This window comes from Ictalurus furcatus, chromosome 10 (assembly GCF_023375685.1).
Source record: "Ictalurus furcatus strain D&B chromosome 10, Billie_1.0, whole genome shotgun sequence".
Classification (NCBI taxonomy): domain Eukaryota; kingdom Metazoa; phylum Chordata; class Actinopteri; order Siluriformes; family Ictaluridae; genus Ictalurus; species Ictalurus furcatus.
The window spans coordinates 28,248,082-28,302,242 of record NC_071264.1 but is presented as its reverse complement, the minus strand read 5'-3'; the positions used below and the strand labels follow the sequence as shown (position 1 = coordinate 28,302,242).

Below are 54,161 nucleotides of genomic sequence, written 5' to 3'. Positions count from 1 at the left end.
GGGCACAATCACATACACATTCACACACCAATTCATACACTGTGGACACTTTGAACACTACCATGCATGTCTTTGGACTGGGGGAGGAAACCACCGCAGCACGGGGAGAACATGCAAACTCTGCACACACAGGGCCACGGTGGGAATCGATCCCCCAACACTGGAGGTGTGAGGTGAACTGGAAGACAAATATATATAAAAATATAGATTAAAAAAAATATACATACATATATATATATATATATATATAAAATAAGCTGACTGAGCTAACGCCACAATTATAAATAAGGTATGACCATGATGAATTGTGGCAAAAGGTCTGGGTGTGACTAAAAGAGAGATGGGGTAAAACCCTGCCTACATGCGATCACTGTTTCAAGATGATATAAAAGCCTGTGCCACGATTGTATTCATTCTGACGATCTGCGGAAGTCTCAGCTTCATTATGTTTTCAATAAAGTTTGAGTTTTGACTGACACAGCTTTGTAAAGTGCAGTGCACAGTGGTATTTAATCATTCTGGGTTAGGTGTTTGACGTGGCACGGACACTCCTGTACCTTATACCAGATGGCAGAAGAGTGAAGAGTCCATGAGAGGGGTGAGAGGTGTCCTCCGCAATGCTGGTGGCTCTGCAGATGCAGCGGTTGTTGTATGAGGTGTTGATGGTGAGTAGAGAGACTCAGCTGATCTTTTCAGCTGTTCTCACAGTCCACTGTAGGGTTTTGCGGTCAGAGACTTTGCAGTTCTCATACCACACAGTGACACAGCTGGTCAGAGCGCTCTCTATTGTTCCTCTATATAAGGTGGTGAGGATGGGAGCAGGGAGTTTGCCTCTCTTCAGCCTCAGTAGGATCTGGAGGCGCTGCTGGCCTTCTTGGCTCCACCACGCAGGTGGTGTTAACAATCCAGGAGAGGTCCTCCATCGTGTGCATCCCAAGAAACTTGGAGCTTTTGACTCTCTCCACAATTGGTCTACTTGGGTCCTCTTGAAGTCAACAATCATCTCTTTAGTCTTATTCATTGTTGCTGATGAGGCCCACAACTGTATGATGCGATTTGAACTGTACATTGCACAGTCATGGTAAATGGCCTGCATATATATATATATATACCTTAACGGTTCCAAAGCGCTTTACACTCGTTCTCATTCACATATTGAATGAATTCACACACACACACTCACACACCAATGGTAGCAGAGCTGCCATGCAAGGCACTAGCTTGCCATCGGGAGCAACTTGGGGTTCAGTGTCTTGCCCAAGGACACTTCGGTATGTGGCGTCACATGGGCTGGGAATCGAACCGCCAACCCTACGATTTATGGACAACCCGCTCTACCACCTGAGGCACAGACTCAGCAGGGTGAACATCTTTTAATCTAAACTGTGAAGCATGGGGGTGGCAGCATCATCATACTGTGCAGTGGAAAAGGGACTGGAGCGTTTAAAAGGCACGTCTGAACGAGAAGGACCACAAACTTCACTGCATTACACCAGTTCTGTCAGGGGGAATGAGCAAAAATTCCAGCAAAGCATTGCGAGAACCTTGTGGAAGGTGACCCCAAGAGTTTGATTCAAGTTAAGCAATTAAAAATCAATGCCACCACATACTAACAAAGTGTATGTGCATTTTTGACTGACTGAAAATCTGATATAGTAAAGAAAAGCTGAAATAAATATGTCTCTTAGCAATTATTTTGAAATGACATCTTATGGAAATAAAGTACATACCCTAACTGACTTAACATAGGGAATGCATGGTAACCTGAAATGTGTGGAGTTGTGAAAAATTGAGTTTGAAGTGTATGTAAAGTTTCTAAAATATTTTTGCTCATGATGCACTAGGACATAAATCTATCTATAAAACATTTCTGTATCAAAGATTTCACTTAATTAAGATTATGGCCATTTGGCAATAATTAAAGTTGTTTGATTTGATATGATTCTCTCTCTCTCTCTCTCTCTCTCTCTCTCTCTCTCTTACACACACACACACACACGTTCCCCTCTCTCAGTTCTCTCGCTTTCATAATTAGATTTGAGTTAATGAGCAACGAGTGTGCAGGAAGCTTGTGCAGATTTCTATCACTAGTGCTATAAAAAGAAAATAAATAAATAAATAAATAAATAAATAAAACAGATCGGATTCACTCCTGCATTGAGAATCCATGTCGAGTGACTCGATTGTCATTTCAGCCTATATACAGCTAGTGCAGTACACAGTGAAACGAAACAGACGCAAAGTGCGTCTGAAGCTGCATCAGGTTGATAAACCAGCAGATATTCAAAGTGCTTGATGACATTCATTCCACTGGTCTCCAACGTTCTGCTCTTTGTCTTTTCGTTTCCTCACTTTGTTCCTCCTGTAACAACAAAACAACGACGTCATTAACGTTATATTGAAGTGTCTCTGTACCGGAAAGGAGAAATCCTTCATTCCGATGGTACGTACAGTATATTGTGTTTGACAAAATGATCAGTCTTCTCTCAGTTTCTCTGATGTACAGGTGGTTGCATCTCTTACAGGAAAGATGACACAGGTTATAATGAGTGACGAAAACTGATCCTTTAGGGTCTGTGATAAATCAACAAGTGGAACATCTAGGACACGGATCTGGTACTGTAGTTACGGGCGGGAGGAAACTGTACACGGACGGTAACCCGAGCTCAGGATGGAACCAGGGACTCCGGAGCTGTGAGGCTGGAATGCTACCCGCTGCACCACCATGCCACCCTGTGTTTATGCTGTATGTGATATATTTGTGCTATATAAATTAGGTGTGTTTATTTTGATGATAATATTAATAACGCCGAATTGAATTTGTAGAAAAGGGGGAAAATAAGAGATCATTTGTCAGCTATAATGACCAGACACAAGACCATCACATCTATATGTGCTTTTTGAACATCCTACCTCTAAGGCTTTCCACTAGATTTTGGAGCATGGATGTGGGGATTCAGCCTCAAGAGTATTAGTGAGATCAGGCGCTGATGTTGGGACGTCGAGGAGGTCTGGGGTGCAGTCGGTGTTCCAGTTCATCGCTAAGGTGTTCAGTGGGGTTGAGGCCAGGGCTCTTTGCAGGACACTCCAGATCTTCTACTCCAACCTTAACACACCATGTCTTCATGGAGCTTCATGGGGTTGTCATGCTGGAACAGGTTTGGGCCTCTTAGTTCCAGCGAAGGGAAATTGTAAAGGTGTGAATGTGTATGTGATTGTGCCCTGCGATAGATTGGCACCTCGTCCAGGTGCCAATGTACCCCGACCTTGTGCCCGATCCTCCCTGGTATAGGCTCCAGGTTCCCCACGACCCTGAAGGATAAGCGGTATAGATAATGAATGGATGGAAACTGTAAAGCCACAGCATACAAAGACATATTAAAGAAAAACACTCTCATGTAGATGTGATTGTCAGGTGTGCACAAACTTTTGGCCCTACAGTCGTTTCATACTAGTTGTCGTAACATACGGCATATTTTCTACATCCCTTTTTTGTGCGTTCCTGTACAAGTATTTCTTCTTATCTCATTTCTTATATGTTAATTTAACTATTTAAATGCACAGTCTAAAGAGGAATAGGCCAGGCTTTCATTTCCCTACAAGTCAAATACTGTTTATAACTGTGTAACAATCTTGAAGCTTTGATTCTTGTTGTGTTATCTGAAATAAACCCGCACTCTGGTGGCTGAATGTTGTCATTACAACGAATAAACGGTCTACAATCCAGAACGCAAGATGGCGGACCTCTATGTGTTACCGCTAACCAAAGAAGAAAAAGAACAAACCGGAAGCGGAACTACAATCTTCGCCCGGCGCAAGCAGCGTTTCCTCTGATTGACTTAACGCCCGCTATTGAGGAAAGCGCTTCTGTCATTTTTGTAAATAAATAAATATATTTTTTTGTATTACGTTGCTCAAAATGCCGGATTTGGCGGTAGAAAAAGTTGTCGTCCATCCCTTGGTCCTGCTGAGTGTTGTAGATCATTTTAACAGGTAAATATACTTTAATAATAGTGAAGAATTTTTTTGTTAACTCACTCTCGCTTGTCGCTATGCTAGCAAGCGACCGCGAGACCGGCTGTGTTCCAAATAGAGCTGCGGGTGACATCTAGTGCACTATGTAGTGTGTAATCGGTCATAGCTCATAGCCTATATAGTGCGCGTGTTTAGGGAACAAGTAGCTATTTTGATATTCAGCCTAAAATAGGAATCATTTTGGGATCAACGCTGTTTATATCAGCCATTTATTATTGTTTATGGTAGAGTTTAGCTTTTATGTTCGATAAATAAATGTTTTTAAAAAGTTTTCACACTTATTAGTAGCATTAGTTACGAATAATCTTAATTATAGATATATTGATAGGTAGATGGATAAAATGTGTATCGAAATGCTATTTTATATTTATTTATTTTTCTTCCTGAGCCTTTTATTTAGTCTTGTCATTAACATATATATATGTTGGTCTTTTGTGCTTCTCTGAGGATCAACAAAGCTCCTAGAGCGGTGTGTAAAAGTTTGCGCACCCTAATCTTTGAAAGAATGCCACACAAGACATTTGAGTCATTTAGAGTTTCGTCTTGCAGCTGTGACAAAATCAAAAAGTGTGTTGAGACACTCCAATTTAAGATGAATATTTTCAACTTGATGAAGCAAACCGAGACCTTGAGCTTACTTGAATTCTTTCTTGCAGATAAACTAAAGAGAGATAAAGAGATCATCTTCCAAAAGGAGGGGGGGCAGGGGATGCAAACTTTTGCACTGATCGGTATGTAGCCTATATTAAGGATACGGCCGTATGGATAATAGTTTCCCGTTCAGTCGTACTCGTAAAAGATGCTCTGAGCAGAATCGGCAAGCGTTAGTAAAAAAATAAATAAATAAATAACGAGCTCAAGGTGCTGTGAAAAATATTCGTAAGCCGTACTGTGTGGAGAAACTCTCTCGAGAGCAAGAGACACTTCAATTCTGTGAGAACTGAGCACTGAGATACGTCCATTTCCGTTCCTCGTCTCTCACCCTGCGATGGTGCGTAATACCGACCGAGTTACCCGTTTCCGAGTAAGGATTAAAATTGAAGACGAGTTTCTCCGAGTCTTACTCTACGAAACGAGCTAGCGTTATTTCCTTACTTGCATGCTTACGGGCTGTTGTATACCGTTAATCGTGTACTAGCACTAACCAGTTTTCCTGTTACAGTTAGAGTTTGAATTCTAGAAACCTCTCGCGCCACCTTAAAACCTACCTAAAGCTCTGGATTTTCTAAATTAGTGAGTTTTTTTTTCGATTTGACACGCAAGATCATGACAACAATCACGAGGACGGCGGAACGTTTTAAGTCAATTATATGGATTATTACACAGAAATGTTCTGGGAGAACTACTTGACTACATTTTACTGCTGAAGCCGCCGCCATTTTGAGCGTTTCCGCATGAAACACATATAGGTGGTACAATTCGGGGGTCAGAAAATTCCTAGCGTACAAGTTACGAGTTAATTACGAGTTCTATGAGGACGTGAACACTTTTTGTAAGTTGGAACCTCATAATTACAACATGGCGTGAACGCGGCTTTACTGTACGTGCTTAATTAGGGGGCCAAGCACTGAAGGTGCGTATGCACCTTATTGTTATTCTACCTTTTCTTCTTCTTCTTCTTCTGGCTAGGGTGTCTGGTAAACGGTTGTGAAATTTGGCACACCGATTGGGGAGGGTCTAAGGAACATTCTGACCAAATTCGGGCCAAGTGCTGCAAACGCTCCAGCGCCGGTATTGGGTCAAATTTAGGCCTTATTTAGAAGTACGTTTATGGTCATAACTTTTGAACCGTGTGTCCAGCATTTAAACGCCTGGGTCGAGACGAGTTCAGCGCACCCTGTGACGACAATTTCCACCTAGTTCGATTTTTCGCCATGGCGAATTTATTCAAAAACCGTTTTTTCACGGCTCCAGATTTGGCCCGCGTCATTTTCAGAGTAAGCCTCACAAAAGTCCTCGAAAGAATTTTTAACACTCTAAATGGTTTAATATCGAATAGCATTTTTATTGAGGGATTTTCCATTAAAAAAAACCCCACAAAAACAAACACACAGTATAAGATAGATACAAGTTTGGTGCAGATACTGGCAGAAAGATTTCCAGGTCAGAGCAGTAGCAGTCATGGCTAATCATGGCTCTGCTTTGCTGTGATTGTGTAGGCAACAATGGTATAGCGCATCTGTGAATGTACAGTTACCAAGTTTGGGTGCTTGGCCCCGGAAAATGCTGCTTGCAGCTTTAATTATTATCATTATTACCGTTTGGCTGTTTACATGAGGAGCTGTCGGACGTATGTTTGACACTGATGATGCCATAATCTTGTTTCTCTCACCTACAGAATTGGAAAAGTCGGAAGTCAGAAACGGGTCGTAGGTGTGCTGCTCGGCTCGTGGCATAAAAAGATTCTCGATGTGTCCAACAGCTTTGCAGGTAAGCGCGCGCGTGTTTGTGAGTATGTGCGAGTTAGCATGTATCTGTTTCACTCCATCCCGTGTTTAAATCTATACATTTGAACTTCTTTAACAGTGCCTTTTGATGAAGACGATAAGGACGACTCTGTGTGGTTCCTGGACCACGACTACCTGGAGAACATGTATGGAATGTTCAAGAAAGTCAATGGTACGAGCTCCATACAGTAACACATGCCGTAGCGTTAGCGATTACTTACAGAGTGACCTATTAAGTGATAATATATATATATATAATTTTTCAGCAAGAGAAAGGATAGTCGGCTGGTACCACACTGGTCCAAAACTGCACAAGAACGATATTGCAATCAACGAGCTCATGAAGCAGTACTGTGCCAACTCGGTATGTACGACGAAATCATCGTTTATCAACGTTTAAATCATATTTGGACTCATTTTTAATTCTCATAGCATGTAACTGTTTGTTTTTATTTTTTATTTTATAGGTTTTAGTCATTATTGATGTCAAACCCAAAGACTTGGGCCTGCCAACTGAAGCCTACATCTCTGTGGAGGAAGTGCATGATGTAAGTTCTTTCCCTTAAAACTTCCCCCCCTTTGTTATTGTCACTCTATTCCTATCTGTCATTATCTGGGGGAAAAAACAAAACAACAACAACTCAGCAGGAAACAAGACTAGTATGACTACTTTTAATCTGCATAGTAATTATTTAAAACGACGCAATGTAATATCTAACTCATACTATACTATACTAATATCTATAGCTATACTCTTTCTTCCGGTATCGTCTGTATCGCGTTGTTTGTTTATTTATAACCTTTTTTCCTTTAATAATTACAAGCTGAATGGAATTGAATGGAAGAAGCTGATGTAAAAACAAAAAAAAAACCCACCGGTACTACTTCCAGAAAGATGCGAAATTGTTCGTGTTGAAATGAATCATTACCGTTTTTTTTTTTGCTGTGTAAAACAGCACTGATGTTATGTAAGTGAGATACCGCACCAGTTTCCAATGACGTCACCTGCCGTAACGCCACCTTCGTCCCTCTTCTCTCCACCGCAGGATGGAACGCCGACGTCAAAAACATTCGAGCACGTTACCAGTGAGATCGGAGCCGAAGAAGCCGAGGAAGTCGGAGTGGAGCATTTGCTTCGGTGAGAAGTTTTAAAGGTGTAACGGTTAAAGTTGCTGATGAGCGATATGTAAGACTTTACTCAGAACAGGTTGCGTTTGACTCGGTTCACAAAAAAGAGCTGCATTTATTTGTTGATTTGATCATTTATCAGACTTTATTACACAGCTTCACTGATACGGTGCACCAAAAGATCATTTAAGATCAAATGATAGAATTCATTATATTATATTATATATATATATATATATATATATAATTTAGTAATTAAAACAATGCTTAATTCACTGCAAACCAGCCCCAGTGTGTAATAAATAAACAAACAAACTAAACTAAACCCCATCCTGAGACCAGTGAGCAGTGGGTTTATCATTAATACCAACTGACACTGGAGACTCCTTCCATAAATGTTGAGTAAACCTCTCCTTACAGAAAACGTCACCGTATCTACAATTCTAAAGTTTGTTTGTTTATTTATTTATTTATTTATAAAGCTGTGATTCGCAACTTCACTTCAACTTCTCAATGTGATTGGTTACACACCAGACGTTGTAATTATTATTTTGTTACGCGTTCCTAAACAAAGCACCTATTTACGACGTGTGTTCGTGAACAGCTCTGAAATCCCGTTTGAGAAAAGGATCTAATGATGAAATTAGATTTCATATTGTATTACGCGATATTAATTCCGTCCCTGCTGTACATCTACGACCAGCTTCGAACGTAAGGTTTTCAGACTTTCCTCGCGCTGTTTTCCAGAGACATCAAGGACACCACCGTAGGCACGTTGTCTCAGCGCATCACCAATCAAGTCCACGGTCTGAAAGGCCTCAACTCCAAGCTGTTAGACATCAAGAGCTACCTGGAGAAGGTGGCTACAGGAAAGCTGCCCATCAACCATCAGATCATCTACCAGCTGCAGGACGTGTTCAATCTGTTACCAGACGTCAACCTGCAGGAGTTCATCAAGGCCTTCTATCTCAAGACCAACGACCAGATGCTGGTGGTCTACCTGGCCTCGCTCATCCGCTCCGTGGTGGCCCTCCACAACCTCATCAACAACAAGATCGCAAACCGCGACGCCGAGAAGAAAGAGGGTCAGGAGAAGGACGACAGCAAGAAAGAGAAGAAAGAAGACAAGGAGAAGGACAAGGAGAAGGACAAGGGTGACTCTGCGGCGAAGAAAGACGACAAAAAGGAAAAGAAATGAACTTTAAAATCCTGAAATGGACTGACACCATCTTGGCTGAAATGACGATGTTTGGGTTTCTTCTCTTTTCCTGCAGGTTTAGTCAAGTCTCAGCTCTCTATTTCGGTAGAGAACGTTAAAGGAGGCTTTCTGCTTTTTCTATCCATATTAAAAGCACCCATCTACTATCACTATAAAAATGCCCCAAAACCAGATACGTTGCATATTTTATTGATAATATCGATGATTTACATTGTTTTTTTTTTTTTGTCACTACATGCATACAAAAATGTGCATAATGTTGCATATTCATTAAACATACCTCCTAAAGAACTTTTTCATTCAATCGTAGTCTTGGAGAGAGAAAAAAAAGCATTTCAAGGAACACAAAAAAGCAGAAAGTCACAAATAAACTGTAATAGATGTTTTCTTTTTCCTGTTCTTTTTTTTTAAATTAGTAGAAATAAAAGGCGAACGTTTGCCACTGAACGGTTTGTTCATCTTCGACAGCTACACAATCAGAACGGCTTAATGTTAATCTTAAGCATGTGACAAAAGTGTAAGGAAAAGGTGGGGAGGCGGGTCATGTTTGGTTTCCTTCGTCATTTCTTCTTCACTCTGATGCCGAACGCGTTGCAGATCTTTCCCATCATCAGGTCTACTATTTCCTCCTCGTCAGACGGCTGAGGGTTATAAGTAAAGAGAGTTCATTATTAGGATTGCAGAAATATTCGATTTGTACGAGCAGATAGTGAATAAGCGTCCTTGGATGAGCAACAGGACGGTGTTTACGATTACAGCAGAAGTCTACAGCATCCAGGTGAGATGATCCACTGAAGCAAGGGGCAGACTTGGGTATGAACTTCTGTGGGAAGTGCTAATTATTAAGCTATCCAACTAATCAATGGTCAGATCTGGATGAATTTTAGATCGGATACGAGTTTGTATGTAACTTGGATGTGACAAATACATTATTTATGAACGAAGAGATGTTTATTATCGTCATACCGAGATAATAATGAACAGAGAGTAGGACAAGCATCATTCTTTATCTTTTATTTATTTATTTATTTTTTTAATAAAGCTGGCAAGAAAGGCTCACAGGCCGTCCTGGTTGAGACGTAGAGGGTTGCAATCGGAATGAGGTCTTTACTTTTTAATGTGGGAGTGAGTGAGTGATTAGATATGAAGCTTCCTTCATCCTTAGTGTCTGCCTGGTCAGGGACATGATAATTTTAAATTACTACTACTAGTTACTGGTTTTTCCTATTTTGGGGATAATTTGATTGAAAAATATTACAGGCAGGTACAAACAAAAATCATACCTGTGTACATGAACAAACCCCCCACCACCCCCCCAAATGGAAACCCAGTCCCTCTAGTTGAGACCGGTTATGAAGTTGCGTTACACCCCTAGTATACACCTTTCATGGTCTTTGAAACAAGCTACACTTTATGCATAACATATAAGCCAAGTTTCTCTAAACTTTCCCACCAGTTCTTTGCATTGTGTTTCTCAACATTCTCTGACAATAGCAGAATGCTGCATGTTACCTTGTAGTGCTTTTGCTCGTGACTGAACGCCTCAAGGATGACTGCGATGAAAAGGTTTAGCACCACGAACGTCAAGAAGATGACGCAAGAGAGAATTAGGAAGCCACCGACCACCGGGTTCAAATCCAGGACCTACGGATGGGACACGAAGATGAAGTAAATGTGTGGGAGTTCAACGTACGGTCAGAACGATCTGGACAAAAGCATCACCCACCTCTTCATAATTGAATATGCCAAGCTGTAAGGCGATGATCGCTAACATGGAATCTTGAAGAGTCTTGTACGTGTAGAGAATCCAACCAAACAGCAAATTACTCTGAAAAAGAAATGATTTAAAAATAATTTGTGTCATTTTTCCACACATTTATCTTCAGGATACTGGTCATGGTGGTGATGGTCTCTCTCTCTGTCTCTCTCTCTCACAGACACACTCTCTAAGAAACCCTCAAAGACACGGCGACAACATACAAAACTCAGGATCGAACCGAGATCCCTAGATCTGTGAGGCATCGATAAATATTGTTCTATTTATTTTCGAAAAGTTTTTGGATCCTCACCACAATGGAGTAGGCTAGGACCATGATGATTAGGACCACGATGAAGCTGGAGATGTCATTCCACGCTCGCTTCATCGTGCAGGTAATCAAGTTCAGCTTGGAGTTCAGGCGTAACAGGTGCCACATTTTGATGGTGCCCAGCAGAATCAGGAAAGCCATAATGTACCCCAGGGTCGAGTCTGCTGCGGCCGTGTCGTAGAAGCTTGGAAATCTAGTGCAAAAAAAAAAAAAAAACTTTCATAAAATGCCGTACTGTGCATGTGGAAGTTCAACATGGAAATATATCCGTGTCCATGTCCACTCACTGGTCTTTGTTCTCCTGGAAATACTTCAGATCTTGGTTTCCTTTAATCGTCCTATTGATGATTGCGCCCACTGCAGCCAAGCTTAGAAGAATGATGGACAGTTCTAAAAGGTTATGCTTGCTCCTGAAGTACTGTAATTTCTGCTGCTTGATCCTCTTGATCTGTTAAAACGATCATATACAGTATTTCATCTATGGTACAATTGAATTCAATAGTAGACAACTTGGCCTTATCCATTTATTTATTTATTTATTTTTCAAATCAGTTATATAATAAAGGGAACTTACCTGCAAGAACATATAATAGAGAATGAAAAGGAAATAAATGACCTCAGTGGCCACTATATTAATGCCATCCGTGGTCTGATAAAGACGTAAGATCTGCAACTCTTTGCTGTACTGGTACGCTCCTGTGAAAAACATGTAGAAAATGTCAACATCCTGTTTGTTAAACAAGCTTTCTGTGTTTGAAATATTTTATAGGAAATGTTTTCTTACCCACTGCGTTGGTTTCTAGCATCAGGGTCACAATACCGAAGAGGTTGACGTTTGCATTGTATACCGTGAACTCGACAAAGATCGCCCTTGTGAATACGTCCAACCACGTGTTGTCAAACAGGTACTGTAGCATGCTGTGAAAAGAGAGCGAAAGGGAATCGTTTATTCGAATAAAGCGGATTTGAATCAAGTTGTGCATGGTTTTTTTTTTGGTGTGTCCCATGGGGTCCCAGCCTTGATAAAACCTAGTGTCATCCAGAGTGTCAAATATTACACCTCCTATTTGTATCTGTGTTTGTAGACATTTATCCATCAGACATCCATCCATCCATCTTCTACCGCTTACTCCTTCTTCAGGGTCGCGGCGGAACCTGGAGCCTATCCCAGGGAACATCGGGCACAAGGCGGGGTACACCCTGGACAGGGTGCCAGTCCATTGCAGGGCACAATCACATACACACTCACATTCATACACTATGGACACTTTAGACATGCCAATCAGCCTACCATGCATGTCTTTGGACTGGGGGAGGAAACCGGAGTACCCGGAGGAAACCCCCGCAGCACGGGGAGAACATGCAAACTCCGCACACACATGGCCCCGGCGGGAATCGAACCCCGGACCCTGGAGGTGTGAGGCGAACGTGCTAAGCCACCGTGCGCCCTCTACATTTAGACCATATTATCTGTTAAAACTGAATACTGTAATTGTATTTGATTACGTTCCTAATAAGAGTAGAGACTCTCGGGGGGCTGTGTGCGTGGAGCATGCATGTTCTCCCTGCGCTTTGGGGGTTTCCTCCGGATACTCCGGTTTCCTCCACCAGTCCAAAGACATGCATTATAGGCCGATTGGAATCTCTAAATTGTCCATAGTGTGTATGTGTGTGTGTGTGTGTGCTGTTGTGCCCTGCGATGCGTTGGCACCCCATCCAGGGTGTCCCCCGCCTTGTGCCCCGAGTCCCCTCGGATAGGCTCCAGGCTCCCCATGGCGCTGTGTAGAATAAGTGGTACATAAAATGGATGGATAAAGACTCTCTTATACTTATCTCAGCACTCGTATTCACAATTTGACCATGCACCTTCAATCCTATGAGTTCTACATCCATCCACCCATTTTCCCTTCCGTTTATCATACACAGGGTCGTGGAGACAACCCCAGGGAACTCTGGGCACAAGGCGGGGGACACTCTGGACGGGGTGCCAACCCATTGCGGGACACAATCAAGCACACATTCACACACTATGGACAATCTGGAAAGGCCAATCAACTGACAACGCATGTCTTTGGACTGGGGGAGGAAACTGGAGTACCCGGAGGAAACCCACGAAGCAAAGGGAGAACATGCGGGCTCTGTCCATATTGGGTGGAGGAAGGATTCGAACCCCAAGTCCTGGATCTGCTGGGCAGCACCTGGGAGCACCTCCCGCCTTTGAGTAGTCATAGTTTGTTCATATTAACTAGTGCAGTACCTAATATTGGTTAAGGGAAACTTATGTTGTGAATGTAAAATGAATAAATCTATGCACATATGAAATTGTTTCTTTCTTACTGACCATCTTGACAAAGTTTTCACCTGCTTGCTTGTTGTGGGTCAAGACCCAGGTCCAGTACAAATCCTCCACCTCTGTAGAAAGCCATGGAGCCCCAGATAGGGTGCCCCCTGAGTTTGGACTGGGTTTGGTATTGCCAGGGCATTTGGAGGTTCTTAGTCAAATTTCCATCTCTTGAACGATTCCATCCTGGACCATAGGAGCCCATATCCTCTATACCCCAAGAGTATGGCGCATGACAATCAGGAACGGCACGTTGCATGACTTTAGAAATTCTACACGATTCCTTGTGCACTCGAACCTGCCTGAGACGAGCACTTCCCACAAGCTTCGAGTTTCCATCTGTGATGAAGCCTGAGAAGGTAGAGACGAAAGGGATTAGAGATCCGTTTAACCAAGCCCAACGTTAACAGTGCGTTCGTCCAAACCCATCTTTCATATTAAGGTTGAGACACAACCTGGACGCCGTCCGTAGAGGTTGCTGATGAGCACTTGATTTGCCCAGGTAAACACATCTCTGGGGGTCATGCTGTCAGTGATACCGTTGCTGAAACGTTGCTGAATGTGCCGATTGAGATAAAAAGCATTTGGATCGCGCTGACCATACGTCGCCAAGAGTAGTACGCACAAGAACGCTATGTAGACTGTGCAGAAAACAGAGATGTTTAAACAGCCTGCTCTTTCTAGCTGCGATTAAATCGAATCGAATCAAATGAATTTTCATTTGGTCTTACCGATTATCTCCTTGATTAAGGCAATGGCTTTCTGATTTTTGATATAGTTTTCCTTCATTTTCTCAATGTCAGCAAGAGGAGGCGGCTTGTAGAACCTGCTCGTGCTGTCCCTTCTGGAAATGCGTATATCATCGGGATCCTCTATAGACAGAAGCATAGTTTTCATTTTTGAAGAAATAGAGAAGATGGTTGAGTCGTTAGACTTTGTTTAAAGTTTACACGATGTTCTGCAGGTACCTGAGTAGGTAAGTGTCATGTCCTTCAACAGGCAAAAATAATTCTCATCCTGACTTTCAACATTTTTCACCACTAGAGCAAAGAAGATTGCCAATCCAAGCACCTGCCGTATAAAATTTACAGTACAAAGGATGTAACTGATGACATTCAGAAAGAAATAAGAAGAATTTTATTTCAAAAATACGCACTTTTACAGGCTGTGTGACGAACAAACTCTCAAAGAAGGACACCGAGATCGAAATGAGCCAGCTGATGGAGCGCTCCTTTCCGTACGTCAGCCCATACATCATGGTGAAGTACGCCGACACGCCACTAGTGGCCACAACGAGAATCCAACCCACGATCATAAACCACCAGGGTAAACCTTTCTGATAGCACTTTTTCTTTTCCTCTCCGTCAGGGCCGGTTCTGTGGACCTCGTTGTCTATAGGGTCGGAGTAGAGATGCGGCTCCAGCAGCAGTTTCATATTCCGAACCTTAAGCAGAGCCTGAGTGTAACCCTCTGGATTAGGGAATTGTGAAGGACCCAGCAACCTCAGCTGTTTTTCCAAATTCCGGAGCTGTTTGTAGAGATAGCGCCGATAGTTCTTGTATACTAAGAAGTGATTGTTTTCGGGATCTTCTACATAAAACCTGGCATGAGTGAAAGTCTGCTTCTGGATGATATCTTCCAGGACAAACAATACTGTGCTGATGTCTGTTGTTTCAGATTCCTCTGCTGCGTTTGGAACTGGACACTTCACTGCCTTCGCCAGGGCGCGAACTATTTTCTTTATTTCCTGAGAAACAATCATTTTTAAAATGCAAATTTATTAGATAATAGGCATTGCTATCACTAACCGGCTGATTCCGGTATTTGACGTTAGAATGACTAAAATCAGACCTACTTTGACAATGATCTCAATGGAAATGTCTGTCTGAATGCGCCATCTCTCAGCAAGCTTTTTCTCCTGCTTTGGAGATCCAGATTTGGAATCCTGAATTATCGCTACCTCCTTCTTTTTCCGAGGCCGAGTGCTTCTGAATATGGACACGATCAAGAGGTTGACAGGGAACATGATAATGGAACTCTGGATGCCGATCATAAACTGTTGCACGTTGAACTTGATAGTGCCTTCAGGTAAAGAAACGGATACTTCGAGTTACGTCCACTACTCACACTTCACAAGTGGTTAAATATTGCTAGTAGATTCTGAATTAATTGAAAATGTTCATATCGTTAGACGTCAGTACCTAATTCCATGTCTTGTTCAGAGGGGCTTTTGGGAATCCCCCAGAACATGATGCTGGTTAGCATGGTGCAGAGCAGCAAGGATAAACAGCAAGAGAGGCGCTGGACTCGAGTGAAGTTACTGCTGGCGGGTCGATTTAGGACAGAGTACCAGATGTGGCCGTCACACAGGTCTTTCGCTGTCTTCGTGAAAAAGAGATTGCTTGGGGTGGGGGGAGAGAAAGAGATTTGATTACCAAGCTTTTCGTTCATTTATTCATCTTTATTAACCACTTTATCCTGGCTGAGGTCGAGGGTGAACCCGGAAGCTATCCTGGGAACACTGGACGCAAGCCAGAAAAATTCCGTAGCAAATTAGACCGATCAACAGCACCTCCTGCATGTTTTTTAACAATGGGAGGAAACTAGAGAACCCAGAGGAGCCCTATGCACACCTAGTACTCGGACATCCAGAACGAACCATGGAGGACCCTGAAACCATGACTACCCCCTGCACCACTGAGCCACCCCACGGTGCATGCTCTTATTAGAAATGTTCTTTGAAGAAAATGACGCTACTCACTGGAAACCTTTTAACTCATTCTCGGATGCTATAGGGAACACCTTGTCCAGAGTGCAGTCGCCTATATCAATGGCCAGCCATGAGTTGCACAGGAAGTGCCACACCTGTCCAGTCTCCAGATCCTGCACCAGCACCTTATTGACGTACCTGATGAATAGAAATTGTGTATTCACTTGATGAGATCCCTTTATACTGTACGCTTATACAGGAAATCACAATCTGCAAGTAAAGAGATGCAGTGTGTGTTTATTTGAACACAATTTTTGTTCTGATTTGTCAAAAAAGGTGAATTCTATAACAGAAGCGCCGAGAGTCACGGTGGCTGTATTTCAAATCGCAGGTTTATGTTAATGCACTCGTGCTATCGTTTCTATAGTAGCAGCTCATTCACAAGGACTTGTATGGTGGACAATATCCATAATCTATGCATGTGCTTGATTAATAATAAACCGATTCAAAGAATTGTTATTTAACAACGTAAAAACGTATAACCGTTGATATGTTCGTTTAACATTTATGGAAGGAGTCTCAAGTGTCAGTGAGACACACAGGGGGAGAGTTTTTACAACAGAACATTCCTACATGATTCATTCCTCGTTCATTCCTGAAACACCGAAAATGTGTATAAAAAAATAATAATTTGAGAACGCTCAAGACAAATCCGTCCACTCTACCAATCAGGATGCTCGCCAGAGTTGTCATGCCACAGCCTGATGCTCTGAAGTTCTCCAAGTGAAAAAGGAGTGGTGAGCATAAATATGTCTACCCCTCCCCTAGTAAACACAGGTTTTTCTGGGTCAGTCAGATGATGAGGCTTACTCTCCCAAACAGTGCCTGTTAGCGTCAGCGTAACCTGCAGGTGCGACAATACGACAGAAATATTATGTAGATTTATAACACAATAACAGAACTGCTACTGCGAACGGACCCGGAAATGGGAATACTGACGTGAGACGTGGTGGCAGCTCCATGGCGATACCCCGTGGAGACAGCTACTAAGTAACGATATTCAGCCAATGGGTCATTATCCTCCAGCACTGTGATTCTCACCTTGAACATGATGTCAGGACAGATTGTTATTTTATAAACATTTTATAGGTAAGATAAACACTTTATTGACTGCTAAATACCTTTATTTTGTCCTGAAGGTCTTTCTTGTGTGCCCATATCACTGCTATAATGTAGGCCAGGAATATGGCGCCAACAAAACACACTACCACGGGGTTGTTGGCGAACGAGGAAAAGAGCTCAGCAGTGCGAGACACGTCGACCGTGTTGGGCATGACAAAGAACGAGCTCCCGAACGCTGTCAGGTGAGTGCACAGGCACTGAGTGACCAGTGGTGTGGTGTGTGGGCCAACCTGAAAATTAGGATTACTCATGAAAACAAAATGATATACTAAGAGCTTGGTTTGACAAAGTATATTAACTACTAATTTCCAATAAGCAAGCAAAAATCAATAACAAATATCTTTAAGTGGTTGTCTAGTGGACTGGTGGGTAGCATGCAGTGCTCTCACTGCTGCTGCCTGGGATCGACTCCTGGTCAGGGAACCGATCCCAGTCACTGAAGACTTGTACGAGCTAGTGCACTTTCATGTGCCAGTCTCAAGCCCGGAAAATGGGGAGGGTTGTGTGAGGAAGGGCATCCAGCATAAAATATACGTGCCAGAATCAAATATGTGGATGGGTTATCCGCTGTGACCCCCCCGAACGGGACTACCCGAAAGACATCCAACAAATGTCTTTAAATAGATTAGATTTTGGATTTCGGTGGAACTGAGCGTCACTAATATTTGTGAGAAAAGTACACAGAATGGTGTGAAGAAGCAAGAAGCAAAGCTGGGGCTGAGTTCTTTATAGCCCAGATTGTAGATTCATACAGCCTATCATGTCTAGAGATGGAGCGACAATTGGTTTCCCCGATATTTAAGCATTTTTCTACAATCGGATATCGGTTTTGTAATACAGGATCCACCGATAAATGGCTCCATCTTGTGGGCGTTTTGAGAATTGCCTGCACTGAATCTGAGGAGAGACGAGTCAACAACGGTGTGCACAGGTAAAGTATACTTGCTTTGCTTTAATTAATAAACTTTATTTAACATAACAGCCATTAATACACAAATTAGATGTGTTACATAAATGCTTGATATGTAGTTTAAGCGGCTTGGCGCTAAGAAATAGAGACAAATTCACAGAGTCACGTAATCTGTTTACCGCATCAAAGCTTTTATTTGGAAAAAAAAGAGGCACTTTAGTAACAGTGCACTTTATTTATTTATTTACAATTATGGCACTGTTTCAGACCCCTCTATTTATTGGTGTATAAATAAAGACGTTTTTTTGTTCTGTTTTGTACGCAAGGACGAAGTGAAATCGACAAAATTGTTATAAATAAAACGTTTCGTTCAGTTCAGTGGTGTCGTTATCGTTGTGTAAAAAACAGAAGTAAAACCATAAAAAAAATATCGGTTCTGCATATGGTTATCGGGCACATAAACATGAAAATAATCGATATCGGTTATAAAAAAAAAAAATCAATATCGGTCGATCTCTAGTCATGTCAGAGGAATACACAGAGTGACACGCCCGCTAGATCAGCATTTGAGCTGATATTTACAGACATCTTCATAGCACATGGGATAATCCACACTAGGTGGATTATGTACTCTGTCATCAATATGTTTCCCAAATTGCCTTTGAAAGCGAAACTAAAAGTAGATTTTAAAAGAAACAGAAAGCAACAGAATTGCGGGTTTAGTGGGACGTCATTCGCAACAATTTCTTTGATGAGCTACTGATGGGTATTAGATTTTATTTGGAACAAATAAACTCACCACCAGCCATCACTATACATCAGAAAATGCAATATTCATTTAATTACAAAAGAATCTGGAGGACAATCATATAGTATGTTATATCATGAAGCAAGGGCATGACAAATTGTCATATAACTCACCCTACAGCCGTCCTCATACCAGGTGTTGTCCGTCTCATTCCAGTATTTGCAGTTAGTGCCAAATGATGTGATGAACACTGTCATATTTGTAGAATTCACACCTGCTGGTACAATAGGCCTCACTAGAAGATAGTAAACTCCCACTTCTAGTGGCACATCATTTGGGTTCAGCACCCACGTATAGTTGACTTCTGTGGAGAAATACAGATAGAAATCTTCTGCATGACTCTCCTTCATTATTCATTATGTTAGAACAATGGTAGAGCAGTCAACCTTGTGGGCCGTTTGTTTGAGGGAATTCGGTCTTGGCCACATATCTGGTGTCATTTGGATAATATTCAAAACCCAGATGTAACATCAAAGGTGTCCCATCTGAGGGCTCTAGTTTCACCACCAGAGAGCTGTTTGGAGCAGTCACATTAATGGCTGTAGTGCTGTGGCTTGCCAGGTTCAGAAATGTTTTGTCTGAAGCACCTTGTCTTGGTAAGAGAATCTAGAAGCAGGAAGACACATTTACGTATGAGCACTATTTAATAAATGATAGTTACATTTATATAGCCCTTTTTCTAGACTCTCAAAGCGCTTTATATAGTATGTGGGGGAGGGGGGGGGTCTCCTCAACCACCACTAGTGTGTAGCATCCACCTGGATGATGTGACAGCAGCCATAGAGCGCCAGAACGCCCACCACACACCAGCTATTGGTGGAGGGGAGAGTGATGTAGCCAGTTTAGAGATGGGGATTATTAGGGGGCCATGATGGAGAAGGGCCAATTTCGCCAGGACATACTCTTTTACGATAAGTGTCCTGGGATTTTTTATGACCACAGATTGCCGTCTCATTCGAAAGACAGTGCTGTTTTTACACTATAATGTCCCTGTCACTATAGTGGGGCATTAGACCCCACAGGGTGATCGCCCCCTGCTGGCCTCACTAATACCACGTCCAGCAGCAACCTTAGTTTTCCCCAGAAGATCCCCCATCCATGTACTGGCCAGGCTTAAGCCTGCTCAGCTTCAGTGAGAACTGCTGGGAGATATGGCTCTGGTTATGACACTGTGCATTAATTTATCTTCAGTACGCGTTTTATCCTGATCAGGGTGGCAGTGGATACGGAGACAATCCTGGGAACACTGGGTGTGTCATATCAACCCTGGGACACACCAGCAGAGGTCCACCTTAGTGTGAATACTAACCGCTCCTTCTACACAACTTCCTGTTCACAGACTACATAAAGCCAGTTCACGCACAGAATTATTACGAAGTCTTGCCAACATCTCTGTTTGTGTATCTTGTATCAAACTGATGTTTTGTTGAAAGACTACTCTTTGGATTCACCCTTTGTCTGGATTGATCACCTATTGCTGTGTTTGGCCTTTTGCCTGGTTTGAATTTTTGGATCGTGAACTGGATTTGTCATTAAACCTTGGGATGCCCCCTGGATGAGATAGTAGACATTCACATCTAAGGGAAATTTAGAATTGCCATCGCACCATTTGACGTTTTAGCACGTGGGAGGAAACCGGATGACCTGGAGGAGAGATCTTTGCTATGAGGAGTTTAATGTTTAAAAACAGATAACTAACACAAACAGGAAATAATGGCTTTTCACTTAAAAATCATGCCACATCTTTGGCCATGAGACGTTATACCTCGATTTCCTCACTGAGATCGCTGACTGCAATGGCAGAGCCATTATCCGTGATAAGAGAGAGAAACCCGACCGTTCCGCTAATAGACTCATCTCTGTTCCAAGCGAAAGGGTTTATCACAATGCTCATCATCTGTGACCACGCAAAAAGGACAGAAGTTATAAAAAGAATTACGTGTTCAGTATTTTTTGTTTAAAAGTAGACAAGATAAACAACTGTGACTAAGATGTTCAGCTGATCTTTAAACGTCTGTTTTAAACATTTTTTTTGTCAGTAAATGTGTTTGCTGATTTGATGCATAGGGAGACAGCTTTATATAACCACCAAGCACGAATAGAACGGTAAGAGAGCAGCAAACCAAAGGAAACTCACACGTAAATTCACTGGCACATCTGAAGGAACCAGACTAGAAACCGAAGGTGGAAGGGAGAAGGCAGCTGAACTGTCCCCAGCTGTGATCTGGGTTGCATCAAGGTTATTTGGTGTCAGCCTAGAAGAGGAAAAAAAAAAAAAAAAAAAAGCAAACAAAACGCTGTGACAGGTTCTTTTGCATTTCTTTCTTAATACGAGTTTATACGCTGGCATCAGAAAAACTCCACATGTTCACTTTATGATAATTATCTAATATTATTCAGTCACAGCTTTGCCTTTGGTATCACTGTTCTAATGGTGAACGATGCTATGTGTTCGTGTAAATTTAGCTTTTTCAATTCTAGTCCTCACTCCTTCCATGTCCTGTCACTGGTTTGCTATCCAATTGTGTTCACATGCTCCGTGTTCCCGTAAAGGCAGAAACCACGTCTTCCAATCACGTTTTGTTTCGTTGTACTTTCTAGTTTTGACTCAACTGTTTCCCCTCGGTTTTGAATTTGGATTATGCTTGTTTGATTTTGTCTGCAAGGTGGGGTTGGGGGGTCACGATGGCTTAGTGTTTAGCACGTTTTAGTTCACACCTCCAGGGTCGGGAGTTCGAATCCCGCCTACGTCCTGTGTGCATGGAGTTCGCATGTTCTCCCCATGTGTCGGGGGTTTCCTCCCTCTGGCTTCCTCTCCCAATCCAAAGACATGCGCTTTAGACTGATTTGCATTTCCAAATTGTCCATAGTGTGTGAATGGGTGTGTGATTGTGTGCCGTCTTGGGTTGGAACCCCATCAGGGTGTCCCCATGGAATAGGCTCCGGACTCCATCGCAACACTGTGTAGGATAAGCGGTATGGAAAATGGATGGATGGATTTTGCCTACATGTACTTTGACCCCATTCTTTCATTCATTCATCTCTATTCTGGACAGGGTTGCAGTAGATCTGGAGCCTATCCCAAGAACTTAAAATGGGAATACACCCTGGATGGAACACCAGTCCATTGCAGGGCACCATGTAAAAAAAAACCCTTCTGGCATGTTTTTAATATTTACCACCCTCTTACCTGTTCACATACAGCTTAATCAGTGGAGAACTGAGTATTATCGGCTCCGTGTTTAACGATTTATTAACGAGCATGGTGCTCTGTACTTGGTCCATTGCCTTGAGTAATATTTCAGAGGTCTGAAAAAGAAAAAGAAGAACCGTCCATTGGAATCTCTGTCTATCACATCACTCTTGTTTATTTCGGTGGGTAGTTTCTTGTTGGTACCTGTTCATCACTGCTAGCAGAAAGATTGAGGAGAATACTGGCTGATAAAACAATCGGCAAAGCTGCGCTCAATCGTGTAATGTTTCCATTACTGTCTGACAACGAGATTTGGTTCTCACTAATGTAGTCAAGAACACAGGCTGCTGACGACTGTGGATTAAAAACAAACAAACAAACAAACAAACAAACAGGTCAGAAGTACAAAGAAGTACTGTGTAATTACGTAATGAACACCCTCAGTACCGTAGTTCCAGGCGTTAGCAGATGTTGATGCGTGACAAGTTTTAGGATAAAGGCAGAAATGATGTGTATCTCTTCTTCAAGCTGGGCTGTATTTCCCGGGGACACTGCTTTGCACATCGATTCACACATGCTCGCCATAAGCTTCAGGAAGAAACAATGGAATTGAGGTAAGGTGCTAACATCGGAATTTCACAACGGACGTAGACACGTTCTCGAAATGGTTCTCGGAGCAGAATATCTTGCTACCTCTTTTTGAACATCACTGCTGCTGCTGTTTATATTATTGAAAATAGTCTCAAACGCCTGCGCCAGCTTGGCGGTCGAAAGCGCCCCTGTTTGCTGCAGAAACACAGCATTCTGTAGAGCCAAGGAAGGGTCACTGCTGCTGCTTGTGACCTGGAACGGGAAGGTAGAAAGTAAGCATTTTACAACGTTGAATATTTCTAAACATTCCATATAGGTTTTTTTTTTTAGAAATGGTCAAAGGACAACTCTGCTACTGAACCCACATGATTAATCATATAAGTACTAAAAACTTAATGCTTATAGACTGACCATAACGGTGAGTGTAGTGTTGATTGTCTGACCAGTGCTATTCGTAATAGTGACCATCAGCTCATTTTGACCCTCAGGAAGCAACAGGTTTGGCATGATATTCTGATCGCCATTATACAACTGAACACCTGCAGAAATAGGATGAAATGACATGTCATTCTTACGAGAATAACAGCTGGTCTTCAGCCTGTAATATTAAGCGGGTGTCTACTCTCACCTTTAGAGGTGTTCAGGTAGTATGTGCAAAGCGGATTACAGAAATAATACGAGTTTATGGTGCAGATGACTGTGAATAAAGTGTAGATATTCCCCTCGCTAGGGTAAATGTAACAGTCGGGCGTAGGTATCATTGTTGAATTGGTTTGGATAGGACTGGGTATAGGTTTGAGTTGAGCACTGTAGCAACCATAACCATCCTTCTTATCTCTGACAGCTGAAGGAAACAGAGAATAAATAGTTGCTCATAATAATTAGCCCAAAAAAAAAAAAAAACCCCAAACAAACAAACAAAAAAAACATGGAGAAACAGTCATACCTTTTAATACAATAGTGATGCCATTGGTATGGTTTTGCAGTATAGCACTTGAAAGAATAAAAGTATTACCACTTCCAAGCTTATCACTCAGATGTATCCGACTATCGGATTTATCTTTTTTGCATGGAGTCACATAAGTCTTAAAAAAAAAGATGATAAAATGATATTAAAACTTGCACATGGGCTATATACACACACAGTGGAGATCAAAATTAGAGAACAACCTACAGTTTCCTAAATTTCAAGGTCACTGCTTAGTCCTATTTGAAGCTATCCTAACAGGAGTAGAAGGGCAGTTTTTTTTAAAAGCATATTTCATATTTCAAAATACTTGGCGACAAAGTTATGGCTAAGAAACGCACTACAGTTACCGAACTGTGGAAGAGACTGGAAGAAGAGTGGACCACGATCACACCAGAGCAGTGTGAGAAACTAGTGATGTCATTCAAAACAAGGGCCTCTAAACTTCCTACTAATTTTTGACAGATGTAACCCTCAAAAATTTTACTTGTAATCTTCTTTCGTGCTACAATGGTTACTGTTCTCTAATTTTTATCATTGTGTTTTCCATAAAATAAAGGTTTTTGTTGAAATGCCTTGGTTATTTGGTAAAACATGCCAGTAGAACAGTGGTACACCCACAGCTAATACTCATAACAATATTTCAGAAAAAAATCAAGTGTTTACAAATTGTTCTCTAATATTGACCTTGATACATTATATATAATATACAGTATCTCACAAAAGTGAGTACACCCCTCACATGTTTGTAAATATTTGATTATATCTTTTCATGTGACAGCACTGAAGAAATGACACTTTGCTACAATGTAAAGTAGTGAGTGTACAGCTTGTGTAACAGTGTAAATTTTGCCAGCGGTTTAGACATTAACGGCTGTGTGTTGAGTTATTTTGAGGGGACGGCAAATTTACACTGTTACACAAGCTGTACACTCACTACTTTACATTGTAGCAAAGTGTCATTTCTTCAGTGCTGTCACATGAAAAGATATCATCAAATATTTACAAACATGTGAGGGGTGTACTCACTTTTGTGAGATACTGTATATATAACATATAACATGATTGTACAGATTTGCAGAAATTGTTGAACAGCTGTACTCTCTGCTATTTTATACGTCAGGAATAATTTCACAGTGAAAATATTAGAGTAATTATGCACTTGATTTTTTTTCGTGGTTAGAAACTTACTGGGCCGTCTGGCTGTAGGAGATACCACTCAGGAGTTACAAAATCGTTTTTATCTGTTACTAGAGACATACTTAAACGGCGATCAGCTTTATCACAGTTGAGTATACACCTGAAAAATAGGAAATACAGCAGATAATTTTCTTGCATTGGAAATGATTAAAAAAAATTTAATTCAATAATTAATACGACATCTTCACACATACACATACAGAAACGAGTGCTTTATCCATGTGATATGAACAATAAAGGAATAAATGAAGAATATATCATGAAAGTTACAAAACTACATCACTACAAAGAGGGTGAAATAATAGGACAATGTCTTACTTGACTTTAATATCATGGTTATACAAGTCATGTAGTTCTTGGCATGTGCAATTATAGGTGCTCCTTTTGAACTTTCAACATGAAAAGTTAAAGAGTTAGAAAATGAATTACACAATGAATTTTGTAATGGGATGAGGCACATTCGATAAATGAATGATTTATGATTTGGTTAATCGTCTACCTTTGAAGCCTTAGAGTCGGTTCCATGTCGTGTTGATGAATGTGGTTCTAAAAAAAATCAGTGCAGCAAACAAATCATGTAAAATTACCCCAAACTTTTCTATGGACAAGTGCTAAGCATTTGTGCACATAATGCTCAACAAAAAATTGCAAAGCATATGCCATGTAAAAACCATATACTATGCACAAAGCTAATTATAGCATAGTTATATTCATTAATTATTGCTCTCGTTTTTTTTATTTATTTTTTTCATTTTTATTTTATAGACATGGTAGGTATTTTTGGAAAAGAATCTGAATAAAATGAAAGACCTGAGATGTTAAGGAAAGAACAAAAACCATATACCAATGCCAGCTTTATGCATGGAATAAGAAGCATGCAGAACTCTAACCATCTCTGCAGTGATATTTAATAGACAGGTAACTTCCCAGTTCTGGACAAGGTTCTCCAAAGGCTGGTTCATTTGCCGGAACCTCGCACACTTGCCGGCCATTGCAGGATTCTACGAATGAAACAGGCGTACAATCATTTGAATGAGCTGTGACGATTGCATCAGCCATAGTCCCATAACAAGCTTTTAGTGCACACTTGATATGATGGAGGATTATATATCCACAATGCCTACTACATTAAAAACAATGCATCATTCATCACTGCTTACTCAAACAAAGACAAAGACATTGATGGTCTAAAGGCAAATAGCATATAAGTAAATATTTAACTTTGAATGTTTTCAATTCATGTCTGCTAGAATTTTGTGTCCCATTAGCGTTGTGGATGTATCGTGTCTCGCTTTTTCGCTGGAAGACATCTGCCCTGATGAGTAACGATACAGCTTTTTTATATTTGTGTACTGCAGCTTTGTTTGTTTTTATAATCCGTGTGATTCGAGTGTAATTCGACATGACTGAATACGCACGAACTCTGGAACAATCCGACATCGACCCGCTTTTTCCTGTCGGGCCTTTTTAGTGTATGTCTTTGGAAAGAAGACAGGGACATCACTCTTTCACTCTTAATAATAAAGGTACCAAACTGCAGTACTTCCTGTCGCTGAGAATGGCAATAAGGAAAAGTATGGGAAAAGTTCCGTCCCCTTCTTTCTGCGCGTGTTCAGTCAACTTTATTCTTATCTGTGGACTTGGAAAATGGTTGAAAAGGACATACGTGATACCACACGGACCACATCCACCCAGCTGCACCTGTCCTGTACAGATGTGTTAAAGGGAGAATGGTTGGCTCTGCAGTAGTGCGTTGTGTTCCTGCCGTAGAAGCTCTCGTCGATCTCTATGACCTGATCAGGGTCACACTTCAGCATGGCATGGTTGTCAACGCAGGCTAGACTCTGTCCAGATTCTGAAACAAATTATTCGGATAGAACAGATAATGTGTTCTAAAGAGATATAAATACAGACGTAAATAAAAGGTGTCCTATTTGTTTTAGTTTTTTTTTTTTTTTCTACAACTAGAGTTGTGCCTCGGTTCTCGGATTCCCAAGACAACAAACATCTAAGTTTTGTGAGAGAGTTTTTGCTACGTTCATGCAGGTATAGACCACCAAATTCATGTCATTAACATAATTGTGACCCGGTCTATAGTAACAGCCCGGTTAAACGTTACATTAAGCTAGGGGTTCCCAAACTTTTCCAGGGCAAGGCCCCTGAAATGGCATTAACATTTGACCGAGGCCCCCCTTTTGCAAGATGTCTTTAAAACACATTAAAAATACAGACTTCTGAATATATCCCCCCCCCCCTCTTTTTTAAATTAATAATTTACATCTTTACATTATTACATTACATTACATTAGGAATTGATTGTGTGTGTGTGTGTGTGTGTGTGTGGTTGTCTGAGAGTGAGAAAGAGAAAATCATGTATTTATTTATTTTTCACACCAAATTGTTGAGGCCTCCCCTGGGCGCCCCCTGGCGGCCCCCACTATGAAAACCACTACATTAAGCTACTAGTTTGTTTATATTCTGGGAAACAGAACCAGGTTAATATGTCAAGAAAAGTCCTGGGCTGGTACGAATGAAAATAATAACCCTGGGATCAGAATCCAAGTTCCGAGCACATCTCTCGAGTGATGTAGCTGAGGTTGAGGAACTGTTAGAGCCACCAGAATTCAGTGCGCCAAATATCCTCGTCAATATTCAGATTTAAACACAAAAGTAGGTTTAGGTTTGTATTTGAATATTTGGAGCATTAACAGATAACAGATACATGTGTGTTAGATTCTTATCATATCCTAATAATATCTAATGGATTGTAAATCGATCAAGATACAAAGAAACAACCAATCTCATTAACAGAAATAACAACATGTATTAAAAAAAAAAAAAACACTATAGAGAATTAATTTCTTGCCAGTTTGAATGCCATTTGTTTTTTCTTCTGACTGTCTTCAACTGAAATTCCTAGAGTGACTTCCAAGTGTGATGGAAACAGATCAGTCCTATGGATTTGTTAGAAGTCTAGCCTAGTCTAGTCTAGTCTAGTCTAGCTGAATACCATTTGTCCAAGAGCGCTACATTTTCTCTCAATGGCAGCCTAATTTCCATTGCATTTATCCTCCAACATTATCTTACCACAATGAATCTGATCCATGTCCGATTTGTCTGTCCAAAGTCGATCTTGAACCAAATATAAGAATGTATACAATGATAATACGGTACTAACCAAACTCGCAGATAAAGTAGAACTCCTGGCTGCAGTTACTGGTTACTCCCCATTGAAAATATGATTCTTTGGAGATGTAGCCACAGCCGTCGGCAGGCACGTCCTCCCCAGAAAAGTTCGAGTACGTCACTTCAGATCCATCCAGCCAGGACAACAGGTCTATAAATACAGCATTTCGATTATTTCCAGCTTCAATTAGTAATTGTCTTGGAACAAAATGGTTCTTTAAGGGTTCATTGGATAAGTGAGGCTACAGTCGGGGTCCATTTTATGTCACACTGATGTAACACTTATAAATATGGATGTAATGTAAAGGGAAAAGATATTTTAAACACCGGTTAAAGTTTCCTTCAAAAACCCAAAACCTACCTGAATATTTCAGATAAACTTCATAACATTTAGAAAACAGCGTTTTTTTTTTTTGGTCAATCCCAGCCTACTATAACGACTATAACTTTACCTCGAAATATAATCGTTAAAATACTTGAAACAAAATATTATTAATAGGATTAACGTGTTAATCCGTTGAACATTTCACGCTTGGAACCTCCTTTTCCACGAGTCGTCCATTACAGATTATGGAAAAAAAATGCACATTATACAGTAGTTCATTTAAACTCGTTAACGTTACTGTGACACAACGGAGATGGTCCACGTCTAATTCTCTGTCCAAAGTGGATTTTCTTTCGTGCCAGTGCCCCACATCACCGTTTAATAAATCAAATGAAGAAAGTCAAATTGAGATCATCTCAATTTCCTGAAGATCATGGGAAGAAGAAAAGCATGTGCGCTCGTCCTTTCCCACCCCCCCCCCCCCCCCCCCGTTGTTTTCAATGATCATGTGATATTGACTGACAAGGTCACTAGCTTTAAACACAAATCATAGACTGAAAGCAAATTATTATTTAAAAATGACATTTCGATTAGAATATCCTTGATGTCCTTACGCCATTAGCCTGAATGCTAGCTAACCGCGTTTTTGTGCATTTGCTAATTCTAAAAAGTTCAAAAGTATACACTGTATACTCGTTTAAAAGCAGAACGCAATTTGTCTTCAAAGAAACCTTGTAAAAATGAGATATTGTTGCCTGAGGTGCGTCACAATGGGGTTTGTTTTCTTCTTCAAACGGTTAAATGCATGTTTTCCTAGAATTTCTTAGAATGCTAAATAAAATTCATTACAAAATGGCGCCCCAATCCTGGAATTGCCTACTCCATCATTTAAAAAATTACAGCTGAAGAACATTTACACGTTATGTGATTGTGTCTCATGGTGGACTATGACAGGGTGATGATATAAGAAAGCACGATTAGTTTACAGTAGCAGTACAATTAAAAATGGTGCAGAAGGTACTACAGATAGTTTAGGATTACTTCTATCCAGCGTTACGAACACCATCTCACCCTCAGAAGAGTTCGAGCTCAGGTCGAAGGACGCGGACGCTAACCCGAACCACCAGTTGTATCCCGGCTGCAGATGCGTCAGGAGAAACTTCTGTGTTTCTTCATTGTGGACGAAGGCCAGATGTCCACCGCCGCGCTCACATCCAGCCTGAGCGTTATAGAAGCTCCGCTGAAGGGTCACAAACTCATAACAAGATCCATTATAGGCCTTCCGGTTCTCTGGGCAGGACCCGGTCTGTCTGTAGTTTATACCACAGACCGTGGTGACACTGAGGATTAACACAAGTAGTAAAGCAGACAGAGGATACAGTCTCTCCATCTTCACTTCATATCATGGGCACTAAAATCGCCAGTGCCTTTTTGCCATTTTATAAGGCAGTAGTGACGTCAGTTCAAAAAAAAAAAAAAAAAAAGATTGTCTAAGCCCACTTAATGATCATTTACTCACCAACAAAGGACTACTTCTCTATTGTACCATAGGTCTAATGGACACACACTGTGTGTCTGAATCGTCTGTGTACGAGGCACCGATAATACAATCAGAAATAAAAGCATGCTCAGTCAGAGATGAACAAGGATGAATGGGTGAAGTGATTATTTATTTATTTATTTATTCACAGAATATCTTTGACCTATTGGAAATTCTGATCCAGGCCTTTGTGTATGAATTTCACGTTTATTTTACATTTGTTTTCGCTTCTTTTATTAAAAAAAACCCCCGCATATTTATTTGTTTATTTATGTCGATGAAATTTGATTGATTTACTGTTACACTGAACAAATGATGGGATATGTTTGATGATGTCTGATAAACATCTGATCAACAATTTCCATAAATATTCTTTATCACAGTTATTAAATTAATTCATCTTTTTTATATACCTGTTTTATACATATTAATATAAAGATTTTTTTAAAAAAACAAACAAACAAACAGACAAATAAATAGCCTTTATGTTTTTACACTGTACTTTATAAACCTGGCAGGGTTTGTTTTTTGGTCTTACATGTAAGGAAATATTGGACGTGACAGAATATAAATTTAAACCATGTAGCTAGGCCTATTATTTCACTGAATAATAGATTTGTAATATTAATGTTTTACTATGTAAAGCGGACCAGACGTTAAAGGCAACACAATATTTACACAACAGTGCACTTACAATGCTAGTCCCACATTTAAATGACCAGACTTTTGTTTAAACAAAAGAAATAATAATTAAAAAAGACCAAGGACCAGCATTATATCCTTCTTGAAGTTTATCATATTTTTTTTTTTTAAACAAAAAAATAATACTAATACCACAGCACTATCTGCTGTAGTATTAGTTGAACCTGGTAGGCTAAAATGGGGAGAAAAAACTGAATGTACTGTATACTCTATTGGGTGGAAATATGACGACCAGATGAGTTCTGGTGTCAGCAGAATTAGTCATTGTTAAATATGACACACATTCTTAAATAGCTATAGCTTGTATATTTCATATTTCTGAAAAGTCTATTCACCGTGTAATTTTGCCTTACAGGGAACATGCAGAACTCATAATCAAACACCAAAAGGAAAAATGAAGAAGAGACTTAACCAGCTTAGCAAGCTGAAAAAAATCCCCAAAAACAACAACAACAACAAAAAAACCGGACTGAAGACTGAAGAGTTACAGTATATTGGGCACAAAGAAAAAATCCTGAAATAAAACTGAATAAAATAAAAATATTCCTGAAAATCAAAAATGACTGAAGAGATCTTAAGTAGTAGATTGTGTTATTTTATTAATTTAAAAAAATAATTTAATAATAATTTGCGTTTGGATACATCGGAAAGACACACACACACACACACACACACACACACACGTATATATATATATATATATATATATATATATATATATATATATATATATATATATATATATATATATACTCTGATAGTGATTGGAAATTATACAGATTTTATAATTTCTTTCAAAAATGTTTTATGTGTAATGATAAAACAAAACACAGAAATAAAACCTTTGAAAGGTCTTTATTTATTTATTTATTTATTTATTTATTGAAAGCCGTTTCTGTGCTTTACAGTTAAGGGAGAGAAAATCACAGCATGTATGGAATTGACCATCAATTTATTTGTTTGTTTGTTTGTCTATGTCCTTCTGTTAATGGAGTTATCTTTTTTGTCTTTTCTTCTGCATTCCTTTCATTTCATTTCTTCTGTCCCTATCTCACGATTGCCTTTGATCGTCTAAAAATTGTAACTTTATATATTGTAAACAAGATCCTTACTGTCATCTGTAGAGGAGTGGTGAAGGTGGAATAAAAAAAGGGGGGGGGGGATTCAAGCAAATATTAAACAATATCTTCTTATTTATTTTTGGTTCACTATCTATCTATCTATCTATCTATCTATCTAACTACAGTATATGGCCAAAAGTATATGGACACCCGACCATCACTCCCACTTGTGCCCTTTGGCCATGGGCATTAATATCGACTTTGTTCCCCTTTGTTGTTATAATAAGCTAAATCTTCTGGGAAAGATTTACGTTAGATTTTGGGGCGTGGTTGTGGGGATTTGTGTTCATTCAGCTATAAGAGCATTAGTGAGATCAGGCACTGATGTTGGGATGTCGAGGAGGTCTGGGGTGCAGTCGGGGTTCCAGTTCATCCCAAAGTACCAAGCCACATTTAACGTTCTTCACATCTATTATTACCCCAGAAAAGTTTGTTTGGTCAAAGTGGTTTGTTGGCGCCCCCTAGTGCTGATGTAGATAAACGGCAGTGTGTGCAAGGCTGTATTCGCTAACCCTAAGTGCACCACAACACTCAGCACTGGTGTTATTTTTTTTTTTAAATTTATTTTTGAATAAAATTAAACAGTACATCATACTTATCAGTCATCACTGATAAGTGATTGTTTCTCTGTGACTGTGAAGTGTGTGTGTGAGGGTCAGTGATAATGATGATTTAGTTTTTTTTTTACGGCATTACGGCCAATAACGATCATGGCAGAATTTTTGCTGCTGACGTATTAGCGGCAATAGCAATCAGGATTTATTAGTTGAGATGCAAAATTAAGTGACAAAAACCATCGGGAGCTCAATTTTGAAAATAGAACCAAAAAAAAAAAAAAGAAGAGGCAAAGTGTGAAAAAATAACACAAAAGTAAGTAGTATGGAGTTAAATTTGTGCCAGAAGTAAAGAAATAAACATACCATTTCGCAAACAAACACAATCTACTTTGCAAAGGAAAACTCGCCTCTCAAATAAACAGAAAGCGATTTTTTCTCACAAATGCTAAAAACATTTAGCAAAACAAAAAAAAGTCCTTTTACAGGGTGCCATTACTTTCGATCCACATAAATGCTCCAACAGAAAAGTGTTCACCCTAGCAAGAGAATCAAGACAGTAAAATTGGCCGTGCTCACTGGGTGGGCGGGACGGCATACTCTCTCTCCGCTATCAATCACAGCGACACTCGTCAATCACGGGCGTCTGTGAGCTTATGTAGGTGGAAGAGGGCAGATAGCGCTTTCCTCCGTGTGTGTGTGTTATGTTGCCCTGTGATGCAGCATGAGCAGCAGTTTGAAAAAGACATGGAGTGTGGCGTCACGTGCCTCAGAGGAAGCATGTGCTTGCCCCACCCTCCCTGTGTCATTGAGTTAGCTCGTGGATGGGAAATGGCAATTAGGTGTTTAAATGTGATTAACAAAACAAAACCAAAGAGATCATGTGACATTTGGAATGGTTAAATATGGTGAAATAACCCCTTCGCTATACCTCTGGGTTACCGGTACCGTATAAATGTTTCTTTGTCACAATATATTATCAGTATAGCATGAACTGATGACCACATATCCACATTTTAATCTTTGCTCATTCTGTTTGTTTAACAGGTGAGGTAGGCCACTTCAGCGAGGCTCAGCGTAAGCAGATGGATGAAGGGTTCAAGAAGAAACTATCAGGAACCAAACTAGGAGCCAAGCTTAAATACGAGCAGTACTGCCAGTGACTGTTTTTTAACATATATATATATATATATATATATATATATATATATATATATATATATATATATATATATATATTTTAACAGTGATTTAGCATAAATAATTATTACATTGTCGCCAAATATGTTTACAAAATGTGAATCTTTATTACTATTAATTAAAGACTTTGCCACTAGATGGTGCAACAGCTCATGGCTCGTGTTCATCTTTTTTTCTTAGATGCTGTCACTCAAAAAAAAAAAGAAAAAAAACCCACATAAAAACAATTTGTTTACAATTTACAGCACAATCATGCTCCGTTTCAGAATGGCCTGAGAATATTAATTCTTACCAAAAACTCAGAGCTATAAATGAATGTCACCATGGAGAGCCTTCCTCTTTCGGTCTCCATTCTCAAGAGCTCCCTCTCCTCCCCCTCTCCCCCTCTCATCTAATGAGCACTAATCAGGCCAGGGTCCCTGCAGAGCAAAGCCAATCAACAAGAACAGGACTGTGACTGGAACAGGAGACAGTGGAGTCATTACAGATAACCTGCCATTTCTCATCAAAACAACATTTTCATTTAGGAAATGCAGAAATGCAACGAGCGGCGGTGAACTTCTGAGTAAAGTGGAGTGCATTATTAATAAACTGCAAAACAAGCAAATGGGTTATCTGAACACAGCATGCTGCCCCTTACAGCAAACACGTTTAGACACGTGACTGGTTTTAAACATTTTTCACACTTGTATACAAGTGATGTCACGTGTGAAAAACATATGATCCCCTGCCCCTAACGGAAACATCATACATTTCACGTGATCATGGGAGTAAAAGGTGATCACGCGAAAAGCACGCGAGAGTGCATTTCACCATGTATTCAAGTAAACACGTGACATCATGTGAGTAGTGTGGGATCACGTGGAGAATGACTGTATTTACGTGTGAAAATCACTCACTGTGTGATCTGATGTGAACACAAGTGAATAATGTAAAAATCCCATGAGGAAATGTTACGTCACCCGAAAAACGAGACGTAAAAGAAAAAGAATCGTGGAAATAAACGAATCGTTTAAAAAAAAAAAAAAAACTTAGATGAAAATGAATTCCTTGTGCGAAACAAATCACACGCAGTTTAAAAACCACGTGAAAAATGAATCGTGTAAAATCCCACATGGAAATGAATGAATCGTGTAGAATCACGTGAATAATGAATTGTATAAAAATCACACAGGAAAATAAATGAATTGTGTAAAATCACGTAAAAATGAATCGTGTAAAATCCCACATGAAAATGAATGAATCGTGTAGAATCACGTGAAAAATGAATTGTATAAAAATCACACAGGGAAATAAATGAATTGTGTAAAAATCACAGAACAATGAATCGGGTAAAAAATCACGTGAAAATAAATAAATTGTGTAAAATCACGTAAAAATGAATCTTGTAAAATCACGTAAAAATAAATGAATTGTGTAAAAAAAATCACGTTAAAATAAACGAATCATGTAAAATCATGTAAAAATAAATGAATTGTGTAAACATCACGTAAAAATGAATCGTGTAAAATCACACATGAAAATGAATGAATCGTGTAGAATCACGTGAAAAATGAATTGTATAAAAATCACACAGGGAAATAAATGAATTGTGTAAAAATCACAGAAAAATGAATCGGGTAAAAAAAATCACACGTGAAAATAAATAAATGGTGTAAAATCACGTAAAAACGAATCTCTTAGAATCACGTGAAAATTAATGAATTGTGTAAAAAAATCACGTTAAAATAAACGAATCGTGTAAAATCACGTAAAAATAAATGAATTGTGTAAAAAAAATCACGTTAAAATAAACAAATCGTGTAAAATCACGTAAAAATAAATGAATTGTGTAAAAAAATCACGTTAAAATAAACGAATTGTGTAAAATCACGTAAAAATAAATGAATTGTGTAAAAAAATCACGTTAAAATAAACGAATTGTGTAAAATCACGTAAAAATAAATGAATTGTGTAAAAAAATCACGTTAAAATAAACGAATTGTGTAAAATCACGTAAAAATAAATGAATTGTGTAAACATCACAGAAAAATGAATCGGGTAAAAAATCACACGTGAAAATAAATAAATTGTCTAAAATCACATGAAAATAAATTAATCGTGTAAAATCACACATCAAAATAAATTCATCGTGTAAAATAACGCAAAAATAAATAAATCGTGTAAAAATTTATGTGGAATTAAAACAATTTTTTTCCACTAAATCAAGTGAAAGTGAAAATGAATGAATCACATCAAAATAACCAGAGAATTAAATAAATTGTGAAAAGGTCACACGAAAATAAATACATTTTTGTAAAAGTGACGCGTGGAAATAAATGAATCACGTGACTAAAATCACGTGAAAACAAAAACACTTGCACTAAACATGACAAATGTATGAAACATAACACGTGAACTGTCTAAAAACAGCACGTGTAAATATCACGAGTTAAGTGATTATTCGCACGTGAAAAGCCCATGTGACATTTAAAAGCTGAAAGGTGTGACATTCGTACGAAGAAATGAAGCGAATGCGATTTTATCTCTTAAACACGAAACAATGTCCAATTAATCATATTTAAGCTCAGTAAACGTACAGGCCTATCTCTATGTTTGATGTTAATTTCAACACAGAAGTACACTGCGTGAAAAAAGCGTATTATTCAAGGAGAAAACAGTGAAGGGGCTGCGGATAATTAGCTTTTCCTAAGTAATGAGGAGGGATATTTCAAGTAGACAAGCATCTCTAATCATTTGTCCATTTTCGGCGAAGAATGCGGGGCACTTGCCGAGACCCTCACGCAAATGAAGATCTTGACTCATCAGTAGCGATGACTTTGAGCTGATTTATTAATGAACGCTGCGCTCAGTGCATCACGTAGTGGTCACGTCGGCGACTCGACGCCTTTGGGTGAGAAAATAAAACCTTAAAAATATCCAAACACATTCGAGTCCGACGTTGGATCCGTATTTCATGAAGCAGCTCGAAAGTTAAATGAACTGAACCGATATGTTCCTGCACCATAGAGTACATTTACACGGACAACAATAATCCAATATTAACCCGATTAACACAATAATCTGATTAAGAAACTACCATGTAAACAGCGCTCATTGTTTTTTAACGCTGTTTGTTTTTCAGAGCTCCGGTTTATCGCCAGGTCGACCCTACATCGGGGCACATTTAGATTTGTGACGTCTAAACTGAAATATAATGTCTATTTTTAAAAACCCTAATCGATCACACCCATGGCATGGCTGTACGTACAATACAGCAATACATCAGCGTTTTGAAAGAGCAATTTTGCCGAGTTATTGAAGGTACAATGTAAAATGCCGCAGGGCTGCCCTTTTCACCAGGAATTCTCACGGGATTAGGATTGAGCGTCTCGGTTTGTGTTTCTGACACCTGCTTCCTTTCACATCGCTCACTGACATGCAGGGAAAGACCAGAAAGACCAGAAGGGCCGTAACGCAGAAAACGCGGCTTCACTATTTCCGTACTACAGTTAGGAATTTCGAGCAGCACGCTGTTCTTCGCATAAATAAAAAATATCCCGATATCATGACAAATGTCTACGAATGTGAACGATCGAGGAGGTTGTGGCTGGAATTTATTCCAGACTTTATTTGGAATTTCAAAACAAAAAAAGACAAGAACGTAACTTCAAAAGCTTGAACTAACTTCAAACAAGATTTAAGTTAGTTACTAAATAGTTGGTAGTCGTTACTAAACATGCACTTTCAGCCAGGGATTTTCAAGCAACTTACTTTATTTCGTACTTTAACACCAGCTAAAAAGTCTGATCTCATGGAGATGTTTGCAAATCCGAGCGAACGAGAACAGTGGGGATGAAATTTGCTTCATTTCATTCCAATAAAGTCGTAAGTAAAAGTACAAACGCAAAAACTCCGCCCCCAAAACTCTAACCTTAACCTCCATAACTACTAAAGAAAAGTTGATAAATAGATTTCCGACTCTCGTCGGCGTACATCTTTCCTATTAGTCTGAGTATCGCGACAGATAATTCGTAGGTCCTAAATAAATAAAACGCTTTCACGCTGCTTCACTCATTCCAAACCATAGCTAGGAGGTTTCAAAGAAAGGACTCTCCCTTTACACGAACGAAAAAGTGAGATAACCTGAAAAATTTATACGGATTTCAACAAACGAGAGCGATGTGGTTGGCATTTGGTTCATTAAATACAAATAAAGTCGTACGTAAAAGTAAAGCAAGCCCCGCCCACAAATTCCAACCTTAACCGTAACTACGCTCATAAGACGGTGAGAAAGGAAGGTTCAATTTAAGAACTAGATTTACAACTCTTGTGACCATACGTCTGTTTCCTATTCGTTTGTCTAGCGATAGTGACAGAATAAATGTATAGTTATTAAATTATACGCTTTCACACAGCTTTACTCATTCCTTAACCGTAACTAGGAATGATCAAGTAGAATGATGAGAAATACAAGAAAACAGAAACAAGAAAAAAAAAATGCATTTACATAGACAAGGTTCAAACTAAGGAGTATACATTATGGGTCCTACTGCATTCATAAGCAAGACACAGGTACAACAAGTGGGCGGAGCCAGAGCACTAATGGACCAATGAGGAACAGAAGAGCTAATGCTGTTGCCTGTCATACAAAGGAAGAGTGTCATAGCGTCCTCTCAAGATTTAGGGAATTTCCTATGACTAATACTGGCCGAAAACTGACAAAAGGAGAACCGAAGCCTAAAGTTTTGGTTCTCATTGTGTAATAAGCTGAAAGACATGCTACAAAGAAATATAATCTGTTTAAAAGTTAAATGAAACCCAATCCAGCGTGAACAGGGCTTTGAATATGGATGTTTTTTTTTCCCGATCATCCATCCTTATTGAGATTTCTTTCTTCACGACGACAAGAAAACAGGCTGGACCATGAAAAAGTAGGCTTTGACCATTAACATGACACAAGCATAAACATATTCTGCAGTCTGTTTAAGTTGCTTGACCTTCACCTAAATCAGTCTCAAGCACTCTCGGGTATGAATCGGTGCGATCGTAGCTCGAGGACATCACAACGTTGCTCAGGACTCCACAAAACCAGGCTCAAATCAGCAAAAGAGATGTCTGGATTAGCTGCCAATTTCCCTCTCTGGTTTCCCTCTTCGCTGATAGTCCCTCAGCACTAGTCTCAGGAAATGAGCGCAGTCCGGTCATAACAGACGCACAGGCCACCATTACCTCAACCATGTCTGCTTTCCTGAGGTGCTTCATCAATCTTAGCGCACATGCCTACACAAAGGCCAAGGCAAACACTCTTAACGTCAAGCAAACCCGGCGTAGATAAACCTATTTGCTGTGAAACCTGTGAAGCCACTTTGTTGGATTTCCTTGAACAGATGCCTTCTGATGGACAGATACATGATTACATGGCCATATTAAAATATTATGTAAGTATTAAACACTCGGCGGTGTGCTGTGATAGGAAAATGATCAACGACAGGGTGGTGTGATGTCCTAAACTGCTTTATCCTCTTGTACTACAGCAAATTTATTCATGAACCTCATGTCCTACTTTTTATCCATTTATAGTTACATTTAATGTTATGGAACGCCCATGAGACACGTTAGTTCCTGTTATCACTTCCATTATACCAGATATACAGTAAAAACTAAGCCCTGACACTGGAGACTCCTTCCATACCTTCTTCCATAAACATCAAGAGTACGGTGGTGTGTTATAATATTGCACTAAAATACTGAGTCACTTATTAGTGTAATGTTCAGCAAAAATAGCAAAGTCTTCACGCAAAATCAGCTCGACACACACACTTCCATACTTTCCTAGCATACGTGATAGTAGAGTGGGGCTAGAAGAGCTGATTTATGATAATAATAATAATAATAATAATAATAATAATAATAATAATGTTTTATTTGTATAGTGCCTTTCCACAAGCTCAAGGACACTTTACACTCCATATACATTTAACAGGACAGAGTACATGAATATACATCTCAATTTCAAAACAGGAAATAAAACATCAATCATTAATAGACGGATGTGTTTTAAGCTAAGTCTTAAAGATAGAAATAGAGGCTCTGAGGTAGAGAGTTCCACAGTTTAGGTGCAACTACTCTGAAGGATCTCCCACCGAAAGTGGATAGACGAAATCTAGGGACCGACAACAATCTGGAATCAGAAGAAAGAAGAGTGCGTGCTGGTGCGCGTGCAGATCTCATATATAATGAGATGCCAGTTCATTGAGACCTTTGTATGTCAGAAGATGAATCTTAAACTTAATACGGCAATTAGACAAGCAGCCAGTGAAGACTAAACACGATGGGAGTGATGTTTGCAGAACGCTTGGTGCTAGTGAGAACTGTATTGTAATCGGGCAATAGTTTTAGCTGGTAGGCCATTGGAGAGCGAGTTACAGTAGTCGAGACGTGATGGTATGAAAGCACGAACTAGCGATCGTGCATCCTTCAAACTGAGAATGGAGCGAAGTCGTGCAATGTGATGTAGATAGAAGAAAGCAGGTTTAGTGATGGTTCTAATGTGGGCTTCAAAAGTAAGTGCTGGATACTCGAAAGTAAGTGCAATTCGCACATTCTTTCGAGGATTTGGTCAGATTTGCTCAGATTATAAGTGTGTGTGGCCCAGAAATCATGATCTCAGCATTGAATTTGAGGAAATTACTGTTTAACCAAATTTCGACATCATTGATACAGACAGTTTATGAGCTGATGCCATGCGTTTCATCAAAACGGATGAAAACGGATGCGGGTGTATAAATCTGGGGGTCATCAGCATAGTAGTGATAACCGAAACCATGATGACGGATGAGCTGACCTAGTGGGAGAACGTCAATTATGAACAGTGGTGGACCTACTACAGAACCCTGGGGGATACCCTGAGTGAGAGGAGCAATAGGGGATTGTTTTTTCTTAATAGAGATCAAATATTGCTTGTTAGTGAGGTAAGAAGAAAACCAGGATAGAGCAGTGCCAGTAATACCAATATCTGAAAGTCGAGAAAAGAGTGTTTTGTGGCATATAGTGTCAAAAGCTCAGGTCAGGCAAGAAATCCAGAGTCTGCCTAGAGGAGGAGATCATTAACGATAATGAGTGTTTATTGGTCACATATACATTACAGCACAGTGAAGTTCTTTTCTTCATGCAAACACGGTCAGTTATGTCTCAAGTGAAGTAAACAGGTGGGGAAAAAATCTGAGGTGTGTCAATACAGTATATTGAATCTGTGCATTAGGTCTTAAAGTGACAGCAGTCTAATAAACCTGCCGCTGTCTGTGTCATTAATGTTCATCATTCAACAAAAGACTGGGAGAAAATCACTCACGCACTCCTTTAACGGAATAACTTCAGTAAATCGAATAAGAATCCCGGTATATGTCATACAGTGAAGTCTAATTTATTTTACATTTAATTGCTTTATTCGATTTCCGTAGTATTTCTTACTTGAATACTACTGATAGACCTACCTGAGAAAACGTAGCGTTATCGTGAAATAAGATGGTAGTCGTATCGCCTACCGCCAAACTTGAATTTCAGGTAAAATGGGAAATGTATTTCTAAATGTAGTAAATATCATAAGCCGTGCCGATAGGGATTTTTTTTATTTCATTTTAGGAATTAAAATGAAAAAAAAGTTAGAAGATCAGAGCTGTGTTCAGAAATGAGTTTGTTGTCATTCAGACAGATTAAAGCAGTAATAAAGCATGAAGCTTGTAGTTATGAGCTGCTGCTGAATGTAAGTCTACTCTGTACTCTCTCTCTCTCTCAGACTATATAACTGTGGGGGAGATGCATCACATCACTGAAATGTCAGCTCCAACTGGAGGACACGATATAGTGTGATACAATAACAAAACAGCTTCATTTGTATTTTCATACACTTGTAATATATTAAAAGTTCTACATTTACCTCTACATCTCTTTTTTTCTTTGAAGCCATTTTTTAGATAGGAAATTAGTTGAGGTGCCGATGACATGAAATAATAATATTAATTGGCAATGGTAAAATGTAATAGTGGTGTTTTTTGTCCCATTTTTGTTGCCATCGGTTTGTGAAGGTTAAAATAGTAATTTAACAATTGCAATTTCAAATCTTTGTTCAATTTAATTACTTTCTGGACTCGGCCAGACTCGACTCAGATTCGGCCATTAAGGACTCGGACTTAAGTCCAATTCGGACCCTTTTGGACTCGGACTCGATTGGATAAGGACTTGGTCTCAAACTCGACAAAGGTGGACTCGGACCCAACACTATTAATAACCTTCAAGAGAGCAGTTTCAGTAAGGTGGAATAGGCGAAAACCAGATTGGAACGGGTCTTAGAGATTACTAGCTGCAAGATGTGATTGTAACTTGGAGGCTACAGCTTTTTCCAGAAGTTTAGAAGGCTGTGGCTCGGGTGGTAGAGCGGGTTGTCCACTAATCGTACGGTTGGCGGTTCGATTCCCCACGTGACTCCACATACCGAAGTGTCCTTGAGCTAGACACTGAACCCCGAGTTGCTCCCGATGGCAAGCTAGCACCTTGCATGGCAGCTCTACTACCACTGGTGTGTGTGTGTGTGTGAATGGGTGAATGAGAACCAGTGTAAAGCACTCTGTAGAACTGCTAAGGTTAAAAAAGCGCTATATAAGTGCAGACCGTTTACCAAAGTATTTGCAGAGGGAAGATGGATCTAAGTTGGGACCTTTAAGGACTGGTGTAACAGCGGCAATTTTAAACTCAGTTGGAACAATGGCAGATGCAAGAGATGTGTTTATCATATGTGAAATAGGGGCCAAAATGACTGACTCACGTTGTTTAAGAAGGGAGGTTGGAGTAGGGTCCAGCTGACAGGATGATGAGTTAGAGCAGGGGTTCTCAAACCTGTCCTGGACGACCCCAGCACTGCACATTTGACAGACCCAATCCAGGTCTTGCAGTCTGTACTACTGAGCTGATGAGTTGAAGCAGGTGTGTTAGATGAGGGAGACATACAAAATGTGCAGTGCAGGGGTGTTAAATGAAATCACTGACTGATGATAGGCAAGTGGAAGTAAAGGTGGAGAAAGGGTGGACAAGGTGTTCAGACAGACATTTGTGCAGAGGAACTTCAGAAATGGTTGACGTTAATGTTTGGTAAATGGAAACGATTTTCACCTTGAAAGAAGTGCAGAAATGAGTCACAAAGTTCATCAGAGCTGTGTGAGTCCTGAGCTGGCGGGTGAATTAGCTTGTTCACCGTAGCAAAGAGGGTTCTAGGTATACAACTTGCTTGCTGGATAATAGAGGAAAAGTACATTGAACTTCAGTGCAGTGCTTCAGCTGATGTTCTGTAAGAGATAATGAATGAACAGCGAGGCCTGTTTTTCTACAGAGTCATTCAAGATGATGGCCGACTCTCTTCATTGCCCGTCAGTTCAGGAGTAAACCAAGGCAATGAGAAAGAAGAGGGCACCAGCTTTGTCTTGATGGGGGAATGCTCCTCAAGAGCAGCTGAGAGGATGTTTGAAGGACAGGACGGTTTCAAAGAGACAGAAAGTAAGGACGTACAGACAGAGGTGTAGAATGATGAGGGGTCGACTCCTTTTAGGTTGCGATAAGATACCGCAGTTTTCTTGTATGTCTTACAGCGAGGAAAATTTCTATAAGTGTGTGATCTGAGATGCCAGTTTGTGTACCAGTTGTAGGAACATTATTAAGACCTGATGTACAAACTAAGTCAAAAATATGTCCATGGGTATGGGTGGGAAAATTCACATGCTGTGTTCAATCGAAGCATTCAAGAACATTCATGAGTTCAGCTGTAATTGAACAATAAGTATCAACATGGATATTGACATCTCCGAGCAGTATAACGTGGGAGGATGTTATTCTATAGCACAGGCAAGAGTGAGTATTTCAGTATGTCCCGCTTCTCATCAGTGATGAGTTCATTGAGAATTGACGCAATAGGGACAAATCCGAAGTGTTTTGATGTGTAGTAGTGATCATTTTTAGTTAAATACCTCAGTAAAAACGGTATTTGAGCATCTTGTCGATGGAGCATCAGTTTTACAGCACCGTCTTTTTGTCCGGATAGATGGAATTGCTGTGGGAGATGACTGATAGTCCAAATTCCGTGGTGAACGATGGATATACCGCGGCTGCCGGAAGATTCCGAGTTCACGACAGGGTTCATATGTCTCAGAGTCTAAACACGGATGGCAGTTTAAGACTCTAAGTTGTGATGACAGCAGTTGGATTTCCATGGCATGAATGACAAGGACAAGAGCGAGAAAGATTTAAAAAAAAAAAAAAAAAAGACTTTAATAGATGAAATCCAAAAGCATGTTCATATTTGCGATATAGGGCAAAAACAGTCATGAGATAACTCATGACAAAAAATGTTAAAGCTGCTGGGGAAAAAAGGCTCCTTAATATCATAATACAATGAATAAATATAAATGATCGCTTATCAAATTTTAGCCAAATGTTAATCTTAATTAACGCAAGAGGGTTAAATGAAAATGTATGGACTTCATGTTGTGGAACCGACTCCTTAACGACTCCTACGGTAGCTAATTTCTTCCAAACGTTGGAAACTCGCCATTTTTAACATGCAAATGTTTTTTATTTTGTTGATCAATGTTACGTAACTTGCAGTATCTACTTCACCTTAACTGGTCCTCCACTTCCTGGAAATACAAACCGTGTCTCTTATATTAATTTATGGTTCTTTCTGTAATATAGTAATGTTCTTCCAGTCTGCATCCTACACGACTGCCACTTAGCTTATCGGCCTGCTCATCTGATTCTTTGTAAGTCTTGATTATAAGTTTGTCTTTTTGCTGAGTAATTAAACTGTTCGAGTTGTTTAATGGATGTCTTCTCCATATGATCTCAGATGCTCACCAATCATACTGTAAATGTCTCCACTCCTTTGACAGTAAAAAGCTAAAACCTCTAACATCACAGGCTAGTTTGTCTATAAGGAGATTTATAATATTGGTTGTGCACGTTCTTTATTAACATACAACGCAGACTGGATGGGAGTGTATTGTCGTTGATATATCTGAAATCCCACACCCTGAATAATTCATATGCAGCCATTAACCTAGTAGTTCTATTGTGACCAGCATTGCTGTCCATACAAGCATGGCTACTAAGCAACAAGTACTTCACACAAACACATTATTACATTTACACCCACTGTACTATTTTGCCACTGGAACATTGTTACACAGTGTTAGAACACAGTATTACTAAACTACCCGGCTACCTAATTTAGATCATCACACCTAAACTTTTACCACAAAGTTGGGCACACAATTTTGCCACACAATTGTCTGCAATGTCTTTATATGCTGCAGCATTATTATTTCGCTTCACTGGATCTAAGGGGCCAATCCCAAACCTGTTCCAGCATGACAATGCCCCTGTGCACAAATCAAGGTCCATGAAGACATGGTTTGCCAGGTTTGGAGTGGAAGAGCATGAGTGGTCTGCACAGAGCACTGAATGGAATGGAATAATTTACCTTTTGGATAGTGCTATTATCCATGCTTCCGCAGTTTGGAGTGAGCAATTAGCTACACGGTGACTGAGATCCATCATGGTAGTTCCGCCCCTTTTTTTTTGCATTGACACTACTCTGTATATTGCACCATTAGGTAAAAACATCCCATTCATTTGACATTAAGCCAAATGGCAAAATGGATAGGACATGGTATTCATAGGGTTCAAATTGACCAGGTAAATGGCTGAAGATGGAGACTATGTCACCAAGACCCAAAATCTGACACTGGGGAAAACACGTGGTTTGAAATTCACCTGGCCAGGTACATGGTCTAAGATCAATACTGAGCCATACTGTGTCCTTTAGTTCAATATTAACACTGCGACATGTTTCAGATCCACATTTGAGGCAGGTGCACTGTAGGAGATCAACACAGGTCATGTATATGGTTCAACATCGACATTGGGCCAGGCATGTTTTGAGATTGACCCTGGGTCAGACGCATGGCGTGAGGTCAGCATTGCGGCAGGTATATGGTCCGGAACATGGTTCAAGAATTACACTGGGGAAGGTGAATGGTTCAAGATCAATACTGGGTCCTACTTTTGGTTCAAAATCAACGCTGGGGCAGGTGCATGATTCAAAATCAATACTGGGAAATACATTTCATTTAAAGAATGCATGGTTCTAGATCTAGATCGAAACTAGGGTAGGCGTATGGTTCAAGATCAACACTGGGCCAGGCACATTTTGACATCAGCTCTGGGTCAGAGGCACAGTCTAAGCTTGACACTGAGGTGGGCTCATGGCCTGAGATTAACACTGGGGCAGCTGCTTGATTCAAGGTCCACCCTGGGCCAGGGACATAGTTTGAGATTAACACTAAATTAGATGCATTGTCTGAGATCAACCCGGGTGCAGGAGCATGGTTCAATACTGACTCTAGGGCAGGCACGTGGAATGTGTTTCGTATGAGACCAGAGATTCACACTCACACAGTGGAAGGATGAAGGTCTGTGACTGGGATAGGATCAGGGTGTGGCTCAGAGGGAACAATCAGGGAAAGGATCAGAGGCCAAGATCAGTTCAAAGGCTGAGAAGGTCACTCAGACCAGGGAAGAGACTGAAGCTGAGAATGAGCCAGAAAAAGGAGAAGAAACAGAAACCATGTTATGGTTAGAAATACAAGAAAGTTTTGTCAGGACAGATTGGTGGGGCATTGGTGGATTCAGGCTGTTGGGAAGTGACCCAACAAGGACTCCAGGGACAAAAATCCCCTAGTAACACTATACCAAAAAGTCTCAAGATAGGTGCTAGCTGGAGTTATGGGAAGGCAGGTGGCCTCTGAGTCACGTCTCACCTCTCTTCCATGATGTCTCCTATGGTGTCTTCAGTTTCCGATAGCCTTAAGGTAATACCTGATGCAATATACATCTCTAAATAGCAAAAACATACTCAAAGCAGTAATTTTCCGTATTTTCTGCTTTTGAAGTTTTATAAAGTGACTATGCACTGACCTGAATTTACAGCAGATGAAAATGAGAGGTCCAATCTGATTAGTGAACATGCAGAATGCTGTAATCTGATTGACCCTGTGGTCCAATGCACTTGGGGAGTTGGAGATGCGCATAGGCAACTTGTAATGATGAAACACGATGCCTGTAATGACCAGCCCAACTCTCTCCTCGTCATAACTTTATGAATCTAATCAGGATGATGATGAACGTGTGTCCTGTGACATCTGAAAGATGATATTTGAAAACAAATAGGGGAAAAATGGAATTGTACATTAAAGAAAAGGTTTAAAATATGTCCAAAAACTATTTAGATCATCCTGACCTGGGATATTATCTTAAATATCTTACATTTACATTTATTTACATTTATTCATTTGGCAGAAACTTTTTTCCAAAGCGACTTTGTATTAAGTATACAAGTACGTTCATTAAACCGCTAGCTAGCCAGCTTAGCACACAGGTTCTATGGCTGAATGTTTTGAGTTACCATGTCATCGTGGAGATTATTTAATGACATCACACTAATGTATGCTGTATACAAATGAGCAGTTCCTATCGTGTTACATTAACCACCAATCTTCAGTCCACGTTCTAAGACTATAGGATGACAAGGTATCTCGAAACGTTTAGCTGCAGGACCTGCATGCTAAGCTAGTTAGCTAGCTAACTTAGCTAATATTAGTGATGAGCAAAAAAGTTTTGATTGCTATTTGGACAAGTTTGCATCAAATAAATCACCGAGGATATCAAAACTGATATAAAAATTCTAGTCGTGTCAATTTGTGAAACGAATTACTGTTACATCCCCCCCATGTTGATTATTTTCCAATAACAGCATGAAACAGCACGATTTGTTCCTCTTAAACATCTCCTTACGGAAAACGTCACCATATCAATGTGTATAAATTTTCTTTTTTTTTTAAAGACCAACACATTTTTAATTCATTTCTTGTTCTTATTCGATTTATTTCACACATCCGCCAAACGAGTATAGCTTATTCCTCACATACATATTATCGATAGCACAGTAATAGCAATATAAGTCTTCATAGACTAAAAATGTTCCTCGAGAATTTTTAATCGGTTCTTGTGCATTGATAACACCTTAAATAATTCACGAATCGCTTGAAGACCTTTAACGTGGCACGGTGGTGCAGCGGGTAGCGATGTCACCTCAAAGGGTTCCAGGGTCTCCTGTTTAATCCCGAGCTTGGGTTGCTGTCTCTGTAGCATCTTGCGTAGTTTCCTCCTGGTTCTCCAGTTTCCTCCATCCTCCCAAAAACATGCTGGTAAGTGGATTGTCTATGCCAGGGGTGTCCAATCTTCTCCGGAAAGGACCGGTTGGAATCCCTGCTTAGATGGAATGAAAACCTGCACACACACCGGACCTTTTCGGATAAGATTGGACACGCCTGATCTATGCTAAGTTTGCACCAGTGTCTGAATGAGTGTATGAAAGTGTGTATATGGGGCCCTGTGATGTGCTGGTGGCCATTTCAGGGTGTATTCCCACTTCACACCCAGTTTTTCCGGAACGGGCTCTTGATCCTGCAACTCAAGCCAGGATAAAAACGCTTACTGAAGATGAATGAATTAAAGCATGAATGCATATATATATATATATATATATATATATATATATATATATATATATATATATATATATATATATATTATATATATGGTGCTCTTACAATAGTACATATATATTATGCAGTACAGTATTTATAATACAGTATAATATATATATATATATATATATATATATATATATATATATATATATATATATATATATATATATAAAAGATATACTGTACTATAAATACTGTACACATGATTCCGAATAGAGATATATTATATATTAAGGTTACTTAATCGTATGTATTATTGTGTGTGTGTGTGTGTGTGTGTGTGTGTGTGTGTGTGTGTTTTCGGCTACTTCATACTCTAAACTAATGTCTGCTTTGGCCACTTTGCACTCGGGCGGTTACTAGGAAAAGTGAGTCAGCCTCGCATCAGTGAAACAAATGCGATTTGACCACGTACTTTCGAGGACCAGAGCACCGGTCATTAATTCCCTCCCCGTCATTTCTCTGCTCGATTCAACCGGGACCTTCATGACGCAAGAAAGTGTCAGAGGAAAACGAAACGGCCGTGTGTATAAAATGCGGCAGGTGGAGGAGAACAAGAGCAGAGGTGGAAGAGCTCGTGCATGTCTGAACAACACGAGGAGAGAAGAAAAACTTTCTTTTTTCTGTCTTTAAAGCTTCAGGAGGTTTTTTTTTTTTCTTCCTTTCGGGCTGTTTTGGTTCCAGCACCTCGGACAGCATCTTTTGAGGTTCACACACCTACGACAGTGAGTAACTAAAATACACACACACACACACACACACACACACACACACACACACACACACAATATATATATATATATATATATATATATATATAAAATTTCCATAAATTACAAACTTTATAAACACAGCAATGTATTGTGCAGATTTTTCTAGAATTCAGTTTAATATTAAATGTGCAGAAATGTAGATTTTCGAGATATCTGCGTTAAGATTAAGTATGTAGAAATTTCATACATTTATATTAAGATTGCGTATCTAGAACTAATTCAGTCAATCTAGTAATTCCATTTAAGATTAAACATCTAGAGTTGTTTTTTTTTGTTTGTTTGTTTTTTGCAATGAAACATCCCAAATTCTAGAAATCCAGTTTAAGATTAATCAGCTAGAAATGTGAGAATTTCAGTTCAAGCTAAAATATTTGAAATTCTAAAAAAAAAACAAACAAACAAACAAACAAACAAACAAAAAAACACAAAACACCAAAAAAAGCCCACCCCAAAATGTAAGATTAAAAAATTGAGAAATGTTAGAAATTCAGTTTAAAATGAAATATCTGGAAACTTCTAGAAGCTTGGTTTAAGATGAAAAAATTGGGGAATGCTAAAAATTCTGTTTAAGATTAAATAGCTAAAAGTCTAAAAAAATAATAATAATAAAAAATCAGTATAATGTTAAATGTGGAGAAACGCTAGAAACATAAAAAATGTAATATCTAAAATTCTAGAAATTTGGGTTTAAGGCAAAGCATCTGGAAATGATGGAGATTTGGTTTATGAATAAACATCTGGAAATGGTAGAAATAATTCAGTTTAAGATTAAATATTGGGAAATGCTAGAGATAATATAGCATATATAGTATATAGTGTGTGTATATATATATATATATATATATATATATATATATATATATATATATATATATATATATATATATATACACACATACAGTAATATAATATATATGTAATGTAGTAAGATAGCCATTTGGTTTAAGATCAATTGTTTAGCGCATACCTATTGGTAATATTATCTTTTATTATCAGAAAATACAGGAATCAAACATGACTTTTTTTTGACCACTGGAGTGGAACCATCAGGGGTCATCTTTTGTACCTTTAGTATATGTTTTACCTTTACTTAGTTTTGGAGTAAAGCTTTAAAGGTATATCAGTGGTCCTTATGGGCCAGTTATATACCTTAAATTATTTTTAAAGATATAAAGATACTTACTAAAGGCATGAAAGATGTCCACTTGACAATTCCAACCCAGAGACAAGGAACAGTACAGTGTGCTACCTAAATTTCTCAGTGTGCACTTTACCCATGCTTATGACCTCTTTTTGGCTAGATATGAAGAACACTAGGAGATCAGTGAGCACTTCACAGTTATTCTTTATGGCTGTGTGTAGCGTGCTGTGCTGCAGGACGCTTTCAGCTCCCCCGGCCATCAACTCATACTCTGCCATCAGGTGAGAAGATCGAATCCCCTCCGTAGTCACTGTGAGAAATGCAATTTGCCTTTAAGTAGCCTGTTAAGTTTTGTGTTCCTCGGTGAAAATGCTAAAGTAAAGAATGACACACGGTGATGCTCTGTAGGTCAGGCAGTCTGAACAGTGTTGGTGACGGCGCGTGGCTAAACGAGCCTTCTCAGGATCTGGAAGTGTATAAGCTTCTGTATGAAATTGCAAACACAGTGGAAAGGTAAATAAATAAATAAATAAATAAATAAAACAAAATAAAATCAATATTTGTATGAAGATCGTAGTTTCAGTAGACTGTATATCAAATAAACAAGATGCATTCATGAATTTCAGGATGCTTTCAAATAAAAATGCACGTATTTATAGACTTTATGTGTATATATTCTTTGTTAAAAAAAAAATGGATTCGTTTTCCTGCAGACCACCGAGACACGCTGATGGACTTTTCACCAGCGGATACAGCAAACTCCTCGGACAACTTTCAGCCAAAGAATACCTGGAATCCTTACTTGCCAAGCGTGTCAGGTAAACATTTTCTCCCTTATCTATTATACACGTGCACATCTAATTCACAGCATTGTCCAGAAGTTAGATTTACATATAGATCTTGTTGGAGATTCGCCCTGCAAACTCAGCCATGCACTACCCGTGACCGCGATGACCCGAATGTAATTACGTAAGCTTACAAATGGCCTTCCAGTGTGTGTCTCACATAGCGGAATATTTAATTACGAGAACAAATATCTGTCCAGACAGAATTACTCAGTAGGATATTGAATTAACCGTACAAATATCTGTTCATTTGGAATAATAGCCTATAGCACGATATTTAATTAAGATCACATGTATATGTCAGTATATAGCGGAATATCGAATTAGGTGTACAAATACACGTCTAGCGATATTATGTAGAGGAATATTTTATTAAGGTCATGAATATTCGCAGTGATGAGCTGAGCGCGGACGACTTACGCATGAAGCGTCACTCGGATGCGGTGTTTACAGACAACTACAGCCGATATCGCAAGCAGATGGCGGCCAAGAAGTACCTGAACTCCGTCTTAGCAGGAAAGAGAAGGTAAGAGAGATGGTTATAAGATTATACGATTGCAAATGAGTGTATATGATGGCTTGTGTATGTGCATGTAATATTTGCAATGCATGCAAATTCTAATGTGTGTGTATATATATATAAGATTTGCATTCCTCATTATCAATAATAAAGGTACCTTGATGCCTGGGTGGCAGACATGTTGCCAGGCCTCAGTCTGACGTCATAAAGCTGACTTTATTTTCAATTTTTAAAGAAACCCCCACCCCGATAACACAGTAATTAATTTTGATATGGAAATGTCCATAAAACAGGACAATATAATTCCATATCATTAATATCAAGTATTCATTGGAGGTGTGGCGTGAGTGATTCTGTGGGTGGGCCCGGCCCCCTAAAACCCACCCATGCTGATGGGTATGGTGGTACCATTAACGGTACTTTTTTTTTTGTACGTTTAACATGAGAAGGCGCATGTAGTGCACCTTTAATTAACTTAAGGTCTTTAAAGTCCAATTATGTGACTTAAATTATTTTTAAAGATGACGTATACGCGCCAAAAGTACAAAAGATGGTACCATATAGGTGTATTTCTCAGAGTGTACACACCTTTCCTATCACAGTACTAGACTTTCACTCGACATGTTGAATAATCCATAGCATCTACTCCATCGTAAGTGTATTATCTGCGTAACATCTGTAACTTTACCAAGCACCATTTGGTGATTTGCTTGCTCTAGCACGATTCATTCGGTGTGTTAGATCAGGAAAATCATCCTTTCTGCTGGATTTGAGCTCCAACGCTATGCATACGAGAAGCTATATGCTGTTCTGATGTTTCCTTGTAGCCCAGAAGACGCCTTAACGCTGTCTAACAAGTCCAAAAGCACCGACTCGTCCTTACCTCCGAACTACGAGGACGAGGTCGATCAGCTCCTCCAACAGCTCCCGCTAGTATGACTGCTTTCCTCCGGTTAAAACGTCTTAAAACTGTGTTCGCAAGAAGGTCTGACTCACGACTAATCCACTAACACTGGTGTTTGCTTAATTAACACTGCTTTTGCTGCCTTTTCATCGCTCGCTTACATTACTGTAGAGGGACTACTTCACTATTCCTCTGTAAATCTGAAGAAATAGCTTTAAGAGCTTGAATACAATCCACTGCTCAAACATCACACGTTTTTGGGGTTCAGTATTTTCAACATTCGTGCAGCACGTCATCAATAAACTGAAATGCAATCTCTGTTGCTGCTTTCTTTCTGTCTTTCTTTCTTCCCCCCCTTCCAGAACATCTAGATGATGATGACTTCATCTGGCACCTTAAGTATTGGACCTATAATCCGGTTACTGTAGAACAAACAAACCAAATCGTTTCAACATGTTGTGTGGCAAAGTTAATTATTGTTGTACCTGTTCCTCAAAGAGCTATTTTTGATTTATTTATTTTTTAAAGTCACGGCTGGTGTCTGAAAATGTATTGTATCCAAAATGAAAGAATAAAAAATGTATAAAGAAGAGGCGAAGAAGGTTGTTGTTTTGTAGTATGTAAGCTCCTGAGACATCCCGGATATATTTGATTATATTGATTAATATTGTGATCATGCGCAGAAAAGGAATGATTCATGTCAGAAAACGAAAAATGAAACCACGTGCCCTGACGTGAAAATGAATGGAAAATTAATCGTTTTTTTTTTCTTTTTTTTTTTCAAAATCACACATGAAAAATTTGACAAATAAAAATCAATGAATCTGGTGAGAAAATCACATCTGAGAAAAAAAAATAAAAAATCTTAAGTAAAAATATCTTGAATATAATCACATTTATTATTATTAAATTAGATTAAATGAAAGAAAAGATTACTAAAAACCTATTGATAGTCAAAATATTTTTGAGCAGATTATTTAATATAATTCTACTAAGAGGCAAAATTATTTTCCCAACGGAATACGGAAATCGAAAACGACATCATAATTACATCATAATACGGAATAGTAGATAAATCTGCCACATATTTAAGAAATTTTTCACTTGCTAAGTTATCATTTTTCCAGCATTTTCCCTACAAGTAAACATAAACAAATCATGAAAACAACAGTGTGAAAGATTTACACGACATGTATGAAGAAAATACGTGTAAATTTTACATGAGAATCATCACACTCTGTTGAGTTTTTCCTAAGATGTGCCTACACATGGATCTAGCTTTGGTTTACATGGAATAGAGAGTTAAATCTGCTTTATTATTCACGCTTACCGATTTAGGGTGGGTGTGTCCATCAGGGCGGGAAACGGTAAGTGTGTGTCACGCTATCCCGTAAGCTGGTGTTCTGTTTTCATGAATGCTAACATTTACACTCAGTTTACCTTCTGCATGAGGAAGTACTGTGGATGATTAGTATTTCCAAAAGAGAAAAAAAAAACAAAACCAGTAGAGCAGGGATGCGTCTGCCGCCAACAAGTCTAGTCTTTCTTGTTACTAATTTGCCTGAAATAGTGTTAACCCTTTCATGCACAGTGTCCATTTAAGTGTTTTTTAAAAAAACATTTTTTTTTATAGAAAAATATCAATTGTAAATCACCTCCAAATCATTTGATACTGTCACTGCAATTTATCATGAATCACCTGACTATTTGTCAATATTACAAAGTTTGACAGAATATATACGTTGGTGCCATGCTCAAAAAAAATAAAAAAAAATAAATAATGTTGAATGTTGAATAAATATTTGCTATTGAAGATTTTTTTTTTAAAGTTTTTTTTTTTTTTTTTTAACCACAGAGATGAGCTTCATACAAACTTTTGTACATCAAGAACTTTGC

The 54,161-nt window shown here is 39.3% G+C and overlaps 3 protein-coding genes across 4 annotated transcripts; 2 read left to right on the top strand and 1 right to left on the bottom strand.

Moving 5' to 3' along the window:
* The first annotated feature begins 3,797 nt into the window (after nt 1–3,797).
* Nucleotides 3,798–9,217, top strand: psmd7 (proteasome 26S subunit, non-ATPase 7). The gene is made up of 7 exons (XM_053635151.1): nt 3,798–3,993; nt 6,374–6,465; nt 6,562–6,654; nt 6,749–6,846; nt 6,950–7,030; nt 7,529–7,620; nt 8,358–9,217. Exons 1-7 carry the CDS (start codon nt 3,920–3,922, stop codon nt 8,806–8,808), a joined length of 981 nt encoding a protein of 326 aa, XP_053491126.1. The 5' UTR covers nt 3,798–3,919; the 3' UTR covers nt 8,809–9,217.
* A 71-nt stretch (nt 9,218–9,288) lies between these two features.
* Nucleotides 9,289–15,718, bottom strand: pkd1l2b (polycystic kidney disease 1 like 2b). Its single transcript, XM_053635152.1, has 14 exons — nt 15,459–15,718; nt 15,113–15,339; nt 14,414–15,004; nt 14,226–14,328; nt 13,989–14,129; nt 13,713–13,898; nt 13,278–13,608; nt 11,701–11,834; nt 11,491–11,612; nt 11,204–11,364; nt 10,899–11,109; nt 10,556–10,657; nt 10,342–10,473; nt 9,289–9,470 (listed from the first exon to the last, which is right to left on the bottom strand). Exons 1-14 carry the CDS (start codon nt 15,706–15,708, stop codon nt 9,390–9,392), a joined length of 2,772 nt encoding a protein of 923 aa, XP_053491127.1. The 5' UTR covers nt 15,709–15,718; the 3' UTR covers nt 9,289–9,389.
* A 32,666-nt stretch (nt 15,719–48,384) lies between these two features.
* On the top strand, nt 48,385–52,843 carry vipb (vasoactive intestinal peptide b). 2 transcript variants are annotated; one of them, XM_053634774.1, is made up of 6 exons: nt 48,385–48,807; nt 50,157–50,277; nt 50,405–50,509; nt 50,710–50,814; nt 51,236–51,367; nt 52,189–52,843. In XM_053634774.1, exons 2-6 carry the CDS (start codon nt 50,159–50,161, stop codon nt 52,298–52,300), a joined length of 573 nt encoding a protein of 190 aa, XP_053490749.1. In that variant the 5' UTR covers nt 48,385–48,807; nt 50,157–50,158; the 3' UTR covers nt 52,301–52,843. The 2 variants fall into 2 exon arrangements, with proteins under 2 accessions (XP_053490749.1, XP_053490750.1); XM_053634775.1 differs by having other exon boundaries at nt 52,194–52,826.
* Nucleotides 52,844–54,161: the final 1,318 nt, after the last annotated feature.

Coding starts and splice junctions, on each gene's coding strand:
- psmd7 (XM_053635151.1), top strand. CDS start 3,920: ATGCCGGATTTGGCGGTAGAAAAAGTTGTCGTCCATCCCTTGGTCCTG. Junction 3,994..6,373: donor GTTGTAGATCATTTTAACAG/GTAAATATACTT, acceptor TCTCACCTACAG/AATTGGAAAAGTCGGAAGTC. Junction 6,466..6,561: donor TGTGTCCAACAGCTTTGCAG/GTAAGCGCGCGC, acceptor CTTCTTTAACAG/TGCCTTTTGATGAAGACGAT.
- pkd1l2b (XM_053635152.1), bottom strand. CDS start 15,708: ATGAACGAAAAGCTTGGTAATCAAATCTCTTTCTCTCCCCCCACCCCA. Junction 13,899..13,988: donor CTTAATCAAGGAGATAATCG/GTAAGACCAAAT, acceptor TTTTCTGCACAG/TCTACATAGCGTTCTTGTGC. Junction 10,658..10,898: donor TCCTAGCCTACTCCATTGTG/GTGAGGATCCAA, acceptor TTTCTTTTTCAG/AGTAATTTGCTGTTTGGTTG.
- vipb (XM_053634774.1), top strand. CDS start 50,159: ATGAAGAACACTAGGAGATCAGTGAGCACTTCACAGTTATTCTTTATG. Junction 50,278..50,404: donor AACTCATACTCTGCCATCAG/GTGAGAAGATCG, acceptor GATGCTCTGTAG/GTCAGGCAGTCTGAACAGTG. Junction 50,510..50,709: donor ATTGCAAACACAGTGGAAAG/GTAAATAAATAA, acceptor GTTTTCCTGCAG/ACCACCGAGACACGCTGATG.